The sequence below is a fragment of the Oryx dammah genome, unplaced genomic scaffold, assembly GCF_014754425.2.
Source record: "Oryx dammah isolate SB20612 unplaced genomic scaffold, SCBI_Odam_1.1 HiC_scaffold_24, whole genome shotgun sequence".
Taxonomy (NCBI): Eukaryota; Metazoa; Chordata; class Mammalia; order Artiodactyla; family Bovidae; genus Oryx; species Oryx dammah.
In genome coordinates, this window is record NW_024070208.1 from 73911248 (window position 1) to 73983336 (window position 72089).

The 72089-nt window shown below is 45.7% G+C and overlaps 1 protein-coding gene and 1 long non-coding RNA gene across 2 annotated transcripts; one reads left to right on the top strand and one right to left on the bottom strand.

Moving 5' to 3' along the window:
• Positions 1-10006: 10006 nt before the first annotated feature.
• On the bottom strand, positions 10007-59586 carry SLC15A1 (solute carrier family 15 member 1). The gene is made up of 23 exons (XM_040267372.1): positions 59510-59586; positions 39157-39173; positions 38387-38468; positions 38104-38245; positions 36932-37051; positions 34122-34221; positions 33804-33894; positions 31481-31564; positions 29838-29920; positions 29039-29125; positions 28434-28523; positions 25828-25872; positions 25655-25687; positions 25485-25573; positions 24749-24830; positions 22928-23047; positions 21553-21696; positions 20157-20206; positions 14213-14320; positions 13979-14087; positions 13279-13422; positions 11938-12045; positions 10007-10803 (listed from the first exon to the last, which is right to left on the bottom strand). Exons 1-23 carry the CDS (start codon positions 59511-59513, stop codon positions 10612-10614), a joined length of 2124 nt encoding a protein of 707 aa, XP_040123306.1. The 5' UTR covers positions 59514-59586; the 3' UTR covers positions 10007-10611.
• On the top strand, positions 10295-22319 carry LOC120883329. The gene is made up of 3 exons (XR_005725739.1): positions 10295-10369; positions 11106-11108; positions 22298-22319. It is a non-coding gene; the product is annotated as an uncharacterized LOC120883329 (long non-coding RNA).
• Positions 59587-72089: the final 12503 nt, after the last annotated feature.

Genomic DNA, 72089 nt, shown 5'->3' on the forward strand with positions numbered 1-72089 from the left:
CTAAGCAGGAGCTCAGGTTGAGAGCCATTGACAGCTTCCCGATACACACAGGAAAGAACCCCAGGTCTTATCACGGCCCTCAAAGGCTCTGCACGACCAGTCTGGTCGCCCTGCCCTCATTCCCTGCTCACCACACTCTGGATGTGGGCGCCTCTTGGCTGTTTTTAGACCCGTGAACCCTATTCCCATCTCAAGCACCTGCTCTTGTCAGGATCCTCCAGAATGTTCTCTCCCTTTACTGTCTGAGCTCCCTTACTCCATGCAGGTCTCTGCTCAGATGTCACCATTTCAGAGAGGCCCTCCTGGGCTGCTCCTTCTAAATATTGGGCTTCACCCCTCACTCGGTTTATTTTTTGCTTCATAGCGCTTTATCAACACTTGACACATTTATTAGTTTATCTGGCCTATATCAGCGTCTGGAAAATGGGAGAAGCTTAATAAATATGTACCGTACCTATAAATGAGTGGATGAGGATGTAAGTTAAATAATGCAAACTGCCGCGCTTGATAATGTGTTTTTTCCCCAATTATACAAAACCAGTGGCTTCCAGATGCTGCCTGGTGCCAAATCGGGGAACAGCGACCCCTGCTGGAATCTGTACCCGAGTTCCAGAGAGAACAGAGTCTATTCATGCCAGTCCCAAGAATGAACCGTTTAGAAAAAAAATACATAGTGTATGATTAGACCTTCGTATGTGCATTCATGAAACATTCCTAATAAGGTATTCCCGACATTTACAAAAGCCTTTTGCTGGCACGTTGTCCAGGGTGCTTGAAAGGGTGTTCTCTCTTCTGCCATCTTGTGGCCAAACTGGGGAACTTCCAGGAGAGCAGTTTGTGATGGCATGGCTTCCCTGATAGCTCAGTTGGTAAAGAATCCGCCTGCAATGCAGGGACCTCGATTCGATTCCTGGGTCGGGAAGATCCGCTGGAGAAGGAATAGGCTTCAGTTCAGTCGCTCAGTCGTGTCTGGCTCTTTGCTACCCCACGGACTGCAGCACCCCAGTCCTCCCTGTCCATCACCAACTCCCAGAGTTTACCCAAACTCATGTCCATTGAGTCGGTGATGCCATCCAATCATCTCATCCTCTGTTGTCCCCTTCTCCTCCTGCCCTCAATCTTTCCCAGCATCAGGGTCTTTTCCAATGAATCAGCTCTTCGCATCAGGTGGCCAAAGTACTGGAGTTTCAGCTTCAGCATCACTCCTTCCAATGAATATTCAGGACTGATCTCCTTTAAGATGGACTGGTTGGATCTCCTTGCAGTCCAAGGCTTGGACTCTCAAAAGCCTTCTCCAACACCGCAGTTCAAAAGCATCAATTCTTCAGTGCTCAGCTTTCTTTACAGTCCAACTCTCACATCCATACATGACCACTGGAAAAACCATAGCCTTGACTAGACGGACCTTTGTTGGCTACCCTCTCCAGTACTCTTGGGCTTCCCTTGTGGCTCAGCTGCTGAAGAATCCACCTGCAATGCGGAAGACCTGGGTTCGATCCCTGGGCTGGGAAGATCCCCTGGAGAAGGGAAAGGCTACCCACTCCAGTGTTCTGGAGTAGAGAATCCCATGGGCTAGACAATCACAAAGAGTCAGACACAGCTGAGCTACTTTCAATTCACTTTTTTCTTTTCTGCTTAGTCAAAAGGAAGAATCTGGGCTGGGCTTGCCCAGGGCCATTTGGCAAAACACCTGTGGTCACTTAACCAGGACCCCAGTGCTATCCAGCTTCTCCGGCTTCTGTTTTTTAGAAACAGGAAGCAACCAAAGTGACAGCCTCAACTGGTGGCTTCTGCTGGGGGACAGCAGAGAGAAGTGTCTGAGGACCACCTCCCCAGAGCCCAGGCCAGCTCGAACTTTGTAGTCCCATTCTGATAGATCCCTGCACCAACTCATCACAGCTAGACTTTGATGATTCAGTAAATGCTTGCCACCCCCACGACAGCAGGCTTTATCTATTTTGTGCCCCTAGTATGTTAAACTGCAATGAGCACTGTGTAGGTGCTGACTTAGATAGTTGAAGGGATGAAATAATAATTGTATTTATAGCCCACTTACTACTTGCCATGCACTATAGGAAGCCCAAACACTTTATACACATTGTCTCCTAAATTAGGCTGACCAACCTGTCCCAGTTTGCCCAAGAATGTCCCAGAATACCCTCACCCCCAGTCCCTGACAGACAGGGACAGTTGGCCCCTGTATTAGTCAGCTTGGGCTGCCTTAAAATGCCACAGACTGTAGCTTCAACAACAGGAATTCATTTGCTTACAGTTCTGGAGGCTGGAGGTCCAAGGTCAAGATGCCATCAGGGTTGGCTTTCTGGTGAGGCCTCTCTTTCTGGCTTAGGGGTGCTGGGAGCTGGGGGGCTGGAGAGAAGGAGGGAGGGAAAGAGGGGGCAGCGGTGTGGTGGGGCAGAGAGCTTTCACTTCTTCTAAGAGCGTGAACTCCAAAGTGAGGGCTCCCTCGCTCCCTCCCAGCTGGGCCACCTGCTGTAGGTCATCAGCACGTACTGGACACACCTGGGCTGTGCTGCTAGCAGCTGAGTGGGATGTATGAAGAATTCTTTGTAGGTCTGAAAACCAAACCAAGGACCCAAGTTAAGATGGATGACCGACTGAAGGTTAGTCTTACTCCAGGTTAACCTTACTGAGGGTGAGTCTTACCGAGATAGAAATCTGCCAAACAGCAGGGGGCAGCTGGGAACGTCCTCTCTGCCCAAAGGGGCCCTTTAGGGAATGGCTCTCGGCACCTTTTTGCTGGTGATTGCAAAGCTGGGAAACCTGTCAGAGTGAGTTCTGTGAGTTGGCCTGCACCTCCCTCCTCTTGCCTGTGGTGATGGGGGCAGAGACCATTTTAGGAGCTGTGCGTGAGATGGAAAGTGTCCAGGGAAGCACTTCTTCACTCACTGCTGAGGACAGGACAGTCTCCAGGCACAAAGGCCCGCCGTCTGGACCCATCCTCTGACTCCTGCACGAGTATAAAGCTCTTAGGGCTTCACAGCAGCCTCCGGCCTTAGGAAGCACAGGGATGTGATGTCGGAGGCCTGGCAGGCTTTCTGGAGAAGTCCTGCATGTCAGGACTCAGCTCACCCCTGATCAAAGGCAGTCAGCAGGACAGAGTGCAGTGCAAGGGTGTCTCGAGGGCACCAGGACAGCAGCCTTACAGATCTGTCCCCTGTTCCCTTTAAACCCATCTATGGAGCCTCCAGGGGCTTCCCAGTTGGCGTTAGTGGTAAAGTACCCACCTGCCATTGCAGGAGACATAAGAGACGTGGGTTCAATCCCTGGGTTGGGAAGATCTTCTGGAGGAGGGCATGGCAACCCACTCCAGTATTCTTGCCTGGAGAATCCCATGGACAGAGGAGCCTGGTGGGCTACAGTCCATGGGATTGCAAAGAGTTGGACTGAAGAGGAATTAAAAAGCCTCTTGATGAAAGTGAAAGAGGAGAGTGAAAAAGTTGGCTTAAAGCTCAGCATTCAGAAAACGAAGATCATGGCATCTGGTCCCATCACTTCATGGGTAATAGATGGGGAAACAGTGGAAACAGTGTCAGACTTTATTTTTTGGGGGCTCCAAAATCACTGCAGATGGTGACTGCAGTCATGAAATTAAAAGACGCTTACTCCTTGGAAGAAAAGTTATGACCAACCTAGATAGCATATTCAAAAGCAGAGACATTACTTTGCCAACAAAGGTCCGTCTAGTCAAGGCTATGGTTTTCCCAGTGGTCGTGTATGGATGTGAGAGTTGGACTGTGAAGAAAGCTGAGCGCTGAAAAATTGATGCTTTTGAACTGTGGTGTTGGAGAAGACTCTTGAGAGTCCCTTGGACTGCAAGGAGATCCAACCAGTCCATTCTGAAGGAGATCAGCCCTGGGATTTCTTTGGAAGGAATGATGCTAAAGCTGAAACTCCAGTACTTTGGCCACCTCACGCGAAGAGTTGACTCATTGGAAAAGACTTTGATGCTGGGAGGGCTTGGGGGCAGGAGAAGCGGATGACAGAGGATTAGATGGCTGGATGGCATCACTGACTCGATGGACGTGAGTCTGAGTGAACTCTGGGAGTTGGTGATGGACAGGGAGGCTTGGCGTGCTGAGATTCATGGGGTCGCAAAGAGTTGGAGACGACTGAGCGACTGAACTTAACTGAACTGGACACGACTGAAGTGACTTAGCACGCACACACAGTATGGAGCCTCCAAGTTTCATTAGCACAAGCCAAACATTCCATCAGATGAAAATCCTGGAGCTCTGAATGGTCAGAAGTCAGCAGGATTTGGGAAGCGGGGACAAGGCGGCAGGGGCTGGAGGTGGGCTGTGTCCTCACTGACACCCCTCGGAGCCCCAGGCCAGCCGGGCTCTGTCTTATTGATCGCCTGTGATCTGGAGTGAGCTGAGCCCCTGACAGGCAGGACTTCTCCAGGAAGCCTCCCAGGACTCCGACATCACAGGATGGAGGCGACTGCAAGGAGACTTGCAGGAGGAGGGGTGGAGTAGTGGGGAGTTGGGGTTCAATGAGGATAAGTTTGTTTTGCAAGACGAAAGAAGGTCTGGAGTGGGCCGGTGGTGACGGTTGTATAGCCACATGGATGCTCATAACACCCCTGGACTCTGTAACTTCAAAATGGCTCAGTGGTGAACTTTATTTTGTATGTATTGGGTTGGCCAAAAAGTTTATTCGGATCCCCCCAAAGGGGGGGCCCTCATAGCTTATAGAAAACCTCGTATGAATATTCGTATTGGTCAACCCAGTATTTTGCCACAACTAAAAAAAAAAAGAGAGAGAACAAAACAGCCTGCTCTTCCTCTACGGCCCTCGCTGTGGCTTGCTGGCCCCTCCTCTGCGGCTCACCCCCACGCCCCACCTCCAAAATTGGCTTCCCTGCAGCTGAGACCCTGCATGGCAAGTTTCAGAGCTGATCGCCATGACACCAGAGGAGCCAGTGATGGACTCTCCCTGGTGCTGGAGGCGTGCAAAACCCAGAGCGACTGGGGAGGGGGTCCCAGTGTTTCCAGAATGTCACGAGATCTTTACAGGAGGGCCTGGCTCTCTCGAAGATGGCAAATGTGTTTAATCCTTTTCCATGTAATCCTTTGAGAGCAGGACTTTCCAGTTCCCTATACATGCCCCTCTTGCTCACCGAGGCCAGGCCCGGGGTGTCCACCTGAGTATCAGGTGAACCGCGTCTCTCTGAGGCCCCTCAGTCCGTCCCCCGCCCCCGCTCTTGGACCTGGTACACCAGCCGTGCCATCACACGTCTGCATTTAACATACAAGGAGACTGGACACCCTGGTGACGGGGAGGCAGGCGCTCGTCCCTGCTCAGACGGGCTTCGGTTCATGCTGGCCCTATGGTTGTGGACAAGTTAATTAAGCTGGTTATGCCTCAGTTTTCCTATCTTTAAAATGGGGGTATTAAGACATTCTTTAGTATTGTTATAAGGATTAAATTCATTTAATCCACACTGTCCAGTAAGCATTGGCAGTTGAGAGGCAGGTTTGTGTAGTGGTTGGTGGCCTGGGCTCTGGAGCCAGATGGTGGATGTGACCTTGGGCAGATTACCTGCTTTCTCAGTTCCTGTTTTTCCCCCTTTGTGGAATCAGAATAATAATAGTAATATACATTATAGGGCTGTTGCAAAGGCCACATGCTTGTAAACTTGACACAGTAAAGTGCTTCACAGGCCGTCTGCCCATATTCAGGGTCCAGTAAATGTTAACCACTATTATTTGTCATTTTAAAAAAAATGAAGCCACACACACACACAAAAAGTCCAGAATGCATGGCTACAATGGTTAATAAAAATCAAACTGGAACATACATTTACTGAAGTAACTTTTTAAAAATTCTAAAATAGACCACAAAATAAATATCTTAATACCCTGAAAGAAATAAAGAACCACCACCAAAAAGAAAAAAAAAAAAAAAAACAACATTATGGAGACATGTGGAAGTAAAACAAGAATAGGCTGACATTATAACCACTTTTTAAAATATTCTCCACCAAAAAGTCTATAGACAGTAAATGCTGGAAAGGGTGTGGAGACAAGGGGACCCTCCGACACTGTTGGTGGGAATGTAAATTGGTGCAGCCATACAGAGAACAGGATGGAGGTCCCTTTAAAATACTAAAAATAGAGCTGATATGTGATCTAGGAATTCCACTCCTGTGCATATATCCAGAGAAAACCATAATTTGAAAAGATACATGCACCCCAGTGTCCACTGCAGCACCGTTTACAATCGCCAGGACATGGAAGCAATCGAAATGCCCCCCAGCAGAGCAACGGATAAAGAAGATGTGGTACATGTGTACAATGGAATATTACTCAGCCATAAAAGGAATAAAAAATGCCATCTTCAGCAACAGGGATGGACCTGGAGATGATCATACTAAGTAAGTCAGGCAGAAAAAGACAAATATACGATATCACTTACATGTGGAACCTAAAAAATGATACAAATAATCTTATTCACAAAACAGAAACAGACTCACAGACACAGAAAACAAACTTGTGGTTACCAAACAGGAAAGCGGAGAGGGAGGGATAAATTGAGAGTATAGGATTAACACATGCACACTAGGATATATAAAATAGATAATCAATAAGGACCTGTTGTATAATATGCACAGGCAATTCTACTCAATACTCTATAATAACCTACCTGGATTAGAATCTGAAAAAGAATAGATATATGTATATAAATAACCTAATTACTCTGCTGTACTCCTGAAACTAACACAATATTGTAAATTAACTATATTCCAACATAAAATAAAAATTAAAAAACAAAAACAAAACAGAAAACCCCCAATATTCTGGCTTTTAGGTAAAAGCAATGAAATCCTGATATTTCCAAGGACTTCATTTCCATTTCAGACATTCTCCCAACCCACACAGGATCATACTTCAACACAGCCAACGTTAAAGTCAGTGAATTATTTTGGTTAATCACTGATCAGCCTGGAACTTAGAGAAAGGTGTAAAGCACAGAAAAATGGGGGCCAGGGAAAGGGCAGGGAAAGGGTGGATCTGGCCCCAAGTATTCCCCCTGGCCACTCCTGCCCCATGACACCTGCCACTGTTCAAAGTTTTGTGAACAAAGTCTAAAACACCCATGGTGGCTTCCATCAGTATTGATTCTGTTTGGAAGAAATGGGAAGATTACAGCGAGTTTACTCTAAAAGAAGAAAGAAAGAAAGTGAAGTCATTCAGTTGTGCCCAGCTCTTTGCAGCCCCAGACTGTAGCCCACCAGGCTCTTCCATCCATGGGATTCTCCAGGCAAGAACACTGGAGTGGGTTGCCATTTCCTTCTCCAAGGGATCTTCCTGACCCAGGGATCAAACCTGGGTCTCCCACATTGCAGGCAGACGCGTTACCATCTGAGCCACCAGGGAAGTCTAAAAACCCACCTCTAATGATCAAAGTGCCCTGGTGCCCCTCAGGCCTTCCTCTTATCCTTGAAAGGCCAATGGAGATCACGTAGTTGTGGTTCCTGCCCAACTGTAAAGCACGCTCAGTGTTAGTATCAGAGTCAATTGAGGAGCCGGTCTCCACTCAACATTTGGAGGCCTGGTGTGTGTCAGGCACCCTGAAACGAAGGACTGCAAAGACCTCAGTTTGTCTCACGTTCGTTTCGTAGGAGAGGAAAATGAGCTTTGCAAGGTGAAGAGTTGCCCATGTTACCCTGCAGTCGTAAGAAGTGTTAGGGCCAGAGTATCTTTTGAGGATTTAGGAGGAGCTTTCCTTGGATTACTGGTGGCTCAGACGGTAAAGTGTCTGTCTACAATGCGGGAGACCTGGGTTTGATCCCTGGGTCGGGAAGATCCCCTGGAGAAGGCAATGGCAATCTACTCCAGTACTCTTGCCTGGAAAATCCCATGGACAGAGGAGCCTGGTAGGCTACAGTCCATGGGGTCGCAAAGAGTCGGACACGACTGAGTGACCTCACTTTCCTCCTTGGATTATTGGCAAGAGTCGGGTAAAGAAGCTGAGTGCTCATCACTGTGACTGCTGGTTTACCCCATCAAAGGCACACTGTGTAAGCTGGGGGTAGAAATGACCAGAGAGGGAAAAGTCATAGTCCCTTAGAGCTAGTCTTCACACTAGACTTTGTCAACGAGGTCATTCAAATCCCTGCCAAATGCTCAGTTCTCAGCCTCTTCCATTTCACTCCGCTCAGTCCAAGAGATTTTAAACTGGCATTTAACAAAGAAAGGCCAACTTCTGGAAATTAAATGGACAAAAGGATACAGAGCTTCCGGTCAGAGAGCTTCTGATCCAGGGAAAGCTGGACAGCCTCAATACCCAAGGGGTGAGTGAGTGATGGAAGTGCAGAAGAGAGACAGCCAAACCGTTGTCAGGGCAACATGAACGTGTTTTTGTTCAAAACCTGCCAACCATACCTGTAGCAGGTGTGAGCAAAAATCTTAAAGGGTGTAGAGATAAGAAAGGAAGCTATGAACAAACAGATGGAACCAGCTGGGACCAAGATGGCAGCAGAATCTGATCTCTGACAGACCCTGAGTCTCATTATACACGGATTTTACTACATTAGCACCATAAGCATATTAAATGATACCCCACCAACAGCCATAACTGGACACCGAGGACCAGCATAAGCAGAGCGGCACTCCACTTCCTAGAAACAGCCCTCCCCCCACCCCCCCGGGTAGATGGCATATGTTTCCCCATCATCAGCCTCAGCCCACCTCCTTTTGTCTTTACTCTGAAATCAAATCTCTCTCGCCAGGAGGGTGAGAAGTTGATCTGTGAACTCAGTCTCCGTTTCTCCATTCTTTGGCCACTGAATAAAGTTCGTGCTCGGTCAATCTCAGCTTCAGTTACTCTACGTGTCTACTTGAACCCACCTTGGTCAAGGGCTCAAGCAGGGTCCGTGCGACTCAAAGTGAAGGGAAAGTTGCTTCATCGTGTCCGACTCTTTGTGACACCATGGACTTCTGAACGGAATTCTCCAGGCCAGAATACTGGATTGGGTAGCCTTTTCCTTCTCCAGGGGATCTTCCCAACCCAGGGATCGAACCCAGGTTTCCCACACTGCAGGTGGATTCTTTACCGGATGAGCCACAAGGGAAGTCCAATGCAACTTCAATCAGTAACAAAACTGAGGGACAGGACAATTGTTGGAGGAGATGGCCTAGATCCCAAAGATGAAGGGAACTTGGCCAGGAGGGGGGTGTGAGTGAGGGTGGGTCGGGACTAAGTGTCTCAGGATCTGATTTTTTTTTTTTTTGCCTTTGATGGGAAAGAGAACCTACTGCATTCCAGGAGACAGAAGCTGGTGGATTACGGTGAGTGGAGAGAAAGGTGACATATCCATGGAAGAAAGAGCCTCCTCAGTTGAGAATGGGGACTTGCTCTGAAGGACTGAAGAGATTCCTCAGCAAGCTTTGCTCATTGCATTCGCGTTTCTCACTCTGGACTTTGTCTCTGCGTCGTCTCCCCTCCACTATCCGATGATCAGCTTGTGCAGAGGCGTCTCAGAGATCCAAGCTCCAAACCCAGGAACCAGTGCCTACATTCACAGCTGGGGGCACGTCTGAAATAAACTGTTGCTTGTTCCTTTCCGGAGTGTCAAGGCAGACTCGTTCTGGGTCTGACACCTGGGAATGGTTGTATGATAAGTATCTATAGGATGGACTGGGCAGGGAGTATTTACAGTATTTTGGAACGATTTTTATTCAAGCAGAAAAATGCTCACGAGTATTGAGATAAACCCTTTGAGATGGTACAGAAATATGCACATAGGAAGATTCTAACAGTAAAAGAGAAGTGTAGGTTAGAGATGCCCATGAGAAAAGCAGGCCCCAAAGAAGCAAACCTTGACATTTCCTGTTTCTGGAATTTCCTGTATGTGGGCCTTGCTTTGTTCGTGCTTTTGCCAACTTTTGATGAAATTCCAATGAGCGGGCACCGCTTGTATAGTCAGGAAGCACACTAACGATTTCTTGCCCTGCCCCCCCAGTCCACAGACACTTACTCTTGAGAATGAGAGTTTATTTCATACCATTGAAACTCCAAAAATCATGATTTGCCTTTACCTGAGTGGTTTTTCAAGTTATACATAATTTACAAAGAGGTAGGGAATGGAAAAACAGGACTAAAAACAGAAGGTAGAGTTATCAGTTAATACCAGCCGGCCCTTATTATGAATACGTACCATTCAAAAGACTAACCATTCACTTTTTGCCTCCTTTAACATTGTTTCCACAGAGTGTGCGAATGCACACAGTATGGAACTTTGCCACCATTTCAAAAATTCAAGTTAGTCCAAAATAACTTTATCTGTGTGTTAGGAAAAGGAGTTAAGGCAGAGTATGGACTCATAAAACTGTGTGTGTGTGTGTGTGCGTGCGCACACGCACGCTTTAAATAAGACTTCTCTAAAAACAAACAAACAAACAAAAGGACTTCTTTTGGAGTTTCAGGTTCATTGCCAGCTGCTGAGAAAGCAGCTGTCTTGGTTTGGTCCACAATTCTGAAGTCTTCCCCATCAGAGGCCACCCAACAGAGTGTCCTGCCCCCATGGGACAGACCCCTGGGCACACCCTGGGCCCAGCCCCGGCTCCGCTTGCTTCCTGACATTCACATTTGTGTCTGTGAGACGAAGTCCAGCTTGGCATATGGGTTACTCTTTTCCAGGTCATCTTCCTTGTCATCCTCATCAAACTGAGCTTCAACCTCTGCGGGGTTGATGTACGTATAGAATCGAGCCATGATGGCAAATATTACGCAGACAACCAGAAGCAATGCCGCAAACAAAACGTACTCGGCCCACTGTGAAGAGTTTGAGTTGGAGCAGGAGAAACACAAAAACAGTACAGGTTACGGGAATGCATGTATACACTGCGGGTAGTTTGTCTTTCAACAACCAGATCGAAGGTGTTGGAAATGTAGTTGGTAGGGAAAATCGGTAGGCTATGGCCGCAGATACAGAATGGCCAGCTTTTCCTGAATGCCCACGTGTAATGATAACATTCTTCTAACAGCTCTGGAGTGCAGACACCCATAAGAAAATGGGAAAAAAAATCTCTAAAACCCAAGTATTAAGGCAAAAAGCTGGACCAAGAGAACACCAGGCAGTACTCTTGAGGGAAAAAGAACGTGCTGAAACGTTGTAAATTACCCTTTGGCAATACCGTGAGGTCATGAGCAGGCAGGATAGACCCTGATGGGTCTTGGTGGGGTTGGTAATGAATCTGATGAGCTAAGGGACAGCTCTCGTACGAGGCAGAGATGCTGAGTGCTGAGGGATAGAGTTCTAGAACCAGAAAAGCCCTCATTTTAAATGGGAAAAATTACGACAACCTTTAGAATGGTTTTAACTTTCGGTGGTATGAAACTCTCTGGATAACATGCTTGGTTTGGGGCCATTACGCTGCATTCAATGAAGCTAGGAAAAGACGTTTCCTTTGCTAGTAAATGATATTAGGGTGTCGGTATGTTAACCTCAGGCTTCCCTGGTGGCTCAGACAGTAAAGAATCTGCCTGCAATGCAGGAGACCCTGGGTTTGACCCCTGGATGGGGAAGACCCCCTGGAGGAGGACATGGCAAACCACTCCAGTATTCTTGCCTGGAGAATCTCCATGGACAGAAGCGGCTGGTGGGCTACAGTCCGTGGGGTCGCAAAGAGTTGGACGTGACTGAGCGACTGAGCATAGACAGCTCAGCACAGCCTGTTAACCGCACGTGGTCACATCTGGTTATATTCCGGCCACGTAACACCAAGGAGAAACAAGCAGAATGAGCACATGCTTGGCCGTGAGGGTGTCTGGGAACTGCTCTGGCTGGCTGGGTCTGAGGGTGTTATTTGGCCACTGGCGGAGATGACCACGTGTATATACAGACGGCTAGGGAGGGTCATCAACAGACAAGACAGAGGTACACGCGATCTGTGTTTGCATCCGTACCTGTTCACTGAACTGGCCTGCTCCTGCCACAATAAGCACGATGATGTTGCCGACAGCCACGGTCAACAGCCATCCTGCCTGAAGTACCGACTTCATGTTGGAAGGAGCCTGAAGGGAATGAGACAGAGTGAGTCCCAACTTAGACGCCAAGCGCAGAGCAGGAGATCACGCCTAACTCAACGACAAGACCCCCCAGAAGGCACATTAAGAGCTGGGTTGGTTTAAATGCGAAAAGGACTATCACTTGGATGATGAGACATCCCAAATGCTCATGTTGTATGAGCACACAAGAGTCCTTCGTTCTTCACTCTCTGCATGCTTGCAGAGTTATCATCCTCATGAAACGGACGAATCTACAGATGAACCGATTCTATCTCCATAGAAGAATCTTCAAGCAAAGCCACCCAGCTTGGCGTCTCCTTCACCCTGAGCGGAGGGTGCTCTCTGTGCTGTCAGCTTGCTCTTTGGAGGGTTTTCCTGCCAAGTCACCAAAACTTCTCGCCAAGCAAACTCTTGCCACCTGTGTTATAGTCATCTCCTTAACTAGACTGTGAGGTCATTGCAGAAAAGGATCATCCAGCTCATATTTGCAGTCTTTACTGCAAAATGTGAAGACTAGGCACGTGGGGGTTGTGACGGCTCTGATCGTATTATGATACACCAGTTCAGAACCTAAGCTCTAAATTCAGGTGTCAGCAAAATGTGCCTCATTAGTCTAACGTTCACAAAAGCAAAACTATTTTTTAAGCGTTAAGAGTGAGACCTTAATCGGGGGGTTTACTGGGAGTTACGAAGAGACCTCAAGTGAACCTTAACGACAATGAGGACCTGCGTGTGAACGCTGTTACGGATGGGGTTGTTTGAGAACATGGAAGCCATTGAGCATCTTGACCCTGGTAATGGTCATTAATAGACTTTTTCCTACTTAGGACCCCAAATCCTATCATATAACTGGGAATTCGGACACCTGTAGGTGGACACTCATAATGCTAAACAGTAATATTCCTTTTTTGGGGCCGGTGGGGGGGCCCTCACCATGAGGCTTATGGGGTCTCAGTTTCCTAACCAGGGGTTGAACCTGTGCCCTTGGCTGAAAAAGCATGGAGTCCTAACCGCTGGATCGCCAGGGAATTCCCTAAACAGTAATATTCTTATTCAGTAAATAAGACTGGGTAATCTCTAAAACCATGTTCAGTAGAATCTACCATAATCTACCCACATTTCTAGAGTTTTCTTTTACACTGTAAGTACATGGCTACTCCAGCTTATTCTTAAGTCCCAGCAGCATTTTTGGAAGGCAGGGTTGTAGGAGAGGGGTGTATAGGCCAATAGACAAGAAACCTGAGAATAGGAGAACTCCAGGCCGGTGACGGAGAAAACCACCTCGCCACAGGTGAGGAGGAAGTACTGAGGAATCTGCAGAGCCATGCTGACTGTGTTGGGGGAGATGTCTCCGAAAAGCTTCGGTTCAGGGCAACCGTCACTCTGTACCAGGAAGGCAGAAACAAGAAGACATGAAAATCGAGACTGCTTTCAGAATACAAACTGCACAGCCCGGCCAACTGCACCTGGACCTGCAGGGTGACCTCATACGATCTGTCCAGAAAGTACACCTTGTCAATGTAAGCATGCAACACTGTGTTTTCTCCTAGGACTGGGTTGGCCTTGGTGAGACCCGAAAGTCTGTTCACTAGCTTTTTCCTCTTCAACGAGAGAGTAGGTTGGAAGTCAGGTTTGTTGTAAACAGTCCCAGCTCTTTGAACTAAAAGTTTCCAAAGTCTATGTTAAGCATCTACGAGGAAGCATCAGATACTGGTCAACGTGAATTTTTAGAGTAAGTCAGTCTGTGTAATTTTATTCTAAACAGCGAACTTAAGGCAATGATAAACTAAATAATTAGTGGTGAACTGAATTAATCCTAAACTTGTTTAAAATACAGACCCTTATATTATCCATTAAATCATTTCTACGTTCTGTTTGCAAGGACTCTCATCAATAACGTTTGAGTGGCATGTCTGATTCAGTGCAATGAGTCACTAACCTTTCTGGTGATTACATAGGTAAACGCACTACCAAATTCAAGGTAGGATGTTTTGAACTGTTTTTCACACTGTTGTGAAATCTCTGGTGAGTTTATTGTGAAGCTCTTTCTAAAAAAAAAAAAATGGTTAATATAGGTTAACATTCTTGGCATTGAAATCTTCAATGTACTATTTAAAGAAAAAGGCTCAAAACCCTTGAACTGTAGAGCAAAGTGGCCATTGCAGGCACTTACATGCCAGAAGAGAAAAAAAGATATTCGCTGGCATTGTGACTGGAGACATTGTTGTAAACTTCCCCATCCATTGTGACGCTGAAGCTCTCGCCAAAAGCATTAACGAATCTGAAACAGAAAACCATCCATCTTGTGAGCAGACTATTTGCTCCAGGTCACAGTATGTTGCACCTGAAGCTGGGCTCTGTTTCCTTTTGGAAGGAATTTAAGATGTTTGCAGAAGACTTCTAGAGTATAAAGACAGAAAGTAACCAAGTCTAGGTTTGTCTTTGCTTGCCTGCTCATTAGAACACACCTAAAAGAATTTATTTAACACAGTAAAAGGCTGGGAACTCTTCTAACTACTTTGTAACTAGCAACTATTTCAGTGATATTTGGGGATGTTAAGTATGGGTTGAAATAGGTGCTGATCTCTTTCCAGAAGGCAGCCATGTCTTTGGGCTTCTTACTCCAGAAACTAGAGAGCCAAAGCGGTGAACGACCAAAAGCAGAAGTTGCTGAGTACCTAAAGGTCAGCCTCCAACTGGGGCTTCTTTTGGGGGTCAGAGAAGCCCATTTATTTCCTTTAGCTTTTTAAAGAGCACCCTCAGGCAAGGAGGGGCTCCAAGGAGCGGAGAGGATGACTTGGGCCAGCCCAGGAAGCAGAGTTTTAAGGAATTCCCGTTAGACGGTAGAGACCTATGCCTGCAGATCACAGAGTAACAGTGACCAGCATCCCGTAGGGATACGGCTGGGAATGGGACGCCCAGGAGCACTGGGTGCTGGGTCCCAAGGTTTCTAGTCTCTGCAGTGTCCCCTGTGCCCAAGCTTCCATGGGACCTGTTGAGTTATTTCCTCCAGAGGGCCATATAGGTGGTGACCAGGGGAACAAATGGTTAGAGACCAGTTCCTCAAATGTTCCAGGCTAGAGAAGACTCTGACATTCTTATACTGCCCCAGGGAGGAGAAGTGGGCTGCCCCAAATAAGACTGGTGGGTCTTTTCTGACAGAGAGATGAGTGAAGGTATACAGATGATCCAATTTGGAGAATGGGAAGTGATAATGGTATATACTTAAGTACCATAAAGAACAATGTAACTTTCACATCCATAAAATATAGGGTGATGGAATAAAATTTATGTTTCAAGGCAGGACAAGAAAATGAGGCATAATATATTCCTTACCCATACTGAGCCCTCCCTAATGGCATGTGTCTTCATTATACATTAACCAGACCTCCTCAAAGGTGAGAATGCTGGCTGCACCACAGAGATCAATGCTTTTTTAATTTTGTTTCCTCTGATGCCAGTAATGTGAGTCCTTGGAAGATAACATGGCTTCCTTACTCAGTAAGGGGTCATGGTTACCTGCTGCTCGCTTTGCATATTCAGATCTGGCCCCTGTGTTTTTGGTGAGCCTGATGCAAAAATGTCAGTGTGTCATTCTGATGTATAATCTTTTGTCTCAAAAATGTATATTTTGAAGTACCTTTGTATAAATGAAGTACCTCTGACTTCTAACAAGTGGAGCAGGTCTCAAGAGTTTTTTGGAAGAGTGCTTCCTGGGTTATACTTCTCAGATCGGCTCAAATAAAATTCTCTATTTCTTCTTCAGATGGACTATTAATTTTTTTGTCAACGGCGGCCAAGTTTCATCTACGTTTGTGCCAATGAGGAATATCAGTCAAATTCCAGGGACTGAGGGAACATTTTTATGAATGAAATTCAAGTCCAGAAGTCCTTAGGCATTTGACTTGGTGTCATTTGACAGGTGATTCAAGTAGAAAACGGAACCTGACGGAGCCTAACAGAGTGAATTCTGCTCCAAACTGGAAATGCCACTTTTATAGAAGACCAAGATGAACCGTTTGAAACACAGACAGTGGAAATAGCATGAAATTAGGAGTAGACCCTTGGGTCTGGGGCCTGGCTTTGTATATTATAAGACATAAGACTTAAAACATTACCCTAACATTGGAGTACTATTGCCTGCCTGACTTATGTCTTAGGGTTGGTACGAGATACCAGTAAGAATGTTCTCACATACACACAGAAAATAGTAAAGCATAAGCAGCAAACACATTCTGAGCTCTTTGAAGGGTGTGGAAAGCAGAGGCTCGAGACCTAATGAACTCTAAGAGTTTTGACTAGGGCAAATCCTATGTCCCATTAAGGGACCCTTGGCTTTGGCTTCTTAGGAGCACCAGGATGTAAGCTACAAAGTTTTCTCAGTGGGAACCAGCTGAGAAAATGACACAAATGGGACTGGTTCCTTAAAGAATAACTGGGGGACAGAGATATTTGTTCCTCTTCAATTAAAAATAAATAGGCTTTATGGCAGGAATCCCTTAGAAGAAATGGAGTAGCCATCATGGTCAACAAAAGAGTCCAAAATGCAGTACTTGGATACAGTCTCAAAAACGACAGAATGATCTCTGTTTGTTTCCAAGGCAAACCATTCAATATCATGGTAATCCAAGCCTATGCCCCAACCAGTAATGCTGAAGAGGCTGAAGTTGAACGGTTCTATGAAGACCTACAAGACCTTTTAGAACTAACACCCAAAAAAGATGTCCTTTTCATTATAGGGGACTGGAATGCAAAAGTAGGAAGTCAAGAAACACCTGGAGTAACAGGCAAATTTGGCCTGGCAATACGGGATGAAGCAGGGCAAAGGCTAATAGAGTTTTGCCAAGAGAATGCACTGGTCATAGCAAACACCCTCTTCCAATAACACAGGAGAAGACTCTACACATGGACATCACCAGATGGTCAACACTGAAATCAGATTGATTATATTCTTTGCAGCCAAAGATGGAGAAGCTCTATACAGTCAGCAAAAACAAGACTGGGAGCTGACTGTGGCTCAGATCATGAACTCCTTGTTGCCAAATTCAGACTTAAATTGAAGAAAGTGGGGGAAACCACTAGACCATGCAGGTATGACCTAAATCAAATCCCTTATGATTATACAATAGAAGGGAGAAATAGATTTAAGGGACTAGATCTGATAGACAGAGTGCCTGATGAACTATGGACGGAGGTTCCTGACATTGTACAGGAGACAAGGATAAAGATCATCCCCATGGAAAAGAAATGCAAAAAAGCAAAATGGCTGTCTGGGGAGGCCTTACAAATAGCTGTGAAAGGAAGAGAGGCGAAAAGCAAAGGAGAAAAGGAAAGATATAAGCATCTGAATGTAGAGTTCCAAAGAATAGCAAGGAGAGATAAGAAAGCCTTCCTCAGTGATCAATGCAAAGAAATAGAGGAAAACAATAGACTGGGAAAGACTAGCGATCTCTTCAAGAAAATTAGAGATACCAAGGGAACATTTCACGCAAAGATAGGCTCAATAAAGGACAGAAATGGTATGGACCTAAAAGAAGCAGGAGATATTAAGAAGAGGTGGCAAGAATACACAGAAGAACTGCACAAAAAAGATCTTCATGACCCAGATAATCACAATGGTGTGATCACTCACCTAGAGCCAAACATCCTGGAATGTGAAGTCAAGTGGGCCTTAGAAAGCATCACTACGAACAAAGCTAGTGGAGGTGATGGAATTCCAGTTGAGCTGTTTCAAATCCTGAAAGATGATGCTGTGAAAGTGCTGCACTCAATATGCCAGTAAATTTGGAACACTCAGCAGTGGCCACAGGACTGGAAAAGGTCAGTTTTCATTCCAATTCCAAAGAAAGGCACTGCCAAAGAATGCTCAAACTACTGCACAATTGCACTCATCTCACATGCTAGTAAAGTAATGCTCAAAATTCTGCAAGCCAGGCTTCAGCAGTATGTGAACCGTGAACTTCCAGATGTTCAAGCTGGTTTTAGAAAAGGTAGAGGAACCAGAGATCAAATTGCCAACATCTGCTGGATCATGGAAAAAGCAAGAGAGTTCCAGAAAAACATCTATTTCTGCTTTATTAACTATGCCAAAGCCCTTGACTGTGTGGACCACAATAAACTGTGGAAAATTCTGAAAGAGAAGGGAATATCAGACCATCTGACCTGCCTCCTGAGAAACCTATATTCAGGTCAGGAAGCAACAGTTAGAACTGGACATGGAACAACAGACTGGTTCCAAATAGGAAAAGGAGTACGTCAAGGCTGTATATTGTCACCCTGCTTATTTAACTTCTATGCAGAGTACATCATGAGAAACGCTGGGCTGGAAGAAGCACAAGCTGGAATCAAGATTGCCGGGAGAAATACCAATAACCTCAGATATGCAGATGACACCACCCTTATGGCAGAAAGTGAAGAGGAACTAAAAAGCCTCTTGAGGAAAGTAAAAGAAGAGAGTGAAAAAGTTGGTTTAAAGCTCAACATTCAGAAAACGAAGATCATGGCATCTGGTCCCATCACTTCATGGGAAATAGATGGGGAAACAGTGGAAACAGTGTCAGACTTTATTTTGGGGGCTCCAAAATCACTGCAGATGGTGATTGTAGCCATGAAATTAAAAGACGCTTACTGCTTGGAAGAAAAGTTATGACCAATCTAGATAGCTAATATGCTTTTTAATATAAAAGCCGAGACATTACTTTGCCGACTAAGGTCCATCTAGTCAAGGCTATGGTTTTTCCAGTAGCCATGTATGGATGTGAGAGTTGGACTGTGAAGAAAGCCAAGCACTGAAGAATTGATGCTTTTGAACTGTGGTGTTGGAGAAGACTCTTGAGAGTCTGTTAGACTGCAAGAAGATCCAACCAGTCCATTCTGATGGAGATCAGCCCTGGGATTTCTTTGGAAGGAAAGATGCTGAAGCTGAAACTCCAGTACTTTGGCCACCTCATGTGAAGAGCTGACTCATTGGAAAAGACCCTGATGCTGGGAGGGATTGGGGGCAGGAGGAGAAGGGGATGACAGAGGATGAGATGGTTGGATGGCATCACTGACTCGATGGACATGAGTTTGAGTAAACTCTGGGAGTTGGTGATGGACAGGGAGGCCTGGCGTGCTGCAATTCATGGGGTCGCAAAGAGTCGGACATGACTGAGCGACTGAACTGAACTGAACTGAACAGGTATAGCTTCCAATAATTTATTGCTGGTATATACAAATACATTTGTCATTGGCCTTGTATCCTGTAACCCTCCTAAACTCACTTAGTGAGTCTATAAGCTCTTGCTATCGAGTCCATGGGACTTGTGATGTAGACATTCATGCCTTTTGTGTGTAGAGAGAGTTTTATTTCTTCCTTTCCAATCGAGATGCTCTTACATATTTTTCTTGCCTCATGGCACTAGCATCTGCAAGGATCTTGAAAAAGAATGGAGTAGGCGACCTGACCTAGTTCCTGATTTTGCAGGGGGAGCATTTAGACTTCTGCCATTAAATGCAACGTTAGCTGGGATTTCTTTACATTCTATTTATTTTGCTGTGCTGGGTCTTTGCTGCTGCGCACGGGCTTTCTCTAGTTGCGGTGAGCGGGGGCTACTCTTCTGCGGCCCACGGGCTTCCCATTGTGGTGGCTTCTCTTGCTGTGCAGCGTGGGCTCTAGCGTACCCAGGCTTCCATAGTTGCAGTATGTGGGCTCAGTACTTGTGGAGCAAGCTTAGTTGCCCCATGGCGTGTAAAATCTTCCCTGACCAGGGACTGAACCTGTGCCCCCTGCACTGGCAGGTGGACTCTTAACCGCTGGACCATCAAGGAAGTCCAGTACTTTTTCAGAATAAGGAACTTCCCTTTAGCTCCTAGTTTGCTGAGGGTTGTTAAATGAATGGATGCTGAATTTTATCAAATCTTTTTTCTGCATCAATTGATTTGATGATATGGATTTTCCTCTTTAGTAGATTAAGATGATGGATTTTATGATTTAAAAAATAGTGAACCAGCCTCACATTCTTGGGGGAAACCCCAGACTCTCATCTGATATCCTTGTTACAGCTGGATTTTACCATGGGTACACATTACTTCCATAAAAAGCTGATATAACTTAAGTGTTAAAGAAGTACACATACCTGATTCCATTTCTCCCTTTTTCTGGCTTCTGGTTAAGGCCATCTTTTACCTGAGAAAGAAAACATTATCAAATCTAACTCCTTAGAATAATTTCCAATGAACAGTTCAGGCTTTAGAGAAGGAGAGTGCTGGGGGTATTTATTCTAGGAGCTAAGGGCACCGTGATTAAATTAGTCAGTCTCCACCACTCAGCCTTGGTTTATGTGAAGTTAAAAGGAGCCTTTACAATTTTTAAAAACTTTTTTATTTTATATTGTGAGTGCATGCTAAGTCACTTCAGTCGTGTCTGACTCTTTGCAACCCTGCGGACTGTAGCCCACCAGGCTCCTCTGTCCATGGCATTCTCCAGGCAAGAATACTAGAGTGGGTTGCCATTTCCTTCTCCAGGGGATTCTTCCAACCCAGGGATCGAACCCACATCTCTTATGTCTCCTGCACTGACAGGCGGGTTCTTTACCACTGCGCCACCTGGAAAGCCATTTTGTATCGGGGTATAGTCAATTAACGATGTTGTGATAGTTTTGGGTGAACAGTGAAGGGGCTTAGCCACACATAAAAATGTATACATTCTCCCCGAAACTCCATTCCCATCCAGGCTGCCACATAATATCGAGCAGAGTTCCATAAGCCTTTACAATTTTTAGTGCTTGCTTTCTAGTGGTTCCATAGATCACTGCTCTGTTAAGAATTTAAGGCCAGCCTCTCAACAGCCCCCTAACTACACACATTACCAACAAGTCTTAATTCTGTATCGCAGTTTTGTAGAAGCTCACCAAAACTCACAGAATATCCACAACTCCTTCACTAGGTCAACTACAGCTTCACAGCTTCTTTATATGCTGAACGGAATATCTAGATGTCCATACTTTGTCATGAAATTGTTTTAACGCATTTCTATTGCTTTTACTTGATGCAGTCACTATTTTTTTCAGAGACGGCTCTAATTTTCCAATTCAGTTCAGTTCAGTCGCTCAGTCATGTCCGACTCTTTGTGACCCCATGAATCGCAGCACACCAGGCCTCCCTGTCCATCACCAACTCCTGGAGTTCAAATTACTCAGTGCCAGTTTCTAAAATGAATACTATTAAAGGTATATTTAAAACTTTATCGCAAAAAGTCTCTTGAGAATGCACACAGCTACTGTGCGACTTGTGTTCAAACACACCATAGTGTGCCCAGAAGTTTTTTTTTAAATTTGTCAAATTCCTATCAACCCTTCCCATCCACCAGTCAAACCTTTATTGGAAGTCAGATGACTATGTCCTTGAAAAAGCAAGAATCGAGGATTATCTAATACAATACTACATGGGGGTAAAACAAAGTCACACCACTAAACAGCCATGTCTCCAACAACACAAACAGTCAGAGTCGGCTGGGAACGCCCAGCTACTTACCACTTGGTAGTTACTTGGGGCCCAGACGAGAAGGGTATGGCGATGGCCGGACTCAAAGTTATGAGTTACTGGAGTGACTGGTGATCCAGTAGAAGAAACGTTTATACTTAGGTTGTCTACGTTGAAAGTCATAAATCCGTTTGTCTATAATGGGGGGAAAGGGTCACAGTTTACACCGGAGCCTTGTTCTGTACTAAGTGACACCGCCATCCATACTATTTGACATTTCCAGGTCACGTTCATACACATCAAAAATGCTTTGGGGGGAGCTGGCATTGGTTCATCTCAGCTTCTGCACAAGCCCACCCCTGTGGACTCTAGTCTGAAGTTGTTTAGCATTACCACAAGAACTATGACTTTCATTCAGCATTTTACTTCCATTTTATGATAATAAACGCTATGGAAATTATTTCTACCATTGGGCAAAGAGCCGCATCAAGGAAAAGCAACAGCCTGGGTGAAAACCAACAGTGGCCTTTCCTAAGCACTGGCAGTCAAGCACTCTTTCTTCCTGCACAGTTATTAGTTTGGCGAGATCTAAGGGAGTGGTCCTCAACAGGACCTCAACAGGTGGCTGAACAGCAATGAGACCAGTTAAATCTAAACTTCAGGAGCTGGGATGCCAGTGTTAGAATTATCAAAGCTCTCCAGAGAAGAGAAGCTCTAATTGAGACCCATGACCATCCATCCACAGTAGGGTTTTCCAGCCTCAGACTGGCGTGTCAGTATCTCTAGATTCTATGAGTGTGTGTGTGTGTGTGTGTGTGCATGTTTAGTCACTCAGTCACGTCCAACTTTTTTGCAACCCTATGGACCTTAGTCTACCAGGCCCCTCTTTCCATGGGATTCTCCAGGCAAGAATATTGGAGAGGGTTGCCATTTCCTTCTGCAGGGGATCTTCCTGACCCAGGGATGGAACCGCATCTCTTGCACCTCCTGTTTACCACTGCACCGCCTGGGAAGCTCCTAGCTTCTAATAGGAGATGCCAACAGCAAAATCCCAGTTGTGACAACAAATGTCTCCAGAGATTGTCCAGTGTTCCCTGAGGGGCCAGAATGGCGTTGGTGGAGAACCACTGACCCAGAACCTTGCCCTTTAAAGTGTGGTTCGATGTACCAGCAAAAGCACTGTCACCAGAAAGCTTGTAAAAATGCAGCATTTCAGACCCACTGGTCACGAATCTGCATTTTAACAAGTTCCCTGGGTGATTCATAGACACTGGTCCAGAGTGAAGCCAGAATTAGATTAAAGATGAAGACGTTTCACTTTGGGGCTCATCTTGGGATTGCTCCAAGAACCCAGAAGATCGGCTCTCCAAACCCTATTATTATAGCTCGGGTCAGAAGAGGGAAAAGAAAGCTCACTTCTACTTACTTGAGACATCTGGTCACATGTCACTGTCGTTCCGGGAAAAGACACGGTCATGTTATTATTTCCTATATTCAGGACTTTGATTTGGACTTCATTTCCTTTGGGGAAGACGGGCAGAGTTTTCTGAACAAAAGAAAAGAGACGTGGCCTTGAGGTCCTTGGTGCATGTTGACGATGACCTTAACCTTGGCACTGTGATCCTATCTCCCTGGCTGAGGCAGCCATGTTGGCTGAGGCACACCAGGCATCCACCATGAAGCCCAGGAGGCCTCCATTCCCACGTCTCCTGGCACCCGTAGAAAGTGACGCTCGTCCAGAACATGGTAACAGTCAGCAAGAGGCTGCTCCAGCTCCTACCTGGCCACCTCCAAGTTAAACCTGGTCAAAAGATCCCAGGTTATGCAGCCCAGTACACAAAGGGTCAGAGCAACCATCCCCTACACGAGGCGGCTGTGGTAGGGCCTGGGATCTTCTTGGCCCCGATGCCAGCCTCCCTGCTCATAACTCTGGAAGCCCAGACCTCAGCCCTGGACACGGTGCTCTGAAGATCCCCTCACAACGCTTTATGGACTCCTACCTCACACTCTGCTCAGGAGTCCTGCCTTTTCCCTACCATGTCTTCTCTCAAATCCCAGGGTCACTGAGGCAATCCATGTCGATTTTAGCCCCATAGTTTTCCATAAAGTGAGTCATGTCCAAGAGAAGGTGAGCACACCCAAGTTTATGGCAGGATTACTGACAACAGCCACGAGGTGGAATGACCCAATGTCCATCAACAGGTAAATGGAAAACAACAGGTGTTAGATCCACGTGACAGACTATTCTTCTGCCTGAAGGGAGGAAACTCTGACATGTGCTACAACTTGACGACATCGTGCTCAGTGACATCTCAGACACAAGAAGACAAGTACTGTACGACTCCACTTCCGTGAGATACGGAGAACAGTCAGATTCACGGAGACAAAAAAGAAAGGTCGTGCCTGGGGGACTGGAGAGACGGAAAACAAGGAGCTGTTGTTCAGTGGGTACAGGGTTTCAGTTTTGCAAGACGAAAAGAGTTCTAGAGATTGAGGTCACAACCATACGGATGTTCTTAGCGCTACCAAACTGTACACGCAGAAATGGTTAAGATGGTAAATTTTATGTTTTATATATATTACCACAATTAAAAATTTAAACAGAGAGGAGGGAGGGAGGGAGAGACAGAAAAACAGAGATGGAGAGAGAGACAGAGAGTGAGAGACATGGGGTGAAGGAGTAGGGGGAAAGGAGGGGAGAGCAGAGAGGGTACGAGAGACACAGAGAGAGACCTTTTATCGAAGACCTGATCTCAGATGAATAGCCTTAGTCCCATTTTGAGCCCAACTGACATGTGGATGAGCTGCGAAACTAACCATATTGGGAATGTCAGAATACAAAAGGTGTCTTCCCATTAACAATTTCCCATTAATGAGCTTTTTGAAGGACTGTGTGAGTGACCAACCTCTTTTAACCAGATCTCCTAGGAGTTTAGATTGCAAAACAACAAGTTCCACAACCTTCCCTCCATCATAAAAACTGTATTCTGAATGGAAGCCCCCATGTAAATAAGGGCCATCTAAGTTTTCTCCTGAGTGTGCCCTTTCGGCCCTGCATCCTGGCCACGTGCTCTGCAGGGAGAAGAACCCGCAGGGCATGCTGACTGAAAGGGCACACTGCCCACAGCTCCAGGGCCTGCTTCACCAGACAGTCCCTGCCTGGCCCCCCTCACAGTCTCAGTCCTGGAGGAGGGCGTGCCCCCCGACCCACCAGGAAAGGCCACTGGAGAATCAGAAGGCAACTCACGTCAATGTCCACCTGCACGATGGCAGCCGCCACGAAAGCCATGGAAGCCAGAAACATGCCGACTGTCATCTTCTTCAAGGAGCTGGGGGTGAGTGAGAGGGCGGCTCTCAGGAGGCCGTGCGCCAGTGCGCTGAGGGCACAGCCCCGCAGGGAGCTCTCCTCCCCCACCCCCAACAAAACCAACTCCCCCGAAACACATGGACCCCAAGGGTCTCTCTTTCATTTTTTAAATTAAGCACACATCTTCTTTTACTTATTTTTGGCTGTGCCACAGGGCTTGAGGGAACCTAGTTCCCCAACCAGGAATCGAACTTGTGGCCCCTGTAGCGGAAGTGCGAGGTTGTAAGCGCTGGACCACCAGGGAAGTCCCTCCAAGGGGCTCTTTGGCTCTTATTCATGACCAAGATGAAGGAGGATCAACGTAATACAGTTTCTCATTTGCATTTGGACATTTAATTTCTAGAGACTCCTCTGTATCGTAGTTGAAATTTCTATCATCGGCACATGCCAGGGAGTCTTAATTAGAGGCTTCTGCAGATGGCCATTAAAGCACTATTATTTTAAGGGCAAATTTTCAGAAACGTCAGCACATAGACATCTGATTCAAAATTATTTCTTGGAAAACTCCCTCAGACACGTGGAATCGTGGGAGAAGAGCCAGACATTCCTACCACCAGGGGTCTGGGAGGTGAGGGAACACAGCCTCAACCCTGACCCTAAGCCGAGGGTCACCTACGTGAAATTTAAACCACACTTTGCGATCAGAGGATATACCACGGCATCCACGATGGGGACCATGATGACGATCAGGATGGCGTTCACCGTCTGCAGGTGAAGCGGAGAGGGGCTGTTACTGTCTCAGTGGTGGTTCTGAGCTCGGAAAGCAACTGAAGTATTTTCTCCTACCTGCATCTGATCCGGCTGGATTTCAATGATTCCCTAAAAGAGAGGGGGGATATCTCACTGATAAGTTCGCATAGAGGATCACTTGAGGGCTTGAAATGTTATGAGAGGGAAGCAGAAAGAGGGCAAAGGAATGGTGACCCGGGGTTGTCCATATCTCCATGCCCGAGACTTACAATTTTCCCACTCATGGTCGTTGCTTGCAGTGTCCACCTGGAGCCCTTAAAAAACAAATAGGCTTACTGCATCATTTGGGAACATGGGTTTTAAACGTTTTACAAGTCAGTGTGGAGTCTTTTACTAATCAGGAATGAGGTCTGAATTGTTACGGGGTTTAAAACTGTTTGTCAACATCAGGCTGGTCTCCAGCTCCACTGTGACTATAGGTGAGGACAAACCGCTTGCATTTCCACTGTTCAGTTAACAACAAATAGTACTCCAAGCCCTCACGAAGGATGCACGAAGTACTGCTTTGAGATAAGCTAGCTCCAATAGTTTGGCCACCTGATGCAAAGAGACGACTCACTGGAAAAGACCCTGAGGATGGGAAAGATTGAAGGCAGGAGAAGAGGGTGGCAGAGGAGGAAATGGTTAGATAGCATCACCGACTCAATGGACATGAGTCTGAGCAAGCTCTGGGAGATAGTGGAAGACAGGGAAGCCTGGCGTGCTGCGGACCATGGGGTTGCAAAGAGTAGGACATGAACTTAGCGACTGAACAACAACCTCCTTCAGAAAGACAAAAATGCACTTGGGAGGTTTGTTGGAAAGCTGACATCACCTGCAAGGTGAGAGCAGTTCCATACCCTGAGGAAATTCTCTATTCACTGGGGTCACAGTTTCAGGAATATCATAACTGTTGAGTTCTACTGCTGACAGCTAGACTGTCCTAAAGTGTAACTCCATCAAGAGGGTGATGGATTTAAACCCGGGCAGCCTATTGACATTCAACCTGTTTTGCAGTAACAGATGATGCAGGACTGTACAGGTGGATGTTATATAGCTCATGGAGAACTGGATATGTGAATCTTTCAGTGTAATCGATCACAGCCAGTCCCTCCGCTGGGAGAACAGCATAGAGAGTCAGCAAGTCTGCCACTGGCTGAGCTCTTAATCAAAGCCGGTCACTGACTACTTAATACACATTCTCTCTTTTGATCCTCACCGCCTTGTCCTGGGTCATTACACTTTCAGAAGGCTCACAGGATAACACCAGGTCACACAGCTGAAAGGTGCTGAGTGTGTTTCTAGTGCAAGCCTGATTCTAATAACTGGTCCCTGCCCAACATGCAAAACAGGTTAAGACGTTGGTCTAAATTCCATACTTTCAAATAAGGAGATTAATGTCTACACTTTTTTTTTCCCCAAGAGATGATATATCCTTTTAATAATCATACCTGTGCAATAAAACCATGCATGTGTGCATATTTTTTTCTTCAACTTCAGTTTCTAAAAGAAAGGCTATCTTATGACTTTGGCTCCTGAGTGTCATGCATTGGGTTTTCTAACCTTATTTTGAAAAATTCCTAGCTACGTGTTTCCCTGCTGTGACAAGTCAATGATGTGTTCTAGCTCCTGCTCTGGGAAGAATGACTTTGGCAGAGTCATTTCGCATTTCTCGATGGTACTTCTAGCCCAAGCATCCCATTTCAGTGTGCAAGATACCAAGTTTCAGTCTAAATATTCTGTGGATCCCATACAAGACAATACATCTTTTACTTGCTGTATCAAACCGGTCAATCCTAAAGGAAATCAACCCTGAATATTCACTGGAAGGGCTGTTGCTGAAACTGAAGCTCCAATACTTTGGCCACCTGTTGCAAAGAGATGACTCACTGAAAAATACCCTGATGCTGGGAAAGACTGAGAGCAAAAGGAGAAGGGGGTGACAGAGGATGAGATGGTTGGATAGCACCACCGACTCAATGGACATGAATTTGAGCAACTCAGGGAGATGGTGGAACAGGGGAGCCTGGTACGCTGCAGTCCATGGCGTCGCAAAGAACTGGACATGACTTAGCAGCGACTAAACAACACCCATCAGGAGAAAAATTCTTAGTTCTCACTCTGACTGGCAAGAGTCCTGGATACTTGGGTCAAATCTTTTGCAAGACTCCTATGGACATGTACACAGTGCTGTATTTAAAATGGATCACCAACAAGGACCTACTGTATAGCACAGAGAACTCTGCTCAATGTTGCGCTGCAGCCTGGGTGGGAGGGGACAATGGACATGCATATATGAATGGCTGAGTCCCTTGGCTGTACACCTGAGACTGTCACAACATTGTTAGTTGGCTATACCCCAGTACAAAATAAAAAGTTAATAAAACATTTTCCAAGGCTCCTTTACTCAACCCCTACCTAATTTTTCTTCATTATTTTGCCACCCAGATGTGGATAGAACCATCTAGAGTTAATTAAAAAAAAAAAGAAACCCAAGGTGATCTATTGGAAAAGACCCTGATGCTGGGAAAAGTTGAGAGCAAGAGGAGGAGGGGTGATGGAGTATGAGATGGTTGGATGGTATCACTGACTCAATGGACATGAATGAGAGCAAACTCCGGGAGACGGTGAAGGACAAGGGAGCCCGGTGTGTTGTAGTCCATGGGCTCGCCAAGAGCCGGACACAACTGAAGGACCGAACAACAACAAGGTGATCTAACAGTTACCATATAAATGAAACATGAAAAAGGAACTGGAAGAGAACATTTTCAGGAGCTAAATATGCCCAAAGCATGTTCTGTTAATGAAGATGTACAGAAACATAGTTTCATATTACCTGCTGATCAAACAAGGCCCAGAACATGGGGAGAGGAATGTACAGGAACATCACCCTTGTAACCATCTTAATTTGAGAGATGAGCCGCTCCTGCAGTTGGAGGAAGAGAGTGTGTCAGTCACAACCCGCCACAATCAGCTCAGCTCTCCCGCAGTGCATCCAGAGACAAGCTGGGAGGTGAGTCATTGCTCCAAGAAATCTATCACAGGTTTCTTTAGAAAACCCCAAATTCCTAACGTATTGAAAACATGAATGAAAACATCTTTAACACTTGAGGTAAGTTACTCGTTTCAAGGTAAATTCACTAAATGTAAATCCCACCACCATCACTTAACTCTTCCATATTTGATCTAAAGTTATGTGATGACATATAACTCAAGGCCAATGATTCCACAGGAACGTCTATGGAAAGGTGATACTGTTTCTAGATACATTATATATCACTGTTTCTTAAGTTCTTTTCAGTGCAAACAAGCTCTCTCATGTATCGTCTTCTTTAAAATGCTAATAAACTAGATGAAGATACAACTGATAATTTTATCCATGTAGCCTTAATAACATGAATTGCAATCACTGGGGCCGTTGCAGCAACAATCATCACTTACATCATATTTCTCGCTAGCCCAGTCCAGCCAGTGCTCCCTCTTAGGAAATTTCTTACTCCGATGCCTAATCCTATTTTTGATGGCAAACTGAAAGGAAGGAAGAACAAGCAAGTTTCAAAACAGAATAACTCCTTTATCAGTGAAACACATTTCAGTTGAACTCCCTTCAGTGGAAGACTCAGGAGAGAAGACATGCGTCATGACGATGCTAAAGCCCTAACATGCGTTTATTTTTAACCTCTCACTAACTGGGAGTGTTTGAGCTGCAGTAAACAAAACCACACTGTTACTACTTCACTCTCTGGATTCTTTACAGAGCAGCATTTAATAGAATTACAATCTTCTAATGGGAAGCTGTGTTCATTTTTAAAAGTTATTTTCTTGGCCTAAGTTCCTGAAAATAAGATCACTGACACTGTCCACGCGTCTACTCTGGATATACATTATGAAACCTGGCCTCTCCATCTTGGTTTCACTGCTCCCTGACCAACATCAGACGTTGCTTGTCATTTATAAAGAAGCGAAGAGTCCCTCTGATTTGTTTTTCCTTCATTGCTGATCTTATTTTAAAGGTTCAAGAGCTATTTTTCCATCCCTCTCATTTTGAGTTCTATTTGTGTCCTTTTCCATTTGGTAAGTTTTATAAGAAACTTCAATTTATCAAAAGAGTAAAGGCCACCAAGAAAATGTTTAGAGCAAAGCCAAAGGTTCATGGAGATTTAATTTAAGGGAGGCAGGAGGTTTGGGGGTGCAGGGGTGACGAAATGTGATTGAGAGAGAGGAGTACTGAAACACTCACCCCAATGCACCTGGCAACTTTAGACATGATGTTACCCTGGGGCTGGACCTTCTTGTACATTCCACTGCCAATGACAAACACGACTGGGGAGGGCAGAAGAAGACGTGTCAACAAAGTGTTTGACAGAATTATCTGTGACCCAGAACATGTGTTTTTATCTGAGTTATGACCTTATTTTGGAAATACTGGGACGACTCAAAGGGTGGGTTTACCGCCTTCTCCCCCAGGTTCCACGGTGGTTTTGACTCTAATAATCACAGGGGCTTCTGAGAAATATTACACTGTGTTTTCATATGCAAACATTGAAGCCTAATACCATCTCCTTCCCAGAACTCAGGGCAGCTTGCAGACGCTCAGTACAGCTATTTGAGAGTGAGTCCTATTCCCCTTTAAAGGGATAAGTGCTTTGACAAAGCAGATTAATGCCTTATTCTACAAGGGCAGAGAACACAGCTTTAATTTTCTGGGGTTGCAATGGGAAGAGAAAATTTTTTCTTCTTTTTTCAGATCTATAGACAAAAAATAGGAATTAATCTGTTGAAACTTTTACTTAATCAAATGTGGCAGAATTTACTCTGTGGTCATGGGACAGAAACAGATCTGTCCATCTATGCATCTGCAACTACAGCTTTATGAAGGTTAAAAGTACTTTTTCAGTGAGGTCATTCTTTCATGGATCTTCTTAGAAAATGCATGGTATTGTGAAAATAACTTGGCAGGGGGGCGGAAGTCTTTCTGGAAGAGATTCTGAAAAACAATCCCTACGCTAGGATTTCTGATTATCCAACACCACAACTCAGTAGTTTTAAAACACTGATGGATTGTTTGATGATCTATTTGTTTTTGTCAGTTTAAGAAGGCTTGAAGTTTTGACAGGTGCCAGCTCTCAAGCATATCTCCAAGTAGGTGGCAGACTGTGGGTATTCTTTAAAGGAAGAGAGGTTTGCTTGTATTCTCACTCAATGCTAATTTTCTTCAATCCAGCCCCCACAAATGTGAGATAATAAATTTCTGTTATTTAAACCACTCAGTATGTGGTGTTTTGTTATGGTAGCCCAAGGAAATGAAGACATCTACTATCTTTCAAATTGGACTATCTTCTGTGGAATACACTTCCCACTTTCTAAGCAGCCAATGCCAAGAACTTAACGTGCAAATGACTATACACACATACTCCTCCCAGAGGGAAGATAGTCTTAAAGAAACGTTTGGAGATGATACATTTCAGAAAACAGGTTTGTTTAGAAGTATTTAAATGACTGTTGGAGCAGGTTGCCATGTCTTTAGGTGAGTTGTCGATGATAAGAACAAAAGCTTTCAGCCATAGGTTCACCTCGTCCAACAGATTCTATCTTAATCTTAAAATTCCTTCTTTTTAATCTGCCTAAATAGTTTTAACTTAAATGTCCCACTCAAGAGATTCCTTTTCCGGTAGACTCTTTTTTTCAGCCTATTCTCTCTGAAACAATATGCCAACTCTATTTTCTTTGAATTCTCAGAGTATGTTTAACATGGGATGGCAATTCTTTGGGCTGAGTACTATTACAGTTTGTTACGTGAACTTTTAAAAGTTGGTCACAACAATATATGCGAGGGCCTGACCTGACCACAGGACTGTATTAATCTAACTGACTTCTACTTACTCAGAGATACAGCCATGAGTGCAGCAGGAACCCCAAAGGCCAGGGGATAACAAGCTTGCTTACTGTGAATTCCGCATACTTGAACTGGGGGGAAATGACGACATTAGAATTCGCTATGGCAATGGTAGTACTCATTTAGTTAAGTTTTTTAAAAAATCCTTAACTGGTAATTACACATTGTTTTCATTTAATTTTCTAGACTTACTCATTTGTCTTACTGACGTCATTGCCAGCTAAGCAAAGCAGCTTTGTAGCGGAAATAGCAGATGAAGGGAGATTCTAACCTTAGCCTCTAAATAGATATCTAATACCAGCCCAGCCAAAATCAGTGGGAACCCTTATGTTCTGTGGACTTACTTAGGAGGGGAGATGAAAATGACCTGGGTACAATAACCTGAAGAAAGTGGGACTCAGAAAGTAAAATCAAAGGGCCCTGGAAAACCAGGATTGTATGCCCCTGAATTCATGCCGTTTAGAAAAGTTAGGGATCTTCCTGGTGGCCTAGTGGTTAGGACATTGCGCGTCTATGGCAGGGAGCACAGGTTTGATCCCTGGTCAGGGAACCAATATCCCTCAGGCCATGTGACATGGCCAAATAAAATTAAACTAAATTTTAAAAAGAAAACAATCAGATCACCCAGAGCAGGGATCAACAAACTTTTCTGTGAAGAGTCAATAAATCTTGTAGGTGGCAGACCTGTCCTACCTACTCAGCCCCGCCTTTGCAGGCTGAAGCCAGCCACAGATTATACACACACTGATGGCTTTGTCCAGATTTCTGAATTTGGCCTGTGGGCCATAGTCTCCCAACTCCTGACTGAAGATCTATTTTAGCTCTGAAATCCGAGGGTTGGTAGGGGAAAAAATTTAAAGACTCTGGAAGGGGCAACAGAAATGACTGCAGCCTCCAGGAATCATCTGATCCTAAAGGGGTTTGGCTTTGTCTTTGATCAGCCATCTCACAGTTCTGCAGAGAAAAAAGAGTCGACTAGGCAGAAAACTGAAGTCATGCCGATGTTTCCTGCTCATGACTGTACAAGCAATTCCTATTCACAACAACGCAAAATAATGTCCCCACCCAATAAAGAGCATAAATCTCAGGCAAATCCTTATTTACACTGATTGCAGCAGTTTTCCAGTTCCCTCACTGACTAATAAGTTACATAAAATCTTTGTAAAACATTCATTTCATATTTGTATAAGAGCCATGATTTTCCTTTAACAACTATCCTATTATACATTCTTCCAATTCAGACATGCACAGCACACACTAGAATATAGTAGAACCTGGAGGTGGAGGAGCTTAGAGGAGGCAAGGAAACATAATGTAAGAATAAAAGCTAGTAAATGTTCATACAGAATAAGTTAGAATGAGATTTAAATGAAACTTGTCTCATTTAAACAAGTTACATGAGATTTAAATCTCTTCAAAGTACTACTTCAGGCAGAAATACATTAACCCCATGAATTATCTCCTTCCATAATTCATTATGATTTGAGCTGTGGATACCATGGACACACCAAAATGGACACCTATTTTGGTCTCGTTTGTCCCCAAATATTTCCTTCCACGTGGGAAATTCATAAACTCTTAGTGGAGTGCCGGCAAGCACAAAGATCTGAGGGCTGTGGATAGCTGTTATCTCTTTCTCTTTCTTGGGGGCAGTTCTTTTAGAAATATCTAGTAGAAAATGAAAGGAAAAAGGAAAGAAGACGATAGGAAAACAAATAAAACCTAGCCTGCTAAATTCTTCCTGACTCACTGAATGTCACTGGGGAGCAAGGTCTGAAGGCAACTGGCCTACCCAGTTTAGTTTCCAAATAGCCTCTCTTAGCTTTTACCATAAATAAGAACTTTGCATTAACAATAATATGGAAAAATCAGGGTGGGAGAGGGTGGGAGGTGGGAGGGGGGTTCGAGAGGGATGGGACATATGTATACTTATGGCTGATTCATGTTGCTATATGAGAGAAACCAACACGATATTGTAAAGTGATTACCCTCCCATGAAAAATAAGTAAATTCAAATTTAAAAAGTATAGAAAAACCGATTGCTATGCTAAGGATAGTTTAGTTTCTGCAGGGGTCTCTAGGATAAGGGATTCTAATAAGATTAGAAAAAGAGATAAACTCTGAAAGAAAAGCAGTCGGTATTCTAGATTTCACTGAGTCCTCCAGCACGTATATGATGGCTGAAATGTTATGAGAGAATGGAGGGACAAACCAACCAACAAATTCTCAACCTTTCCACCTGACTTCTCCTCACAATTAAAAAAAAAAGAATAACCAAGGTCCATTTCAGATATATATATATATTTTTACCTCTGAGCATGGGGGTGATGATAGTAGAAAGCAAACTTCCAGCATTAATGGCCAAATAAAAGATGGAAAAAAATCTGTTCCTTTGCTTTTCCTGTAATAGAAAGGATAAGGTATGATGACTTTGGCTATACAGCCAAGGGTCAACTGTAGCTGATGATCAGACCTGACTGTGAACCTAGCTTTGGTCAGTGTCTTATTGTCACGTGTACCCGAACAGCCTCCAATGGAGAAAACACTTTGTGTCGCTGGGATCTGATTTATAATCGCTGGGTGTTTTATAATCATTGATGTGGTTTCAGTGGAGGCACATGTGCTTACCTGGCCCTCTTCAAACTGATCTCCACCAAATGCAGACACGCAAGGCTTTATCCCTCCAGTACCCAGAGCGATCAGGACAAGGCCAATCATGGAGAGCGCCCTGCGAAAGAGGTGGGGATTCCGAAACATGAAATCCTTACAAGTAGGAGCTTCTCTTTCCCCTAATTTCCCTAAGATGACCAGGCACACAGAAGGGATTCAATGTGTATGAGAAGATAGTTCGCAGGAATGCAGTCTTGACAGCTGAATGAAACTTGAACTCAAGGGCCTTCAAATCCGTACCTTTATCTAATAATTTATCATCTAGAAAATCTGAAACAATGTTTTGAGTGTGGAACAAAGATTTATGTATGGAATTCTTTTGTTACCTTATAATTTTTAGCAAAAGAATGTATAAGTGAAATTTTAAGCATTGTCTCTGATACAGTCATAACAGACTTGAAACAGTCTTTAGAAGATTTTAGAAAACATGATTTAATTGCAAAGCAGAACAGCAGTTTATGTAGTAGGATCTTAACTTGTTTATAAGTACAGAAGACTGGAAAAAAGTAGAGCAAAAGGTTTATAACTTTTTTATAATAAAGAGATCATCATAATAAAAGGGATTAAATATGATCTTTAAATTTTACTTTTGTATTTTTCAAGTTACTTGTGTTTTACCTCCTGAATCGAAGAAAATAACTCATAGGATCTACCAAAACCTTAGTTTTGTTAGATTTATAATAGGTTGCTACAAATTTTGAGCTTCCCAGGTGGTGCTAGTGGTAAAGACCCCATCTGTCAATGTAGGAGACATAAGAGACATGGGTTTGATCCCTCGGTTGCGAAAATCCCCTGGAGGAGGGAATGGCAACCCACTCCAGTATTTTGCCTAGAGAATCCCAGGGACAGAAGAGCCTGTAGGCTACAGTCCATGTTGTGAAGAGTCAGACACAACTGAACTGACTGAGCCTGCACTCACTACAAATTTCAGATTTTATAAACACTTATTCCATATTTTCTTGGTTGTTAATACTGCTTTAAAATGCTAAAAATATTTTATGAAACAGATAAAGTCAAGGACGATACTTCACATAGCAAGAATTTTTTAAAAATTAAAAAAAATCTTTTTTTAAAAACCATGTCTGTCTTCCTGGATTAACATCTCTTTCAGCCTATTTGCCTCTTAAAACAACTTGTCTTTGGTGGTATCACTCTAAGCATTTTAAAGGACAACAAAAACATAGCCAGTTGAATATTATACAGCCTCCACTCTCAGCAGGGTTTCAGTACTAACCTCACAAAATAAAATAAGTCACTATGCTTTCTTATGTATGTACTGCCTGCCAGGCAGTGTTCTGGGTTCTCCACCTGGATTAATACACAGGCAGATATTATTACAAATGAGGACACCTGGGCATGAGGTGAAAAACTTGCTGAAGATCATACAGTGAGCAAGAGGCACAGGCAGAACTTGAACCCATACAGCCTGGCACCAAAGTACATGTTCTTAATTGACATTGTAGATTAGAAAATTGAGGCATGGAGGAGATAAGTTGGCCCAGGTCTTACAGCTCGTCTATGGGATACAGACCCTGGGAGTCTGAGCTGTGGGCTGAGTTTATACCTACTGGCCCCCAACAACACGGTACCCTGGGGGGACCATGCATGTCACATCCAGGGACTAGTCTGGAAGGCAATCTGATTAACCAACAAACCAGAAACACAAGATACTGCAGATACTAATTTGAACTTCAGGGGTATTTTCCTAACCCATTAGATGGTTTACTATAGATCCAGGAACTGAAGCGAAAGACCAGGAAGCGAAATAAATCTTTACAACTTGTCTGCTAGGCCAGACTGTTGTGAAGGGAAATTCACCTCATAGGAGAGCTGGTGTCAGCAGTACTTTTCATCAAGAAAGCAGAACATCAGACTGGAACAAACTGAATTACTGAAAAATGAGCAGAGATGTGGTACAAGACTGAAAAGTGAAGGTACAGAGTGTTGAGGAAACCTGGGGAAACCGAGGATCAGGGTCCATGTGGTCAATGTCCCTCCAGGAAGATAGAGATGAACACAGACACCCTGTGCGCTGACCGTGACTCATGGAAGGTGCACCCAAGACCCCAAGCCTCCAAGTGAGCAGTGACTCCAGACAACGGTTAGGACAGTTAGGTCCTGAAGACCCAACTCTGAGGCAGTTAAACACCTCTCTCCATGCTGATGAGGAAGGAAAGTCTCCCTTCCACTTATGATGAAGTTTCAAGTATTCTATGTGCTAAGTTCCTTTAGTCGTCTCTGACTCTTTGCAACCCTATGGACTGTGGCCCACCAGGCTCCTCTGTCCAAGGGATTCTCCAGGCAAGAATACTGGACTGGGCTGCCATGCCCTCCTCCGGGGGATCTTCCTGACCCAGGGATCAAACTCACATCTCTAACGTCTCCTGCATTTTCAGGTGAGTTCTTTACCACTAGTGCCAGCTGGGAAGCCCAAAGTTTCAAGGAAAATGATTAAAACTTAGAGCAGTAAAGGGAGAAGGGATAAAATAGGAGTTTGGGATTGGCAGATACAAACTACTATATACAAAACAGATAAACAACAAAGTCCTACTATATAGGAACTGTATTTGATATCTTGTAATAAACCATAATGAAAGAAATATGAAAAAGAATATGCATGTATAATGGAATCACTTTGCTGTGCATCAGAAACGCAACACTGTAAATCAACTACACTTCAATTTAAAAATTTAAAAAAAAAAAATGAGAGCACCAAACAAGCAGCTAGTGAGAAGGCGGGGGTAGGGCCACAGTTAACATCAACTCACACGTGCACAGAAATATTGTCCAGGGTTCCATCATGGTTGAAGTCCGTGAGGTCATTAATTGAGCTCACAGCAATGACTACCTGCCCAATGGTGTAGACGATGGACAGTGACACGATTGTCCTGTGTTAAAAGAGGTCAAGAGAATCCAAGTCAATTGCACAAGGAACATCCACTTCCGACACCAGCGCAAAAAGGCCTCTGCTTCCAATTTTCAAAAGCCCAGTCACGAATGTCCTTGTTCCTCAAATTGGGACAATAACTGGATACCCCTTTTTTTTTTTTTAATTAATTAATTTATTTATTTTTAATTTTTACTTTACAATTCTGTATTGGTTTTGGCATAGATTGACATGAATCCACCACAGGTGTACATGCGTTCCCAAACATGAACCCCCGGATACCCTTTGAAAGGCAGCCTGCTGAAGAATCTGGGCCCCAGCAAGTAGGCACTGAGCAAAGTTGTGGCTGGAGGAGCCTGGAGAGAAGGAAGATCTGTTTTCTCTTTGAACTATGTGAAAGACTCAATGTCTAACTAACAAAATGAGGACCTGCATCTCTGAACAGTGAGAGAGCATGATCGTGTATCTGGTAACAACACTTGGGCAGGAGTGGTCCATTGGTTAATTTTGAATGATACTGACTTATTTTGAGATGGTGAATATTCCTGCCTCCGCCCACATCACGCATTTCAGCTGGAAGAGCGTGTATTTCCTTCTGTGTTAAGTCCAAGGAAAATTCCCGAGGACCACCCCCACCCCCCCACCACTGAGGGTGCTCTTGGACCTCTCCCTGCATGACTGGCTAAGCACTCCATGCCCCACTGTCTAGCAGTTTGAGCCTTTCACCTGCTGGGGTGTTTTCAGGGAGCTTCTTTGTTCTCCCAGCCCTTAATTCCTCATGCATCATTAACAGACGATATTCCTGCTGCTATTTCAACATGAGACAGGAGGCCAAAAATCCTACCAACGTTACTCACATCCACCCTGCTGAATGCCAGGCCGCCGCTGAACTCTGGCCATATGAAGATGAGCAGAAATGGGGCCTGGGACCCTCTCCCCAGAGTTTTTTACGTTCCCTAATTCTTTGTGCCCTGAGCCCACCATGCCAACTCTCAAGGCTTATCTTCATTACTCGTTGACATGCTCATTAACAAGAGAGCTGCCACGACTCACTTGAACTTCCCCAGCCAGGAGTCAGCGATGAGAGCTCCGAGGATGGGCGTCAGGTAGCACAGGGCGACGAACGTGTGATAGATGGCAGTGCCCAGGTTGTCATTCCAGCCCAGGAAACGTTGGAAGTACAGGATCAGGAGTGCTTTTTGCAGAGGGTAGTGGAGGAGGAGATGGCAAGGAGGTGAGCAGTGGCAGAGGTAACTCGGGCTCCTCACTGATCGGGGGTGGGGGGGTGGAGTGGGGGTGGGTGGGAATAGGGGTGAGGGGTGTCGAAAAGGGTTACCTCTCATTCCATAGTAAGAGAACCTTTCGCAGAACTCATTGACCACGATGAAGAAGATGCTCAAGGGGTAACCAAAGCAGCTCTGACAAAGAGAAAACAGTCTGGGCTGGAAACAAGCTCCTCCCTGGTCCGGCATCATCAACGAGGATGAATAGCAGAAACCAGCTGGTGTGTATTTAGTAACTTACTGCAAACCCTCCAGAGGCGGGATCCAGGATTAAGAATTTTTTATTCCCTTACACTCTACGTAGCGACAACAACAAAATGAAGGTTTTTCTTGCTTTACAGTTTTATTGTTAGCCTGACAAGGGCTATACAGGCAGACCTCAGAGATACAGCGGGTTTGGTTCCAGACCACCGCAGTAAAACAATAACTGTGATAAAACAAGTCACACAAGTTTTGGGTTTTACGGTGCACACGAAAGTCACGTCTACACTATGCTGTGGTCTGTTAAGTGCGCAATAGCATTATGTCTAAAAAACAATGTTTAATTTAAAATGCCTTATTGCTGAAAAATGTTAACCACCATCTGACAACACAGGGTTGCCACAAACCAAAAACACAGTCTCTGCGAAGCATGGTAACACGAGGAATGCCTGTACACAGAAGTTTCTAAAGAGAAGAAAAGGGACTCAGGGTGGTTCCCTGGTGGATGCTAGATGCACGTTAAGTGAATGGGGCGCAGCTGTGGACAACGAGGGGCAAACCAGGTTGTAAAGCTTACAGCTTACATCATGAAGCCACATAGGGAAGGAGGAAGGAGACTCACCTTCGGCACGGACATTCCTGAAAGAAAACAAAACGCCACAGTTAGAGGCGCGTATGCCGAGCGCTTTTTGCTGAGTCTGAGCTCAGCCCCTCCGGCCGGCCGGGCCGCTGGGGGTGTTGTCCGCGGCGCTCGGGCCCCATCCACGGTCCAGGGCTGGGCCCTGGCCTCTTTGCTGAGCGGGGCTGGGCCGGTAGCTGCGTTTTCTTTTCATCAGCTCCTCATCAGGGCAAATGAGTGGTCAGGATGGAGAACCAGAGACTCAGAGGATCTGCCGCAACCGTTTCCTCCTTGAGAGGCCTCAAAGGCTGCCCAGCGCCCGCGGGATAAGACCCCCAACTTTCGGAATGTCCTTCACGGTCTCACGAGGCCAGGGGGTTTGGGTGAAGGTGAGAAAACAGAGATAGAAAATGCGGATGCACACCCGAGACGTGGTGACAATCCCATCTCCGCCCGGCTCCCCAGCCGCCTTTCTTTTTATACTAGGCTGTGGTCTGTTAAGTGTGTGTGTGTGTGTGAGAAACTTGCTCAGTTGTGTCTGACTCTTAGCGACCCCATGGACTGTCCATGGAATTCTCCAGGCCAGAGTACTGGAGTGGGTAGCTCTTCCCTTCTCCAGGGGATCTTCCCAACCCAGGTCTCCTGCATGGCAGGTGGATTCTTTACCAGCTGAGCCACAAGGGAAGCCCTGGTAAGTGTGCAATTAAACATTGTTTTTTAGACAGAATGTTAAGTGTGCAACAGCATTCTGTCTAAAGAGAAGGTTTAATTTTAAAATGCCTTTCTTCCCGCCCAGCCCCCCAGGCACACAGGCTCCCGGACACCCACCCTGCCTCCCTGTCCTCACACCCACAGCCCTGAACTCGAGACAGTGAAGCCACCTCCGACCTCCCTGCATAACCAGAGGGCAATAACCGACAGTCTCCACCACCACCTCCCCGCTGCCGGAAGAATCACGGGGTCTCCAGCCCCTCATCCCCAGAGTCTTTTCCAGCACCCGCTGCCCAGCAGGGGCTTAGCATCAAAAGAGGGACTTAGAAGAGCAGAAGAAAATGGGTGAGGATCCAAGTGAGCTGGCACCAACGAGGTGCCATGGACGGCCTCCTCCACCTTAGCTGTGCCCTTCACCCCCCTTGGCCCTGCCCTATTGTCTCCCCGGAACTGTGACCAGAGCTCACCCAGAGTCTTGCCCGAGTCCTCGTATCTCCTGCCTGGCATGCTGTGGTCCACGGGGGCACAGAGTCAGACAAGACTGAGTAAGCAAACAGCAGCATCTCCTGTGCTGCCCCTGTCCCTGCACACCTTGGCCCCTATTTATCAGGGGCTGTCCCGTGCTATTTCACATGCCTCTGTCCCTGGGGACCCACCCCCTCTCCACCCCCTCTCCACCCCCTCACCCCAGCCCCACTGACCACAGCTTCGAGTTCCTTAGAGTCATGATCCTCAGACTTACGGCTCTGTGACTCCTCAGCTCTGTGTGTGTGTGTGGCATATCCAACTCTTCATGACCCCATGGACTGTAGCCTGCCAGACTCCTCTGTCTATAGAATTTTCCCAGCAAGAATACTAGAATGGGTTTCCATTTCCTACTCCAGGGGATCTTCACAGTCAGGGATTGAACCCACATCTCTCGTGTCTCCTGCATTGGCAGGCGGATTCTTTACCACTGTGCCACCTGGCAAGCCCATGAGCAGAGCTTCTCAAACTGGGGCCTGCCTCAGAACCAACCCTAGGGCTTGAGAGAGCAGTTTCTGGATCCCATGACCAGAGTTGCTGTCTCTGGAGGCCTGAGGAGTAGGTTGCATTTATAATAAGGAGGAGTAGGTCCCCCGAGCTTGCATTTCTAACAAAGTCCAAGGGCACGTCAGTGAGTGCTGCTGGTCTGGGGATGGTCCCCTGCGACCCACATGCAGACTGTGAGGTCGAGTTGCCTGCCTGATTTAAGTACCTAAATTTTATCCCGGCCCTGGGCACCTCAGGACGCTCCTGGGCCCGTGTCTGGGGCAGGGGGTGGAGAAATGGATACAGAGGCTGAACAACTCGCTGGCGTCTCCCTCACGGCCCCACTGCAAGCTCTTACACCTTCCCTGTTCCAGGCCCTTCCTCTCCGACTGGCCGCCTTGTATTTTCATCCTGTGCTCGTCCGGGGCCCTATCCCATAAGACACAATTGCAACTCTCTCTGAGGAACCCCCTTCTTGGCCTGGACCACGTGGTCTTCCAGGCCACCGGTCTTCCTTCCTGAAGCCGGTCCCGCTGGGCTGCGGGTAACTATACTTTCCCCCGCCTCACATGAGACACCTTCCCACTTAAGAGTCCCTGGTAGCTCAGAGAGTAAAGCGTCTGCCTACAATTCGGGAGACCTGGGTTCAATCCTTGGATCGGGAAGATACCCTGGAAGAGGAAGAGGCAACCCACTCCGGTACTCTTGCCTGGAAAATCCGATGGATGGAGAAGCCTGGTGGGCTACAGTCCATGGGGTCCCAAAGAGTCGGACGCGTCTGAGCGACTTTACTTTCACTTAAGAGCAGTGATGCTATCTTAGTCCTTATTCTCAAGGTGAGAGAGATGAAAGTTCTGGAAGGAGATTCTTCACCGCTGATGGACTGGTTTTCTCCCCAGTTAGACTTTCTAATAGGAAGGGGCTGTTCTCCGGGGCAACATGTGAGGAGTACGGCATGAGGTTGGATGGGAATGGGATCCTAGTCTTGTTGCTGACCCCATCCCCCTGCGCCCCTGGGCAAGCCCACCTCCTCTGCATGCAGCCTGCCTATCAGGTGACGGGAATCCCACCCATCTCCTAGGTTGGCTATGAGAGTCCATGGGGGAAGCCCCGGCCCCGGGCTCGAAGCATCCTCCAGGGGAAGCTGCTACTATTACAGCATCCTCAGCCCCTCACATGGTGCTTTTCACAGACTGGAAACCAAATGTCTGCCGAGTGAATACGTATCCTGAAGAACTAGCCACTCCGGTCCTCAAGGACTGTGCTTACATCCTGGCTGCTTCACTGCAAAGTTCCATTAGCCCCTCTGGTGAACCCCAGTGCCCCCATGTCTTCCCAATCCCCACATGGTTTGGCCCCAGGGGAGCGGTGGCAGGAGATCAGAGGGTCAGGGCATTTTCCTCCCTGGCCACTTCAGACACCAGAGTCCTCAAAGGCCAGCCGCTCTGCCCTCGATGTGGGTCCTCTCTCTGCACACGACTCTCCTTTGACGTTTCTGTCCTGGCTCTGTACCACTTCCTACTGGTGGCAATGGTAAGGCCACCACTCTGGGTACCCACCCGTCACTTAGGGAGCCCTGGCCCCCACCCCCATCTAAATGTCTTTTTGAGTATGCCAACTATTTCCTGATGGGACTCTGGGGGATAAACAAGCCACGCTTCACCCTCAGACTACATGCTGCCGTGTTTCATCAGCAGAGTGGGGAGAGGCCCAGTCTGCTGTGAAATCAAAGGACCTCCTAGGAAGATGCTTTTGCAGAGCTCCACAGGACGAGCCTGCTGGCTGCATTTGAAGCCTGCCCGTTTGTCTTCTTGGGGACCTGGTAGGGCCGTACGATGCTCTGCCTACGTAAGACTTCAGATAATGTGGCCTTACCAATGCATTCCAAAGACCAAACAAAGTCATGAGGTTTGTCCACACCAGAGGTCAGGTTAGTTCTTGTGATGGGCCTTTTAGAGAAAAGCAGGAGGGTGTGAACACCCAGATGACAGAGACAGCCTGGAGCTTTGCTCCAGTCATGGCTTCACTCATTTCTCATAAATGTTGGTCTGCAGGGAAGACTGCCGAGTCAGGGTGGCACCTGTAAACTTCTGGCTGAACATTATTTAGCATGGGCTTCCCTGGTGGCTCAGCTGGTAAAGAATTCACCTGCAATGCAGGACACCTGGGTCCGATTCCTGGGTTTGGAAGATCCCCTGGAGAAGGGAATGGCTACCCACTCCAGTATTCTGGCCTGGAGAATCCCATGGACCGTACAGTCCATGGGGTGGCAAAGAGTCAGACAAGATTAAGTGACTTAACACTGGCAAAGGTTTTGTTTAGTTCATACATGAATAGGGTTCAGTTCAGTTCAGTTCAGTCGCTCAGTCATGTCCGACTCTTTGTGACCCCATGAATCGTAGCACGCCAGGCCTCCCTGTCCATCGCCATCTCCCGGAGTTCACTCAGACTCATGTCCATCAAGTCCATGATGCCATCCAGCCATCTCATCCTCGGTTGTCCCCTTTTTCTCCTGCCCCCAATCCCTCCCAGCATCAGAGTTTTTTCCAATGAGTCAACTCTTCGCATGAGGTGGGCAAAGTACTGGAGTTTCAGCTTTAGCATCATTCCTTCCAAAGAAATCCCAGGGCTGATCTCCTTTAGAATGGACTAGTTGGATCTCCTTGCAGTCCAAGGGACTCTCAAGAGTCTTCTCCAACACCACAGTTCAAAAGCATCAATTCTTCGGTGCTCAGCCTTCTTCACAGTCCAGCTCTCACATCCATACATGACAGAAAAGAAACACTAGACTTCATTACAACAACCATCACACCCAAACTACGTTATGGAAAATGAAATTCCTACACTCACTCAGGTGAAAATCTGAGACTGAGCACCCAGTCGTCACTCAGGATACCTTCTATTTTCTGAAAGCTGTGTCTTCCAAGGAACCACTTTTATTGCTGTGGGGGATCACAATAAACTGTGGAAAATTCTGGAAGAGATGGGAATACCAGACCATCTGACCTGCCTCTTGAGAAATCTGTATGCAGGTCAGGAAGCAACAGTTAGAACTGGACATGGAACAACAGACTGGTTCCAAATAGGAAAAGGAGTACGTCAAGCCTGTATATTGTCACCCTGCTTATTTAACTTCTATGCAGAGTACATCATGAGAAACGCTGAGCTGGAAGAAGCACAAGCTGGAATCAAGATTGCTGGGAGAAATACCAATAACCTCAGATGTGCAGATGACACCACCCTTATGGCAGAAAGTGAAGAGGAACTAAAGAGCCTCTTGATGAAAGTGAAAGAGGAATGTGAAAAAGTTGGCTTAAAGCTCAACATTCAGAAAACGAAGATCATGGCATCTGGTCCCATCACTTCATGGGAAGTAGATGGGGAAACAGTGGAAACAGTGTCAGACTTTATTTTGGGGGGCTCCAAAATCACTGCAGATGGTGATTGCAGCCATGAAATTAAAAGACGCTTACTCTTTGGAAGAAAAGTTATGACCAACCTAGATAGTATATTCAAAAGCAGAGACATTACTTTACCGACTAAGGTCCGTTTAGTCAAGGCTATGGATTTTCCCAGTGGTCATGTATGGATGTGAGAGTTGGACTGTGAAGAAGGCTGAGCACCGAAGAATTGATGCTTTTGAACTGTGGTGTTGGAGAAGACTCTTGAGAGTCCCTTGGACTGCAAGGAGATCCAACCAGTCCATTCTGAACGAGATCAGCCCTGGGATTTCTTTGGAAGGAATGATGCTGAAGCTGAAACTCCAGTACTTTGCCCATCTCATGCGAAGAGTTGACTCATTGGAAAAGACTCTGATGCTGGGAGGGATTGGGGGCAGGAGGAGAAGGGGATGACAGAGGATGAGATGGTTGGATGGCATCACGGACTTGATGGACGTGAGTCTGAGTGAACTCCAGGAGTTGGTGATGGACAGGGAGGCCTGGCGTTCTGCAATTCATGGGGTCGCAAAGAGTCGGACACGACTGAGTGACTAAACTGAACTGAGAGGTTGCTAAGCTCTTCTTTCATAGATTTCAGATGTAATGGATGGATATAACACTTCAGTTAGCATTTAATTAATACACCTGTGTCCTCTCAGGGCTGCTGTCTGAGGCAGCTCAAGTGCTCAAGCATTTGAACTCAAATTTCACCTGTCGCCAGATTCTGTTGACTTTGGTATAGTTGTGTCTATCATTGATATACTGACAGTAAATCTCATTGGCATATTCGAGTGGTCTGATGTTTCTTGAATCACTCATGGGTCACTTGGTTTTAATTACAGATCAGAGTAAAACAGCTTACCCCAGGCACACAGTAATTGTGGAATCAATGCCGGCCCTTGTTGTTATCCTAAGCCTAGCAGTGCTTTTCGCTCTCTTTTGGCTACAGAATTTGGTAAAATAAATGCACATCATGAACTTCTATGATCACTGACTTTTGGGGACAGCAGGAAAAACCAAGAAAGACACATGGCTGCTTCCTCCTCATTAATGGAACCGTGCCATGAAGGTGACTATAGCTGAGTACCTAACGAAGCACGTTCCACATTTTGAACCATTTTGGGATGGAAACCCTAAATGGACTATTTTATTACTTAGAAACTAGTAACTCCTTCGTGAACACGATGGGTGTAAAGGGTGCTTTTCTAGGATGCGGACTTGGGAAAGGAGAGGATGAGGCATCTTTGCGGGATATAGAGAGAGGCTTGCTCCTGCAGGCAGAGGAAAGTGTTCCCTATCATCGCTGAGACGGAAATCAAGGGAAAGATTGAGCACTGCATGGTTTATTGAGGATGACATTTCTGAAGTCGCATGGTGTGGGAGGCAGAACTTTGGTCCCACAAAGATGTCCACATTCCTGATCCCCAGGGTCATGTGGATATGTTTCCTGCCACAGCAAAAGGGACCTGGCAGGAGTGATTCAGCCAAAGACCTTGAGGGCAGGCACTTATCCGGGATCATCTGAGAGCTCCAGTGTAATCAAAAGGGTCTTTAAAAGAGTCAAAGGAGGAGATATGAAGACAGAAGCAGAGGTCGGGATGATGGCCACCTGCTGGAAGGCCACCACAAGCCAAGGAAAGTGGTGACCTCTAGAAGCTGAAAGGACAGGGAAACAGGGAAGAAGCCTGCTCATACCTCGATTTTACCCCATGTCAGACTACTGACCTCCTGAGCTCTAAGACAATAAATTTGTGTTGTTTTAACCCACTAAGCTTGTGATGATTTGTTACAGCAGCCATAAGAAACTCACACACATGGGTTTGTCTCAAGCTCTGCAGATGTAGGTCTCGTCATTGTTTACATGGGCTGCCCTAGTGGCGCAGATGGTAAAGAATCTGTCTGCCTGCAACCCAGGAGACCTGGGTTGGGAAGATCCCCTGGAGAAGGGAATAGCTACACACTCCAGTCTTCTTGCCTGGAGAATCCCATGGACAGAGGAGCCTGGTGATTCGCAGAGAATCAGACACAACTGGGGGCTTCCCTGGTGGTTCAGATGGTAAAGAATCTGCCTGCATTGCAGGAGACCTGGGTTTCATCACTATTTACATAGATCTAAAGACTCAAACTTCCTAACAAGTTTTATTTCTTGGCAAAATTTCCTTTTTATCATTTTTTTCCTTAAGCAACATTTTCTATCTGAGGCTTAGGAGTCTGTATGTGGCACCTGCCTTCTTAATGGAATTTGGCAGAATCTGTAATTAATTGCTCAGTTAGTTTCTGCAGGTTCAGTTCAGTTCAGTTGCTCAGTCATGTCTGACTATTTGCGATCCCATGGACTGCAGCATGCCAGGCCTCCGTGTCCATCACCAACTCCTGGAGTTTACTCAAACTCATGTCTATTGAGTCAGTGATGCTGTCCAACCATCTCATCCTCTGTCATCCCCTTCTCCTGCCTTCAGTCTTTCCCAGCATCAGGGTCTTTTCAAATGAGTCAGTTCTTTGCATCAGATGGCCAAAGTATTGGAGTTTCAGCTTCAGCATCAGTCCTTCCAATGAATATTCAGGACTGATTTTCTTTAGGATGAACTGGTTGGATCTCCTTGCTGTCCAAGGGACTCTCAAGAGTTTTCTTCAACACCACAGTTCAAAAGCATCAATTTAAGGCTGTATATTGTCACCCTGCTTCTGCAAGTTACTGACTCTTCATTACCTGTCTCTAAAGTGGGACTGCTGCCTTACAGGACTGCTGTTAGGAATAAGGGTGTCTGAAATTGGTTCTGTAAACCAAGAATAAAACGAGTTTCCTTGATGATGGCTCTTGTAGGCTGTGTATATGCCTCCCCAAATCAGTCACATGAGACCCCAGCGAACACAATGCTCCTGCTAGAACACACTTAGCCTCACTCCTGGCAGATGCAGCTTTGGAGCTGAGGCGAGAACTCCTCTTACAACATTGGCTCTGCAGCCAGTTGGTGGAAGGACATGGGGCTTTGAAATCAGCTTGGAGATGTTCCTCCCAGCCATGAGGATCTGGTCAAAGCACTCAACCACTGGATTCTCCATTCCTTCATCTAGAAGTGCTAACACTTTCTTTGCCACTTGGTTGATAAGATTGAACCTACATTAATGAAGTTTGTTATTAATTGCTTCCCAGGAAAACATCTGGGTAGTGTGGGTGGATGTTTGGCATGGACTGACTTGAAAATACAGACAAGAGTGCCATGGGAGCCCAGGCAGGGGAGAGAGGTGGTCCTTGAAGAAAGAGGCCGTCCCCTCCAGGGGCACTCTCATTGATCAAATCAGAAGGTCCTTATGATGTCACTAGGGGGAGTTAGGTCGTGGGATGAGGAAGTTGTGGACAGAGGAAAGTCAGACTTCTCAAATACAAGCCACTGGCAAGCACGGACTTTCAATCAAGCTGCTCTCAAACGGGTAGCAGAATAGTGCGTGACCACATGAGTGGCTACAGGGGTTAAAGGAACATTTAAAAACTCTCCAGTGCAGCAGTTCTCAAAGGGTGGGCCCTAGACCAACACCAGCAGCAGCAGCTCCTGGGAATTCAGTGGAAATGCAACTTCTTGGGTACATCGCAGACACGTGGAATCAGAAACTCCGAGGGTGGAGCCGGCTGCCTGCATAGTGGCAAGCCCTCTCGGGATACAGTTTGGAGGCCACTCACTCATTGCCCAGCATCGCAGGAGGGGACTGGCGCGCCGTCAGGCACTAGGCAGTGCTCCCATCCAGGTGATCAGCTCCTATGATGTGAGTCTGGCCTTGGCTCTTCATTCCCTGTTTCTAAGCTCCGTCCTCTATTTACCAGGACGACGGTGACCAGCAGACGCCTTGCTTCGCCTTCCCCATCTCCTGTCCACCCCACTGACCTGAGTGTCCAGGGTGGAGGCTCTCAGGACCTCCCTCAAACCTCTTAGGCTCTGCCTCCTGCACGGCCTGGCCTCTGCCAGGGACCTGACTTCCATCGCCCTTCACCCCAGCAGTGGAGCCAGGCCTCCTACCTCTCCCTGCTCCTGGCTCCTGCATGGCTCCCCGCGGCATGAGGGCAGCTAACACCTCCCCTTCCCGCCCCTCTCTCCTCCCTTAGATCCTTTTAGTCTCTTTACAACCACCCTGGACACAGCGAGCTGTTCTGACTTCTGAAAAGAGTTTCAGAGCCTCACGTATCATGTGATTGCCCCCTCCTTTTTTTTTTCTTTTTTTTTTTTTTTTAGAAAATACAGCATTGGTGACTTCAAAAAGAGCCTGGCAAGAGATGCATCAGGTGTAATTGCAGCTGGCGACGACAGAGGATGAGATGGTTGGATGGCATCACCGACGCGATGGACATGAGTTTGAGTAGACTCCGGGAGTTGGTGATGGACAGGGAGGCCTGGTGTGCTGTAGTGCATGGGGTCACAAAGAGTTGCACATGACTGAGAGACTGAACTGAACTGAGGCTTGGTGGCGAAGCATGGGGGAAGAGGCACGCTGGCTTGGATTTTTTTTTCGACCAAATTGACCAACTTTGATCAAGAAGCCAAAGGGCTTTTTCCTTCCTTCAGTGGGCTTTTGCCACCAGAGTCAGGCTTGTTTCAGAGCAGACAGCCTACATCTATCACCCAAGGCCCTTGTTTTCCGGAGGGGCTCTTCCTGAGGCTGGCTCTTCCTGACCCTGGCTCTTCCTGACCTGATAAGTTTTTTTTTCCTTTCTGGAATGTCTTGCCACATTCCCCCACCTCAGGGTCCCTGCTTGTCCACAGGACAGGGAAATTTTGTGCAATTTTGTGCAGTTTGGAAAATCGTGATCTTTCTGGCCGGATCTTGCCCAGGGGCACAGCTTAAGAGTGGAGAATGGCTCAGTGGCCCCAGGCACTGCCTTCCAGCCTGGGCCTGCTCTGGGGCCTCTGGACAGGGCACAGCCTGTACCCCTGGGGACTTGTTTTTATAGAAATAGCCTCTTTTCCACAACTCCCTTCATCCCCACTGAGAGAACCTATTCTTCCCCTGCTACATTGACAAACAGCCACATAAACCACCTGCAGTTCAGGAGACCCGGGTTTGATCCCTGGTTCGGGAAGATCCTGGAGAAGGGAACTAAACCACCATCACCAGACCAGACATCCAACATGCTGATGTGTGGTTTCCTGAAAGCCATTTAATCAAGTTCCTGGCTATCCTGCCAGCACCACTGCGAAAAGCAAAAGCGTTATCAGGCCTTTGAGAATAGGGAACGTCCACTGAACTCTAACAACCTGGAGCTGCTTGAGGAATGCGGGGAAACCAGCGCTAATGGGACGGTGGAGGTTTTATGAAGCGACTCTGGCCAAGATCCCAGGGCAGGGACCAGACATCTTGGGCGCTGGCCACCTGGTCGCCCGACTAGAAAGGCATGGGGCTCTCTGTCCAGCGCCCCTTCCCCACCCCCAAGCAGACAGACATGGCATACGAAGCCATACGAAGCCATCTGGCTGCAGCCAGGCACTGGCTCCCGGCCACAGGGCCCCTCACGACCACGCTGCCGTCATCAGCCTGCTGCTTCACTGGCGCCCTTTTGCTGGGTACCGGGAGGCAGGGGGGTGCGTCTTCCTGTGTGCGGATGCAGCAAGCTACCTCGGGGCAGCTTTCACCACCCAGCAGCCGGACCTGGTCCTCCATGAATCTGATGGCCAGATCTTCATCTTTCTTGAAGCTGTCTCCGCCTTCCCTGAACGGGGGGGGGGGGGGGCCGGTTCCCCTGGTCAGGGGTGAGGCTGGCAGTCCTTAGTTAATGCCCCTAGGGGCACTTCTGTTCATTTCTCGAACAGAGCGGCTTAGAGCAATGGAAAGGTTATCATCTCGCGGTTCTGGCTGCAAGGCGGAGCTGGTTCCTGCAAGGCTGTGAAGGGCGAGTCTGTGAGGGACCTGTCCCCCAGCTTCTGGTGGGTTGCTGGCCAGCCCTGACGGTCTCCGGCTTGTTTCAGCATCGCCAGATTGCTGCCTTCGTCTTCACCTGGTCCTCTCCCCGCTGCTGTGTCTGGGTCCAAACCTCCCCGTCTTTCTAAGCACACCAGTCACACTGGACTGGGGCTACCTCCTACAGGGTGACCTCACCTGGACTGACTCCGTCTGCAATGACCCTGTTTCTATGTAAGGTCACATTCTGAGGTACTGGGAGTCAGGACCTCAGTATATGGACCAGGAGGAGGCAGGGGGTGGGGTGGGGGACACAAACCCCAAACAGAGAGCATTTGTAGGCACACTCCTGGGCTCAGTTGCTCAGTTGTGTCTGACTCTGTGACCGCATGGACTGTAGCCCACCAGACTCCTTTGTCCATGGGATTCTCCAGGCGAGAATATTGGAGTGGGGTGCCATGCCCTCCTCCAGGGGATCTTCCCAACTGAGGGACTGAACCCAGGTCTCCTGCCTTGCAAGTGGATTCTTCACCATCTGAGCCACCGGGGAAGCCCAACCTGCTAGTAATACTTTTTTAAAAAAAGATTTCTATAAAGAACTGTCTAGAATCACAGGCATAAGAGGCCCATAGAGGCCGCCTCTGATGGTTTTATACATCACCTGCAGCTTTCAGCATCTTGTTTCCATAACCACAGGTCTGAATTCCTAACGGCCATTCCCATTCTCCCTCAGAAATAAATCAGCTCTGGGCGCCCCAGATCTAAGCCCCCGGGACGTGCTCAGAGACAGTGTATTTCTCTACTGCGGGGAGAGAGCAGCCAGAGTTAGTACTCAGTAAGCTCTTACGCAAAACAGAAAGGTCCAGGGACTGGCCTAAGTTCTGCCTCAGGCGAAGGCTAATCAGTGACTCAGGGGACGAGTTTACTGGGGGTTATGAAAACCATCCTTGCTCTCCAGGGATTTCCTGTATCTGCACCTGGACATTCTTTTTTTTTTTTTTAATTAATTTTTTATTGAAGTATAATTGCTTTACAGAATTTTGCTGTTTTCTGTCAAACCTCAACATGAATCAGCCACAGGTTTATGTCGGGAGCCGCGTTAGACATTACTGACAAAATGGAGGCACGGCCCTAAACTCCCTCCCTTTGTTCCGTAGGCATGGACCCGGAATGAAGGAGTTAGGCTTTGTGATTCTGACTTGTTTTTTCCTTTCCTCGGCTGAGTTGACTGAAGAGAATATTAAGGTGCTTATTGTTTTTGAGAGGAGCATGAGAAGGCATAAAGCCTTCTGCAGCTGTGCTCAAAGAATAATTCATCAAGTTAATCACTGACATTTGTTCAAGGACTTTTACAAAAAAGTGTTCCAGAGTGAGCACACAGGCCGCAGCTTGAGGCCATGGAAGGGATTGCTATCTGAAGCCCATTTGTGAGAAAAGTGTTTATGGCAAAGGAGTTTGCTGAATTTAGGGCTTAGGAATAATTAAAATAGTTAGAAGCTAAAGATTTAAGGATTGCTGTAATGTTGCAATATTCTACTACAGCTTATAGAAATTAGAGACTTTAGAGATATTATTAGCTAGAAGCTCTTTCTCAGAAATAGTGAGCTTAGGATACTAGGGGCAAACAGGACTTAGAAAGATAAGAATTAAACTGAGGAATGTGGTAATTCGGCCCAGACATTAGCATGAGTTACAGTGTATTCACAAGGACTCATGAGAAGAAGTAGATAAGAGAATCGCTGAGGGAGGAACTCCTTTTGAGGGGCAACAGTGATTTTTGGAGAAAAATAAATCTGGGTCAATGGGAACTAAAAATATAAAACCTCTGACCTAATGCTTTTGTAAAAGTATAAAAGAGAATCATAAGCTTGAAATAAACAGGCAGTCCAAGAAGAATGAGAAGCTGCCTCAGTTTCTCGCCGACACTACTCACACCTTCAGGTTGAATCCCTGGCTGCTGGAGCTGGACTCCGGCAGGTTTACATACATCCCCTCCCTCTTGAACCTCCCTCCCATCTCCCTCTCCATCACACCCCTCTAGGTTGATACAGAGCCCCTGTTTGAATTCCCTGAGACATAATGCAAATTCCCATTGGCTATTTTACATATGGTAATGTAAGTTTCCATGTTACTCCCTCCACATCTCACCCTCTCCTCCCCTCTCCCCGTGTCCATAAGTCTGTTCTCTATGTCTGTTTCTCCACTGTTGCCCTGTAAGTAAGTTCTTCAGTACCATTTTTCTAGATTCTGTATATATGTGTTAGAAGGTGATATTTATCTTTCTCTTTCTGACTCACTTCTCTCTGTATAATTGGTTCTAGGTCCATCCACCTCATTAGAACTGACTCAGATGCATTCCTTTTTATGGCTGAGTAATATTCCATTGTGTATATGCACCACAACTTCTTCATCCATTCATCTGTTGATGGACGTCGAGGTTGCTTCCATGGTCTAGCTATTGTAAATAGTGCTGCAGTGAACAATGGGATACATGTGTCTCTTTCAATTTTGGTCTCCTCAGGGTATGTGCCGAGGAGTGGGATTGCTGGGTCATATGGTGGTTTTATTCCTAGTTTTGTAAGGAATCTCCACACTGTCTTCCATAGGGGCTGTATCAATTTACATTCCCACCAACAATGCAGGAGGGTTCCCTTTTCTTCCCACCCTTTCCAGCGTTTGTTGTCTGTAGACTTTTTGATGATGGCCATTCTGACTGGTATGCAGTGATATCTCATTGTTGTTTTGATGTGCATTTCTCTAATAATGAGCGATGTTGAGCATCTTTTCATGTGCTTATTAGCCATCTGTATGTCTTCTTCGGAGAAATGTCTGTTTAGGTCTTTTTCCCACGTTTTGATTGTGTTTTTTTTTTTTTTTTTTTCTGGTATTAAATTGTATGAGCTGCTTGTATATTTTGGAAATTAATCCTTTGTTAGTTGTTCCATTTGCTATTTTTTTCTCCCATTCTGAGGGCTGTTTTTTCACCTTGCTTATAGTTTCCTTGGCTGTGCAAACGCTTTTTACACCTGGACATTCTTATATTCTACAAGAATACCCTGTAGGGATTTCCCTGGTAGTTCAGTTGTTAAGACGCTGCCTTTTCAATGCAGGAGGTGCGGGCTCAATCCCTGGTTGGGGAACTAACATCCCACATGCCGAGTGGCCAAAAAAATAAAATAATACTAAAATGGAGGCTGGCAAATTTTTAAGGAAAAAAAAAAAGGAACATTCTGTATTCCGAACTTAAGAGTGAGGCTGACTCTAAATGGTATGACAGCTGACAGTGAAAAAACAAATATATTCTCAGGGTAAAGACAGACCATGCCTCAGAGCTGTTGTAAAAGGAAACAGGAGAGAATGGGAGAGGAGGGGTTCCCGGCCTCTGGACGCCACCACCACGGTGAGTCCCATGCACCCAACAGGCAAGGGAAACAAGTGTATTATTACTGTTGGCCCTGACCTGAATATCCTCACAGGAGAACACAAAGCCTGGGGCATGCAAGTGTTACTAAATTAAAAACAAAACAAAACACTAAAACCTATCTTCTGGTCTTTAGGGGAGTTTCTTTGGAAGCAATTAAAAATAAGTTAAAGACCTGAAATTTTGGACATAAAGATTTTTTTGCTCTAAGATGTTAAACTGTGACTAGAAAAACTGCTTTCTGATCATGGTAATAGTGAAGTTAGGCTGAAAAACTAGGTACAGAATGCAAATGCTTTCCTCTGTTGATATTTACGTTGAACACGGCTCCATCCTGTCATGAGAATACAGAAGAATATCCGTAAGAAATTTCTAGAAGTAGAATGCTGATAAAACATTGTGTGTACTTTAAATTTTATCTGATATTACCTAACAGCTCTCCACAGAAGTGTTAGGTGACTGGTCAATAATTGTTCCTAACAATTCCATAACAATTTAGTTACATATATAAATATATATATAAATAAACAAAAAGCTAAACACTATTCATAGTTAAAGATTGCCTGGAAACTTTATCCACTGATCCAGAACACAGTATAACAGAGTCTGGACATTATTTTTAGAATTAATGAGGTAAATCACCCATGTCTATGACATCACTGTGAACATTTCTGATTCACCTACTATTACGTACTTGGGGGTGTGTTTACAGACCAGTTCTGTTATTAAATAGACTGTTGTTCAGGATGGATTAGAGCTATGACTGAAAAATCCATCTGTCTTGCTGGGGGAAGACACTAGTTACTAACTGCAGCACCTAAATTGAGGGCCACAATGGAGCGATCTATGCACACTATGAATATTTCCTAACTAAAGTTATTGATAAATAATACACATATTTCAGAGAGAATGTTTTCTAGTACCATTTACATTTTTAAGTAAGTGTTAGTCACTCAGTCATATCTGACTCTGTGATCCTACGGACTGTAGCCCACCAGGCTCCTCTGTCCAAGGGACTTTCTAGGCAAGAATACTAGAGTGGGTTGCCATTTCCTTTTCCAGGGGATCTTAACAACCCAGGGATCGTCTCCCTCATTGCAGGCAGATTCTTTACTGTCTGAGCCACCAGGGAAGCCTGCTTCTAGTACCATGTATAGGGTTAAACAGTGTTCTCCCAAAACTACGGTCCTTTCCATAATCTTGGAAGGTAATCTTATTTGGAAATGGGGTTGTTGCTGATGTGAAGACTGGAGACAAGGTCATCCTGGGGTAGGATGGGTTCTGATCCCATATGACCGGTGTCCTGATAAGAAGACAGCCACGTGCATACAGAGGGAAGACAATGGCCACGTGATGATGGAAGCAGAGACGGGAGAGCAGTATCCACCAGCCAAGGCATGCCAGGCTGGCTGAGAACACCAGAAGCCAAGAGGAAAGGCAGAGAATAGATCCCCCCTATGGCCTTCAGAGAGCATGCCCTGCTGACACCTGGGTTTCTTCCAGCCTCCAGAAATGCGAGACAATAAATTTCTGCCATTTTAAACAACCTGGTTTGTGATACTTTTGTTACAGCAGCCACAAGGGAATGAATACATCATGGAACTTACGTGTTTGGACTAAATGAGAAAAACGTTTGTTCCTCTAAGAACGTCTCAGTCATCCCTCCTGACATGTCCTAATAGAGCTTACACGAAAACCCTGCAGAGAGTTTGAAATGCTGAGTCTGAGCACTTTTAACAGGTCTTCTTATGGTTTGGGAATTTTCTGGTCTTAGGTCTGGTCCTTGAACCAAACTTTCCTGACAGGCACAGCTTCAGGGTCACACATCTCCGCGAAATCCAGGTGACTCAGAAATGCAGGCTGACAGCAGTCCAGGGGGAGGTGCGGGCTGGTCTCCAGTCTCGGAAGGACTAGACCTTCCTCCTTGCTCAGCACAGTCTGTGGACAGTCGCATCCCTATCTTGGCTGTAACACCTTCCACCTGCTGAGACAGTCCTGTATCCCCGTCCTGCCTGCTGATAGGAGCTGCACCTGGACCGGGTCTGGGCGGCCAGTCCTGTTCACATCGACCCCACGGGGTGACCCCACCGTGTTGTTTCCTCGGGGATACATTTCTGACCTCTGTAACCAGGGGACAAAGTTCCGAAACCAGCGATTCCCTGCTTCTTGATGTTGCAATCCCAGGGCTATGAGTCAACGGTTTGCATTCATCTTCTGATAATACTGCCTCTTTCTTTCACCACCATCAGGGAGGAAGGAGGAATGTCCTGAGTCCACCCTTGTTTTTATTTCCCTCTTGGCTCACCTGGGACGCCCGCCTACTTTCTCTCCTGCCAGAGATGGAGCCGAGATGTGTGGAGAATTATGTCCAAGAGCAGCCACGGCCCAGAAAAGTGGGAACAGAGCTGGCTGGCAGTCCCTGCACCGTGGTTCCATTCGTCAGCTTGACCCCAGGGAACAGGTGGCTCCCTGGAAACAAGCCTGGTGGCTCAACCAGCCCCTGGAACAATCCCCCAAGCTGTCTCTGTCCTTCAGCAACTCAAAGGGCAGTGGGGAAATTATTGATCAGAAATCCGAGTAAACCAAAACTGGAATAATTCCACTCAGGACATTTTGTGGGGATGCGAAGGGCTATGCGAAAATTTATCATGAAGATGGCAAATTCTCCAACCTTGACGAGACACCGTACATGACTGCTTTCACTGGTCTCATAATAGTTTATTTCCCTCAACTGTAATTCGGTGTGGGAAAATGTTGCTTATGGGCTTGTGCTTCTGCCCCTGAGGATATGAGCTTCTTCAGGGCAGGACAGTTTTGTACCCTTATGTGGTAAAAGTACAAAAACAAAATACCTGCATAAATAGGTGATTCAGGTCAACCCGTGCCAGCCTTAGCTGGCTCCCTTCGCGAGCTAAGCTTCCGATTCTAGCTACTAATGTGTCCCAAGTTCGGTCATCGAAGACAACCCAGGGCCCAGACTGCACTCGATCTTGCTACAATCTCATTCTGGGGGCACAGTAGTAACATGGGGACGTGGGCGAGGGTCAAGAAAAGAAAGTTGTCGTTTAGAGTCACGTAGGGTGGTGATTCTCAAAGTGTGGTCCTGGGCACTGTCAGGAGCAGCAGTATCTGGGAACTTGTAAATCCTTGAATCCTGCCCTGACCCACTGATACAGACATGTTAGAGCCGGGGCCCGGCCACCTGTTAGGATAAGCTCTAGCTCAAGTGATCCCGATGCAGGCTGGAGTCTAAGGCACACCACTGCCTTAGAGCGTGTGTGCTGAATCACTTCAGTCGTGACCATCTCTTTGCAGTCCAGTGGACTGTAGCCCGCCGGGCTCCTCTGTCCATGGGATTCTCCAAGCAAGAAGGCTGGAGTGGGTTGCCGTTATGTCAGCCTAAAAGGACCCAATGTCAGAAGTTTTCTCTTCTTACTCTGGGGAGGAAGAGGTTCTCCTGAGGTTCAGATGCCCTCAGCCCCCTCTGGTGTGGGACCCCAACCCCCCACCCACCCCCCGCCCAGGCTTCTGGCCGACTGCAGCAATGCCAGCCTCCCTGGCCCTTGGCTCTGTTCACAGGTCTACCCAAGAGCTTCTAGGAAGAGGAGAGAATGTGGAAGGACTTGTAAAGGCCCAGGGTTGAGGGACCTTCCCGGCTGTCCCTCCTTGTATACTCAGGCAGGAAACTGGCATGAAAAACTCTTCTGAAGGACGTGCGAGGCCAGCAGGAAGCGAAGGGCTGGGGCAGGGGTGTGATAACAAAGTGAATGAACTGCTCAAGTTGGCCCGGAGGCCCTGGCCTGGGTGTCGGGGAACTTGCCTCCTAGAACCTGAAGCCCCCTCAACTTCCGTTTTCAGAGGCCCATGTGGGGCACATAACAGAAGCAGGATCTATGGTTTTCTAGAACCAGAGCGAGGGGAGGAATTTGTGAGAACAACTTCAGCATAAATCTTTGCTAAGCTCTTGGCCAGGGGGTGGGGTGGGGTTACGAGGAGGAACACTGAATATTTGAGATTTTCAGCAAAGGCATCCCCAGCCCTCCAAAGGCCTCAGAGGGGGCTCCCCCGTCAAGGCAGGTCAGCCCTGGCCTCCTCTGCACCTCGACTCTGATAATCTCACATGTTCACTGAAGCAAAGGTCAGCAAGCAGCTATGGCCTCGTGCCAAATCCAGCCCTCTGCCCTTTTCTACAAGGCTTGCAAGCTAAGAATGATGTCTATATTTTAAAAGAGTTGAAGAACACACTTAAAGACTATTTCGTGACACCTGCAAGCTGTATACAATGTACATTTCCATGCCCATCAGGAACATTTTACTGGAACACAGATTTGCCAATTTGTTTCATATTTCAAATTCCAAGGGTGGAGTTGAATAGTTGCCACAGGCACTGTGTGGCCTCCTTAGCCAAAGATATCTCCCATCTGACCTTTTTCAACAAAAAAGTTTCCCTAAGAACTTTTCCTCACTTCTTTCCCTCCTGCTGAATTCAGCGAGTGTCCCCCTGCAGTCATGAGCAGACCTGAAACAATCCTGGCATCATCTCAGTCACAGATGTTTGCTCTTAAGACGGGAAGTCACTGCTGCTTTTTAAGTTAAAAGACATTTCCTAATTGTTTCATTTATTAGCTAGACCCAGATATCGAAAACTTAGGACCTGAGTAAATACACAACTCTGGCCACCTGATGTGAAGAGCTGACTCACTGGAAAAGACCCTGATGCTGGGAAAGACTGAGGGCAAGAAGAGAAGGGGGCAACAGAGGATGAGATGGTTGGATGGCATCATCCACTTCATGGACATGAATTTGAGCAAACTCCGGGAGCTGGTGAAGGACAGGGAAGCCTGGCAGTCCGCGGGGTCACAGTCAGACACGACTGAGCCACTGAACAGCAAGAGAGATGCAACTGCTGTCCGAACATAGACTTTTTGTTGCTTCTCACATGCTATGCCTATCTCAGGTGCAAAACACACAGAAGAACCCGTAAACCCTGAAGGGTCAATCTGTAAACTACAAAGTGTGTTCACTGGGGACTACATAGTGTTCATTCACTGGTAATCAGGCAGCAGACAGCGACCTCGCCTGCAGCTACCTTTGGGAAAGTTCCCATTCAGCACAGAAACTACTTAGGTGTGGAGATCTGAAAACCAAAATAAATATTTCGGAGCACCTCCCAGGAAAGCTGCACCGAGTGACAAGCGGATGGTGTTTTTGCAGCGAGACCCAGAGCACCTGCCCAGGTCCGCCGGCCAAGTGGCGCTTTGATGGCTGCAGGCGGGAGGAGGCGCACGCTCAGCACCCCTGGAAACCCCAAGTGTGACCCACTTGCCCAGCCCCACTGCCTCTTGGACCAGGGTTCCCTCTGGGGTCACCGGGCCAGCCAGAGGCAAGGGAAGTGCCAAGAGAGCCTACCCGCTTCCCCCCTGAGGTTCTGCGGACCCCTCCCATCACCAGCACCACCCCGTGCAGCCCACAGCCCACAGGGTGGGAACACAGAGGCCGTGGATTCCCAACAGGTGGGCAGGTCAAGGTTATGGCGTTAGTTCTTCCGACGAGCGTCTGCCACCTGGGGGCCCCTCCCTCTGCGCTCCCTCCTCAACCCCCAGGACAGGACAAAACTTCCCCCTCCGCCCCCGCCCCCGGCTTCGGCTCCGCGGACCCCCGGTGGCCTCTTCCCGCCGCGCGGAGATGTCCCGGCTGCGCCCGCGCATGGCCGCCCGCGGTGCCAGCCTTCCCCGCTCCGCGTGCACGCGCGCAGGTCCCCGAGCCGCAGGTGGGGATCGCGTGGCAGCCCGGCCCCTTCCCGGCCCGCCGGGAACCCCTCCGCAGCGCCCCGCCTGCTCCCGGCTTCCCTCGGCTCCCCGGGACCCCGGCCTGCCCGGGCGCCTACCCATGCTGGCGGCTCCGAAGGCTCCCTGCGACTGGCGAGCGAGGAGTCCAGGTGGGAGGAATCCGTGCTAAGGTGTTTCCTGTGACTCGGTTTCCAGGCCCTGCCCAGCACCTGTGCAGCTGGAGGTGTGCAGGCGGGGCAGCGGGGCTCCACCCTTGGAGGCAGTGGAACGGCAGGGGCAGAGGTCGGCGCCCCTTGAGCCCCAGAAGGGGGACACCTGTCGGCGGCCCGCGCCTGGACTCCGCTCCGGCCCCCGGGGGCCGCCAGAAGGGAAATCTGGGCCGGGATGCCCTGTCTTGAGCGTGCATCTTAGCCAAGGCGGGAGGGCTCATGAAATGCAGGGTCCCTGGCCTCACCTGGATTTGCTGACTCAGTAGATCGGGGTGGGGCCTGAGAATCTGCATTTCTAACACATGCTCCCACTTCGGAAAGCAGTACTGTGCTGGGTAAGCACCACCTCTGCAAAAATGGGCGGAAGCTTGGTCAGTTCAACGTCTGTGCGTGCTGCAGAAGTGTGGCTTTTACCTGGCCTGTGAGCTGTGGAAAGCATTTCTGGAGAACTCTATATTTCCTTCCTTTAAGAATAACAAAACCAAAAATAAGAATACAGCTAGGAGTTCCAGATCTTTTTTTCTGTTTACTCTCACTTGAGGAGGGCTTTTGTACTCTGCCAGCACTGAAAGGAACATTAAAAGGGAAAAGGAAGGTGAGTTTCTATTGTCTTTTTTAAAAAAATCGTGTAAAATATACACAAAACTAACCATCTTAACTATTAATGCACATTAAGTGGTATTAAGTACACACACACCGTTGTGCAACTGTCACCATCAGCCATCTCCAAAACTTTTTCATCTTCCTAAATGGAAATTCATTGGAAAAGAGCCTGATGCTGGGAAAGATGGAGGGGAGGAGAAGAAGGGGACGACAGAGGATGAGATGGTTGGATGGCATCACTGACTCAATGGACATGAGTTTGAGCAAACTCTGGGAGCTGGTGAAGGACAGGGAAGCCTGGCGTGCTGCAGTCCACGGGGTTGCAAAGAGTCGGACACAACTGAGAGACTGAACAACAAACTGAAACTCTGTACCCATGAAATGCTAACTCCCTATTCACCTCCCAGCACCCACCATGCTACTCTCTGTCTCTATGAATGTGACTCTTCAAGATACCTTATATAGCTGGAATCATTCAAAATTTGTCCTTGCCTCTTACATGTGTTGTAACGTCTTCAAGGTCCATCCATGTTGGAGCATGGGTCAGAATTTCCTTCCTTTTAAAAGCTGAATAATATTCCACTGTGGGTACACATTTTGTTTAGCTGTTCATCTGTCTCTGTCTTCTTCTGAGTCTTAGCGATGCCCCAGGCCACGCTGACCGGAAGGCTGTGGTCTGTAGGGAGAAACCCAGGCAGGCTCTTCCTAGAGGTGGAGAAGTATAAGTGAAGAACAAAACTCCAGGGGATGGAAGACACCAGCCCTGCTGATCTGCTCTGTGTTAAGCACCCCAAACAGCATTTCCAACCCTTCCTATGTCCACCAGAGCAATCAATCCCATTTTATATTAGGAAATGGATGTGATAGAGTGGGGAACTAGACAAATGACGGAGCTCTTCCCCAGCACAGCATGGCACCGTTTCAAGCCAGCTCTCTGCTTTCACAGGCCAGGTCATTTCTGCTGGACCAAGTCCCTTCCATGTGGCTGCTGGGACCCCATCCTGCGGAAGCACCTTGTTAGGAAATACATACAAATAAAACAAGACGATTTTCTCTTCTTTAACATGCCTCCCATTACAAAGCTTCTAAATGACTTTAGCGGAGTGCGTTTATAGCTGATCAAACTCTTTCTTAAAGCAAGGGAATGGTGGACCCATACTTTAGGGTGTGGGGCCTTGTCTCTGAGGGCGAAGCCTGCAGAGGGCGGAAGGGAAAGCTGGGGACACGTGAGCTTTCGGCAAGTCCTCGTGCTGGCTTGGAGGTGGGCTCAGGTTGTCACAATATCAGTGAGGAAGAAAAGCCAATGGCAGCAGCCCAGACTGCTTTCTGAGCATCTTCTGTGGGTCAGGGAGCCGTGCATTTGCATGAATTCAAGAGTGGATTCGAACTGATGTGAAGAACTGACTCACTGGAAAAGACCCTGATGCTGGGAAAGATTGAAGGTGGGAGGAGAAGGGGACGACAGAGGATGAGATGGTTGGGTGGCATCACCGACTTGATGGACATGAGTTTGGGTAAAGTCCGGGTGGTGGTGATGGACAGGGAGGCCTGGCGTGCTGCGGTTCATGGGGTTGCAGGTACATACATTTGAAAAATATGTGTGTGAGCCTATGTGTGTACATATGTCTACGTATATACAGACACATATATGTTATATATATAATTTATAAGATGTATGTTTTATATATATAACATATATATGTATACACACACACACACATATATAGTTTCTAAGACATCTTCATATTCTCTCTCAGAAAAGGAATCAAAATCTACTTTCAGGAAGGAATCTGGTAACTCACCCACATGATGAAATAAATGTCCCTGAAACCTTAAAATGCTACTTTTTTCTCAGAATATCTGCATTTTAACAGAAAAGGGGAGGGGCCGTCTATTTAAAATAAACTCTAGTTGTGAAATTGAGAGAAACATCTAGAGGCATGAGTTTCTTCCCCGTATTCTTCCCCACAGAAGATGCTGCAGCACACGGGCCACCTCCCACACACAGGACTGGTTGCCCCAGGACGCTGGGTGGGGTGGCCGAGGTGCCCCTGAGTCACCGCCTCTCCAGGGTTTCCTCTTTCATCCTCACAACATGGCCTGGCCTACCGGCCGCTGGGCTGAAAGTTATGGGAAATCAAGGGGGAACTGGGGGAGACAAGGATAAGTGACCTTACCCTGGTGTTCCCTGTAGACCAGCGAAGAGAGAAACGAAAAATGGGGGGCACTTATCTGGGGGGGGTTGCTGCAAAGTCTAACCTCTGTCATTTCCGACATATCACTGTCCTACTTCACATGGAGCAAGAAACCGACCGGGGAGAATGGATACGTGTGTGCACGTGGCTGGGGCCCTTCGCTGTTCACCTGGAGCGATCATGACACTGTTCATCGGCTCTACCCCAGTACAGAATGAGAAGCTTTTTTAAAAAGAAAGAAACCAACCAAAGAACCTAATTATTTTTAATATAAAAATTATATCACGTTTTGGGGAAGTGAGAAATAAAAGCTATCAAATAATTCTTCACCTCCATCTATTGAGAGGCCAGCATACATAATTAAAGACTATAACTGTTATCCTCAAATAAAGTTGACCTTTCTTGCGCACCAAGGAACAAGAAACAGTTTCAGGCGACGGGGATACAAGGAATTACAATCATTGTTCATCTAGACGGAGGCTTTGCCCTCATGGATCAGTGGTAAAGAATCTGCCTGCAATGTAGGAGACCTGGGTTCAATCCCTGGGTTGGGAAGATCCCCTGGAGCAGGGAAAGGGTATCCACTCCAGTATTCTGGCCTGGAGAATTCCATGAAGTCCATGGGGTTGTAAAAAGTCGGACACAACTGAGCGACTTTCACTTTCATTTTCCTTATCTGAAATATCACTGCTTCAGAAAGTGTTAGAAAAATGCATTTTGGAGAAACTTCTTCCAATTAATTATACAGAATCCCTGGGACATATTCAAAATAAAAAAAGGAAGCAGAGATCCTTATAACTTCCAGTGTGCTCTCTTCACTGCTCTTGTCTTTTAATTAAAAACAAAAACAAAAAACCCTCATTAGAACTTGCTTTCCGAAATCATTCCTAATTGCCAGACAAAAGTGGTTATGCCTTATGCATTATTGATTTCTGTACCAATAATATTACAACTTATTTATCATCTGACACAAGATACAAATGCCGTATTTATTCACTTCATGTTTAATTATGCAAATATCAGAATTTGTCAAAGTGCATTTATCCAATGACTTGCTTTAGTAAATTACTATAAATCTAAAACAGTATAGACAATGGAGTCTTGGGAATCCACTGTGAATAAATATATACCTTTGAGGTCTAAGTTGCTCACATTCAATTATTCAATTTTATTTCCTAGAATTAATAAAAGTATATCATCTCTTCAAATGCCATGGATGGCAAGATTTAGAAAATTCAGGTATTTCTATAACATATCATTTATCTTTCAGATTTTATACCACTCAAATCTATATTAAATTACTGGCAAAAGTAAATATTAGGGTTTTTTTAAAGCAATATATTAGTTTCCTATTGCTGTTGTAACAAATTACCACAAGCTTAGTGGCACAGAATAATACACATTTATTACAGTTCTGGGGGTCAGAAGTCCAAAAAAGGTCTGGTGAGGCTAAAATCAAGGTGTCGGCAAAGCTGGGTCCATTCTGGGGGTTCTAGGGTAGAATCCAGCATCTAGTCCAGGCCTGGATTACTTGTTGAGCCGCCCTCTCACTGGAGAGATACAAATATTTCTGTACCAAAGTGTTTATTGAGTGTTTATTGCAGTGTTGTTAAAATAGCCCCAAACAAGAAATCAAACCTACAGGACCAAATGAAAGGGAATGACTCGATCATGGTGCCTCTTTACAAGGAAATACTTGCAGCCATTAAAAAATTCACTTTAAGGGACTTGCCTGCTGGTCCAGTGGTTAAGAATCTGCCTGCCAACGTAGGGGACACAGGTTCAACCCCTGGTCCAGGAAGATCCCACACGCCTAGGGGAAACTAAGCCTATGAGCCTCAACTACTGAGTCCACGCGCTCTGGAGCCCCGTGCTCCGCGACAGGAGAAGCCACCGAAGTAAGAAGACTGCGCACCGCAATTAGAGGGTAGCCCTTGTTCACCACAATGAAGAAAAGCCTGCTTGCAGCAGTGAAGACCCAGCACAGCCACAAATAAATAAAGTAAAAAGTTTAAAAAGTATAAAAAATAAAAGTTGTAAATGTTCACTGTAGAGCCAGACAATAGAATCTATTTTCCCAGTATTAATACCCTTTCTGATCACATTTACTTCATGGTTTCACTGTTACACTCCTGTACCAAGGAGGATGTCCCAGATATTGGTGTCAAACGGATTTCTTTTCTAAGCCCCACCAATCGTTCCATTTGCGGCACGTTTTCGTTTGCTTTATATCAACTGTTGTATCACTTTTCTTTTTCATAATTGCCTTTAGCTTGTTCTTACTGCTAGAATAAGTGTGTGTGTGTGTGTGCTAAGTTGATTCAGTAGTGTCTGGCTGTTTGTGACCCTATGGACTACAGCCCTCCAGGCTCCTCTGTCCATGGGGATTCTCCAGGCAAGAATACTGGAGTGGGTTGCCCTGCCCTCCTCCACCGGATCTTCTCCACCCAGGGATGGAACCCAGGTCTCCTGCACTGCAGGCAGAATCTTTACCATCTGAGCCACCAGGGTGCACTTGAATAAACTTTGTTGGAATTCAATTTCCTGCAGAATTACAAAGACATTGCCTCTTATCTTCTAGTTTCAGGTTGCTGGAGAGCCTATTTTTTCACTGTAGGTTTCCCTCTGGAAACTGTGTTTTTACTCTTCTCATGAGAATGTATCTAGAGGTGGTAGGTTTTTTTTTCTTTTTAATCATTCATTTTCCTGAGTATTTTTAACTGGGAGGTGTCTCAAGCCCTGGGAAATTTTCTTTTATCATGTCTTATGTTATTTCCTCCTCTCCATTTCCTTGCTTCTCCTTTTCTCAAAAACTGTTAGCCAGATGTTAGGATCAGGTCTCCTGATCCTCTCTTTTCTTTTATCCACATTGTCTGTCTCTTGGCATTATGGGATTTTTAAAAAATTTTTCATCTGTTGAAATTTTATTTAGTGACAAACATTTTTAATTTCTAAGAGCTCCTTATTGATTTTTTTTTTTAAAGATGGAGCACCTCCTTGAGTCTCTGTGAGGATCCAAATGGAAATTTCAGGATAAAATCCCTTTCTCAGACTTTAATTATCTCAGCTCTCCTCCAGAATCTCACACACCCAACCAGGGCTTGTCGCTTCTAAGTTGTTGAATTTCCTCCCATGCCTAGTGAGCCTTTACTTATTTGTCCCTTTAAAGAATGGAGGAACGTGTAGACCTTTCTAGGCAGCTGACAAGAGTTGCCCTGCGGTTGGGCAGACGGATTAGTGGGCCTTCCTCTGAACTGAGAGGCTAGTGATGGCCGGTCTGGTGTGTAAGGAGCTCCACCCTGATCCGGGAGCTGACTGCGAGCACTTCTTCCCAACTTCACTTTCAGACCACATGTGGGTGGCTTGGGATCAGCCATGGTGGGAGCATTTACACCAAGGACACTGGCAGATGCTATTAATTGGGGCTGTTTTTCCCCTGATTGTTAATATTTGCCAACACATCACTGATAGTGAGGGTGACAGGCAGGTTTCACTTTAGGGGTATGAGGGTGGAAAGGAAAGTGGTAATTAAAACCACTTTCCTAATAACTAGTAAGATCGAGCACTTTTTCTTTTTTTTTTTTTTCTTTTTTTAAAATTTATTCATTTATTTTTAATTTTTACTTTACAATTCTGTATTGGTTTTGGCATAGATTGACATGAGATCGAGCACTTTTTCATGCACTTAATAGCGATTTGTATCTACCCTTTGGGGAAAAATCTATTCGAACTTTTGCCCATTTTAAAATTGTGTGTTGGTCTCAATATTGAGTTGTGAGTCCTTTATATATTCTGAATATAAGTCCTTTATTAAAAATATGATTTGCAAATATTTCTCCCAAGTCAATTGCATACCTTTTAATTCCTTTAATGTCTTCTGAAATGCCAAAGTTTTAAATTTTGATGAAGCCAACTTATCAATTTTGTTTTAAAAGATCATACTTTCATTGTCACAGCTATTCATATCCTTTTCCTTTACCAAGGTTGCAAAAACTTGCTATTATGACTCTTCTATACGTTTTTATATTTCTTACATTAAGGTCAATGATCCATTTTGAGTTAATGTTAGTGTATGGTGTGAGGTAAAGGTTGAAGTTTGTTTTTTTTTCCATATGGATATCCAGTTGTCGCAATGCGTGTGGGTGCTCAGTCACATCTGACTCTCTGCGACCCCAAGGACTGCAGCCCGCCAGACTCCTCTGTCCATGGGATTCTTCAGGCAAGAACACTGGAGTGGGTCGCCGTTTCCTTGAAGGTGAAGTCGCTCAGTCGTGTCCAACTCTTTGTGACCCCGTAGACTGTAACCTACTAGGCTTCTCTGTCCATGGAATTCTCCAGGCAAGAATACTGGAGTGGATTGCCATTTCCTTCTCCAGGGGATCTTCCCGACCCAGGGATCGAACCCGGGTCTCCCGCATTGGAGGCGGACGCTTTACCCTCTGAGCCACCAGGGAAGCCCTAAGCCATTTCCTTACCAACTGTTAAAAAGATCATTATTTTTCCCATTGAATTGCTCTGGAGCTTTCATCAAAAATCAATTGATCATAAATGTAAGGGGTTATTTCTGGACCTGCCCTTCTTTTGCCTTGGTCTATATTTCTGTTCTTAAGCTAATACCACACTTCCTTGATTGCTATAGCTTTAGAAAATAAGTTTTGACAGGGAGGGAGGTGGGAGGGGGGTTCAGGATGGGGAACACGTGTACACCCATGGCGGATTCATGTTGATGTATGGCACAACCAATACAATATTGTAAAGTAATTAGCCTCCAATTAAAATAAATAAATTTATATTTTAAAAAAGAAAATAAGTTTTGAAATTTAATAGTGTAAGTCCTCCAAAGAATGCTCAAACTACTGCACAGTTGCACTCATCTCACACGCTAGTATAGTAATGCTCAAAATTCTCTAAGTCAGGCTTTAGCAATACGTGAACCGTGAACTTCCAGATGTTCAAGCTGGTTTTAGAAAAGGCAGAGGAATCAGAGATCAAATTGCCAACATTCACTGGATCATCGAAAAAGCAAGAGAGTTCCAGAAAAACATCTATTTATGCTTTATTGACTATGTCAAAACCTTTGACTATGTGGATCACAATAAACTGTGGAAAATTCTGAAAGAGATGGGAATACCAGGCCACCTGACCTGCCTCTTGAGAAACCTGTATGCAGGTCAGGAAGCAATAGTTAGAACTGGACATGGAACAACAGACTGGCTCCAAATAGGAAAAGGAGTACATCAAGGCTATATATTGTCACCCTGCTTATTTAACTTCTATGCAGAGTATATCATGAGAAACGCTGGGCTGGAAGAAGCACAAGCTGGAATCAAGATTGCTGGGAGAAATATCAATAACCTCAGAAATGCAGATGACACCTCCCGTATGGCAGAAAGTGAAGAGGAACTAAAGAGCCTCTTGATGAAAGTGAAAGAGGAGAGTGAAAAAGTTGGCTTAAAGCTCAACATTCAGAAAACGAAGATCATGGCATCCAGTCCCATCACTTCATGGCAAATAGATGGGCAAACAGTGGAAACAGTGGCTGACTTTTTTTTATTTTTTTAAGTTCCAAAATCACTGCAGATGGTGACTGCAGCCATGAAATTAAAAGATGCTTACTCCTTGGAAGGAAAGTTATGACCAACCTAGACAGCATATTAAAAAGCAGAGACATTACTTGGTCAACAAAGGTCCATCTAGTCAAGGCTATGGTTTTTCCAGTAGTCATGTATGGGTGTGAGAGTTGGACTATAAAGAAAGCTGAGCGCTGAAGAATTGATGCTTTTGAACTGTGGTGTTGGAAAAGACTCTTGAGAGTCCCTTGGACTGCAAGGAGATCCAACCAGTCCATCCTAAAGGAGATCAGTCCTGAGTGTTCACTGGAAGGACTGATGCTGAAGCTGAAACTCCAATACTTTGGCCACCTCATGCAAAGAGTTGACTCATTTGAAAAGACCCTGATGCTGGGAAAGATTAAGGGCAGGAGAAGAAGGGGACGACAGAGGATGAGATGGTTGGATGGCATCACCGACTCAGTGGACATGAGTTTGGGTAAACTCCAGGAGTTGATGATGGACAGGGAGGCCTGGTGTGCTGTGGTTCATGGGGTTGCAAAGAGTTGGACACGACTGAGCAACTGAACTGAACTGAAGTCCTCTAATTTTGTTCCTCATTTTCAAAGTTGTTTTGGCTACTTTAGGCCCTTTGTACTAAAATATACATTTTAGGTCTGCTAAAAGGCAGGGGAGGGAAGAGAAGAGGAAGCTAACTGGCAAGCATACCATTCTAAACACCAATAATGTAACTTTTATATATCAAACTATCTTAAGGCCATATGTTTTCCTGTTTTTTTGTTTTATATTTCAAATGATACAAAATCTATTATTCATATGAAATTCAAATATCTATACAGACCTACTATCCTCAAATATCTGCTCACACTATATTGTTTAAATCTATTTCTTGGAAAAAAAAAAAGAAAACACTGGGTGAACAGCATGAACCTAACAAGGGTACAAAAGACTCCCAAACTGTAGATTATTCCCTAAGGCACAAATCGACGTGCCAGGAAGGGAGAAAACTGCATGTACAGAAATGCACAGAAGAAAGTGAGTTTAGCAGAAGCCAGATTGTAAATGAATAATGTGAGAGTGTCATTTTGTCACATGGTTCATTATACACAGTTCTTTTTTTTTAAAAAAAATTTTTAATATTTATTTGCTTCTTTGACTGCACAGGACCTTTACTTGTGGCACACAGGATCTGTTTTTTTTTTTTTTAAGCTGTGTGGCATGTGGGACCTAGTTCCCTGACCAGGGATGGAACCCGGGCCCCCTGCACTGGGAGCTCAGAGCCTTAGCCACTGGATCACCAGGGAGGTCCCTACACAGTTCTTTCTAATGATTATATAAATCCCATGATCTCAAAGTTAATTATAAAATACATTTATAAAAGTATGTTCTTTATAAAAACTATGTTCTTTCAAAATGTTATTGTTGTTTAGTCACTAAGTCATGTCTAACTCTTTTGGGACACCATGGAGTGTAGCCTGCCAGACTCCTCTGTTCATGAGATTTCCTAGGCAAGAACACTGGAGTGGGTTGCCATTCCCTTCTCCAGGGGATCTTCCCAACCCACGGATAAAACCCACGACATGGCATTAGCAGGCAGATTTTTTACCGCTGAGCCACCAGGAAAGCCACATTAACATCTACAAATTCCAGGAATTAGAACTTGTTTTTGGAGAGGCCATTTATTAACCTATCTCACCTACTGACTTATTTTGTTTTTACTTCTGCTGGTGAGCCTTCAAGACTCTCACCTCTTCTGGGCAAGGTCAACACAGCAACTGAGATGCCACCTCAGTGAAACACGATGGGCTTGCCACATCTGGGATGATAGATATGGTCTCAGAGCCAGCCAGTGGCAAAGAAAAAAATCACCCTGGGTGCACTGTTGTGTGACTATGGAATTGAGCTGAACTGTTGAGAACTGGGGACTGGCATTTCTTTGAAGTTGAAGATGTTACTGAAATTTCCAAATCTGCAAATATTTACAGTGTAAATGTATTGGCAAACTGGACAGCTGTTTGTCAAAAGGTCATGTTTACATATTTGTGTGTGTGTGTTTATGTGTGTGTGTATGTTTGTGTGTGTGTATTTCATTCAGGGCCAGTTACATAATTTTTGGATTTGGACCTGGCACAAAATGAACATGCAGGGCCTCTTGTTCAAAAAGCAGGACAAAAGTGACGCTGAAAATACAAAAACTGATTTTTTCCCTCCACAGTTTCCCTCATACTATTTGCTATTTAATCCTATTTTACATAAAGAAAAAATTTTAAATGATCAGCATGAATTTTACTGTTCACCTTTATATTTTGTGATGCTAGTTTTATGTGCAAATATACACACATCTGGGCTTTCCTGGTGCCTCAGACAGTAAAGAATCTGCCTGCAATGCAGGAGACCTGGGTTTGATGACTGGGTCAGGAAGATCCCCTTGGAGAAGGGAATGGCAACCCACTCCAGTATTCTTGCCTGGAGAAAGAAGTGCACCCAGGGTGATTTTTTTCCTCCCATGGACAGAGGAATTCCATATAGCCTGGTGGGCTACAGTCCATGGGGTCACAAAGAGTTGGACATGACTGAGAGACTAACACTTTCACTTTTTTTTTCACTTTATGAAGTATAAAATGTGTTTAAGGGTCAATGGTTCTGTTCAAGTTCTTCATATCCTCCCAGGCCCAACCTTTCATGACATCACAATTAGGAACACACTGGAAAACCAACAAGCTCTGGGGTCAGGCATACCTGATCTGGGGTCTCCGTTTTGTTGCTTATTTTGTGTGTAAATCAGCAGATTACTTAACCATTCTGGCCACAAGTGAAACAAACTCAGATAATGATACTTAATTCAGAGTGATGTTGTGGAAATTAAGGGCATAATATATAAAAGGTCTAGTCCTAGGAGCCCCTTTCTGTAAGAGTAACAGTATAGCTGACCTCATCAAGTTATAGACAAATTTAATGGAGATAGCATCAATATAAATGAAAGTGTTCTGTAAAATACCATCAAAAGCTGGTCACTTTGTTAGCAGACTACCATGCTTGTTGAGTTGGAATGAGTGAGGATCATTTATAAGAAGACTGGAATTAAGAAAGAAACTCAGTAGATCCTTTTATATCAATCTTTCTGAATCACTTAGTTTTAGGTGTTCTCTTGCAAACAGCATAGAGTTGAGATTTTCTTTGTGAACCAACTGAAAATTTTTTTTTCTTTGACAGGCAAGTTAAGCTTATTTAAAGATATCTGATTTTAGTTCAGTCATATTATTTTACTTCCTATTTTATGTTTTCATAGTTTCTAAAAGTTTTCATTATGTGGTTCTCTTTTTTTTTTTTTTGCATTTTTGAGTAGCTTTTTAGAGATACAATTCCTATAACGTTCACTGATTCTAAGAGTGCAGTCTGATGAGTTTTTAGCTGTTTGTATTTGGGGAGGTCTTAGTTTCTCCTGATATTTAGGGAGGAAGATTTGTATTTATGTACAGGTGGTTATTTATAATTATAATCTTACATATAATACTCTTAGTCATCTATCTATTTCGATATTATCCTTCCTGACTATGTGAAATAACATTAAAATGTTTCTCTTCTTACTTTATCCCTTTCCTTCACCATGGGATTTAGTGGTGTTCTCTTGCTTAGTGTTTCCATGTGTACTGGTACATACACTTACACTTGTTACTTGACTTGTCCCTTTAAGGGATATTCTGGATTCCCAGCTAGTATAGGTGAGCAATCAACAAGCTTACTCTGCTTTCCATGTCCCCTTCCCCAGTGAGCTTTATCAGGTGCGTCCTTTCTAGCTTCTCAAAGAAAAAACCATGTCCATTCTGCCCTGTAACTTTTTTCTCAACTCTGCTTTCCTCTCAACCTTATTTTTAAATGGATTTCGTGCTCACTGTCGGTCCTTTTGCCGTAATTTCTCAGTTATCATTTGGTGAATAGATTTCATTCATTCACTACCATGGAAACAATCTTCCCTGAAAATGATCCTGCTTATTAGCAAGGTGAACTACCCCACTTCCGTGTGTGAAACCATAAAGCATGCTTGCCCTTTCAACATGGGAGTCTACGATCAGACAAGAAAAACAGCTCATTAACTTAACG

What these genes read in the sequence shown, in the direction of transcription:
- SLC15A1 (XM_040267372.1), bottom strand. An exon ending in AAGTGTGGTTTAAATTTCAC is followed by an intron (nt 24,831 to 25,484) that starts GTAGGTGACCCT and finishes ACTCACCCCCAG; the next exon opens with CTCCTTGAAGAAGATGACAG. An exon ending in CCTATGTAATCACCAGAAAG is followed by an intron (nt 13,423 to 13,978) that starts GTTAGTGACTCA and finishes TTCCTGGTACAG; the next exon opens with AGTGACGGTTGCCCTGAACC.